Source organism: Vigna unguiculata, chromosome 5 (assembly GCF_037176805.1).
Source record: "Vigna unguiculata cultivar grain cowpea cultivar isolate G323 ecotype 2 chromosome 5, ASM3717680v1, whole genome shotgun sequence".
Taxonomy (NCBI): domain Eukaryota; kingdom Viridiplantae; phylum Streptophyta; class Magnoliopsida; order Fabales; family Fabaceae; genus Vigna; species Vigna unguiculata.
The window spans coordinates 16812976-16885064 of record NC_140796.1 but is presented as its reverse complement, the minus strand read 5'-3'; the positions used below and the strand labels follow the sequence as shown (position 1 = coordinate 16885064).

The 72089-nt window shown below is 27.9% G+C and overlaps 3 protein-coding genes and 2 long non-coding RNA genes across 10 annotated transcripts in view; 2 read left to right on the top strand and 3 right to left on the bottom strand.

Annotated features, from left to right (window-relative positions):
• LOC114185161 (adenylylsulfatase HINT3-like) overlaps positions 1-1174 on the top strand; it is a 1943-nt gene extending 769 nt beyond the window's left edge. The window contains exons 2-5 of the mRNA XM_028072721.2: positions 1-41; positions 409-464; positions 575-628; positions 730-1174. The exon at positions 1-41 is cut by the window's left edge and continues 26 nt beyond it. Of these exons, the coding sequence (XP_027928522.1) occupies positions 1-41; positions 409-464; positions 575-628; positions 730-864 (286 nt within the window). The 3' untranslated portion in view covers positions 865-1174. The remainder of the gene's footprint in view (positions 42-408; positions 465-574; positions 629-729) is intronic.
• Positions 1175-21513: 20339 nt separating this feature from the next.
• Positions 21514-22663, bottom strand: LOC146886154 (uncharacterized). The gene is made up of 2 exons (XR_014994833.1): positions 21916-22663; positions 21514-21846 (listed from the first exon to the last, which is right to left on the bottom strand). It is a non-coding gene; the product is annotated as an uncharacterized LOC146886154 (long non-coding RNA).
• Positions 22664-27060: 4397 nt separating this feature from the next.
• LOC114185708 (E3 ubiquitin-protein ligase CHIP-like) lies at positions 27061-30701 on the top strand. Its single transcript, XM_028073581.2, has 8 exons — positions 27061-27417; positions 27533-27600; positions 28164-28227; positions 29140-29211; positions 29646-29779; positions 29925-30075; positions 30185-30295; positions 30385-30701. The coding sequence occupies exons 1-8, from the start codon at positions 27298-27300 to the stop codon at positions 30523-30525; spliced, it is 861 nt and encodes a 286-aa protein (XP_027929382.1). The 5' UTR covers positions 27061-27297; the 3' UTR covers positions 30526-30701.
• A 7451-nt stretch (positions 30702-38152) lies between these two features.
• On the bottom strand, positions 38153-41408 carry PUB9 (plant U-box 9). The gene is made up of 2 exons (XM_028073255.2): positions 40776-41408; positions 38153-39414 (listed from the first exon to the last, which is right to left on the bottom strand). The coding sequence occupies exons 1-2, from the start codon at positions 41070-41072 to the stop codon at positions 38329-38331; spliced, it is 1383 nt and encodes a 460-aa protein (XP_027929056.1). The 5' UTR covers positions 41073-41408; the 3' UTR covers positions 38153-38328.
• Positions 41409-66044: 24636 nt separating this feature from the next.
• Positions 66045-69872, bottom strand: LOC114184278 (uncharacterized). Of its 6 annotated transcripts, none has more exons than XR_003604566.2 (6): positions 69657-69871; positions 69312-69340; positions 69106-69218; positions 67469-67922; positions 67226-67295; positions 66045-67093 (listed from the first exon to the last, which is right to left on the bottom strand). It is a non-coding gene; the product is annotated as an uncharacterized LOC114184278 (long non-coding RNA). The 6 variants fall into 6 exon arrangements; XR_003604568.2 differs by having other exon boundaries at positions 66045-67295; positions 67469-67560; positions 67794-67922; positions 69657-69870; XR_003604567.2 differs by having other exon boundaries at positions 66045-67295; positions 67469-67555; positions 67794-67922; positions 69657-69868.
• Between the last annotated feature and the right edge of the window lie 2217 nt (positions 69873-72089).

The following is a 72089-nucleotide window of genomic DNA, read 5'->3' as shown; positions in this document are numbered from 1 at the left end:
TCCCTTCATTAGCAATGCAATCATGAAGGCTACTGGCTGCAGTATGTACTTCAATACTTGTACATTTATCTGAATTCTACTATGTGTTAGTTCTCTTATATGGCATAGATTTAAAAGAATTCAATTGAAACTCTGCTGGTAGATATTGAATGAGTTTGTCTAAGCTTAAAAATAAATTGCTTTCAAAAAAAAGTGACGAAAAGTAAGTGATTCTTACAAAAACAGAAATTGCTTATGTCTGGATATAATTATAAAAAATCTTTTTCTATCATTAAACATGTCTCTCGGTGTTTTTGAAAATAGATTCTGCACTAGCTTATTCTTGACTTCTGCTTTTAAAACTAAGTTTAAACAAACATCTAAAATCTCATGCCATGTAGTTTCATAGGATGTTTTGAATTCCTGCAGGTTCATTCAACCTGTTGGTCAACAATGGAGCAGCTGCTGGCCAAGTAATATATCATGTAAGATTTTAGATCTTCTATAATGTCACTTGCACTTTAATGGAATCAGGGTCTCCAAACTATGCAAGTTTTGGAATGTGTCTAATTTTGCTGTAAAACGTGCTTTTCAGACACATATTCACATAATTCCCCGTAAAGCATACGATTGTTTATGGGCTTCTGAGGTAAAGTTCCATTTCCTTTCCGAAGTTTGATACATCTGGATATATGGTATTATAAGGATGTTAATTTAGATGATGAGTACTAATCTAACATTTAACTTTAGAGTTTGCTAAGGCGACGCGTTAATTTAGATGATGAGAAAGTTTCTCAGCTTGTAGCGCGTATTCAGAAGCAGTTATTGCCATCTGATATGAGCCAGGAAAGCAAGAATGAAAATTTTTGTTCAAGTAAAAGTTAGTTCGATTATTCATCTGTTGTAACTTAGAAGTTTATATTTTCATTCAGAAGAATGATGCATGCGCATAACAATTGTCTAATGTAACACTCAACTTCAAAATTTGGGTAGTTGGGATTTTTGAACCATTGTTTTAAACCCAACCCAAAAATTCTCAACTACTCATCTATCGATTACGAGGGTTATGTCAGATGTTTTTTTGTACATGTATTATTTTCCTTTTATTTATGTTCCTATATGTACAGTCAAATTTTTAATTTATCTGCTGTATATTTTTAAGAAGGATTTACTAGAAGAGGACATTTATATATAATTTTGATGCTAGTATTCTTAAGCTTTTGATATCAAAGACTCCATGCTTTTCTCTGCATAAACCCAGGTATCAATAGGGATGGCAATTAGGGCCTGACCCGCAGGCCCGCATAAAAAACGCGGGGCGGGCCAGGATAGTGAGCCCGCAGGCCCGTGCGGGCTCGGCCCGCATAGGCCCGCGGCCCGTGCGGGCCGGCCCGCAAGCCCACATAAAATTAAAAAAAAGAAAAAAAACTTGCACTTGTGTATATTAATTACTTGTTTTATGGACTTTTGCATTAACATTTCAAATTCTTGTATAACTGGAAAAGACAAGTATTATGTAATTCTTAATGTGCTAAAATTTAAAGAATACATTGTGTATGTCATAGTATGAATATGATGAAAATGTTGAATTATCAATTTATCATCTAATTCCCCAAAGTCTTTACTTAATTTTGTGAAATTCTTAAAGTTTCCCAATTTTTAAACATTGAAAGTTTTATCATAAAAAAAATAAATAAATAAAAAAATTAAAAAAAAAAAAAGCGGGCCGGCCCGCGGGCCAACCTTTATGCGGGGCGGGCCAGAGTATGCGGCCCGCATAAAATGTGCGGGGTGGGGCGGGCCGGCCCGCGGTGTGCGGGCCTTATGCGGGGCGGGCCTAAACGGGGCGGGCCGGCCCGCATTGCCACCCCTAGGTATCAAGTATCTTCACTCCCTTAAAGCATCTCTAATGAAGTTGATCTGCTGATATGAGTATTTTATTAATAAAAGTAATATTTTAATTTTATGAATATTTTAACATGGTTTCTGGATTTATATATTTGAAGAACTTTTCAATACTTGAGGAATTATGTAGCATTATTCTAATGATTTTTGTTTTAATTATATGTTTAAGAACTATTTAAAGAAATTGACACATCAAGTATCAATTTCATGGTTTTTTTCCCTACTTTTTGGGAAAGCCATGTTGACTTATCTCATGTTGCAGCTACAGATGCAAAGAAAAAAAAAATCATGAAAACCGTTGAAGGAGTATTAAAATGTCTTAATTATCTTTTTTATTTCATTCAATTTGGTCTTTTGTTGATAAATTTTTTAATAAAATCTCTCAAATTTTAAAAACTACTACAATGTGATAATTTTGGTTCTATAGACTTTTTTAACCTCAACTCATATAGATGAGAACTAAATTATGAGAAGTGGGTCAATTTGACATGTTTAGTTAAAGTAGTGTAAGTAAAGATTTTTTTTAAATGTGAGAATGGTTGGTGTGCATATGTCTGCAGATGTATGAGTTTCTCTGGCTTATCTACTTTATTATTATTATTGTTAGCTGGAATACTTTATACATAAATTAATCTTATATTATAGTACCAGTAACGGTAAAAACACAATATTTGATCAAACTCCAACATGGATTGTACAACAAATAAATATCTTTTCTTTTTTTATTAAATATAATATTATTGTTACTATTAATATATTTTATCGTCACAATCAAATACTTTAATTATTTTAATGATTATATTAAATTGTTATTTATTATTCAACTAAAGGTCTCAGATCATAATTTTTAATTTCTGTGTCAAATATTTTTAATTAAATTCTTATTTGAACCTCTTCAATCAAGACATGACCAACCCCAAGTTATATACAACTATAATTATGTAGTTATAAAAAATAATAGTATTTAAATCACTTACTTCTGTAAATAAAGTGATTTAGTATGTAAATAAATTTTTTGAAATATTAATATTCAAAATTAATTGAAATGTATACTGCAATTAAAAGACATAATAAAATTTATAAATAAAATATATTACATATATAAAAAGTACATTAAAGAAAGTTATTTACATTTTAGAGAAACATCGAGTCGTATAACGAATTTTCAATACAATTGTTTTCATGCAATAAAATTTGAAAAACAGACCTCCTACAACATTCTTTTCTACTGTCAAAGCCATTATGAGAGAATAATTTGTGTCACCAGCCAAATCCAACATTAGAACATCGTTACTCAGTACAACACTTGAGGTGAGTGTTTTTGCTTTACCTGCATAGTTTTCAAAAGGAACATCAATACCAGTTTCATGTTTAAGTAATTGATTAAACTAATCACGTGTCTGTTCATCCAATTAGGAAAATTGGATGTTCACGATCCTAAATGCTTCTGCTTTGCCACTGATTCTTACTACGCTGTACTTTTGGCATCCCACATAAATTTGGCAAGCTACTTTCCCTTTGATCATTTGCAATGAATACGCAGAGAATAATATCGGCTTAAAGGGATGAAAAGAAATGTGAGTGACCAAAGCTCGATGGATGGCCTCGTAGCACTGCCACGGGATCAGGAGGAGCTCTTTTACTCATTCTCTGTTCTCCTTTATGGTCCAGCTGAAATGAACTGACATTAGGCTTTCCAGCTCACCTATATTGACTTGTCAAGTCAAAAATTTGAATTTCCTTGGATGTCACCAAACAGATTTTACAATGTTCTAAATAATTTCATCACAAATATATATATTTTAAACCAGACAAACATACTCAATAAAATACATATAAAATGAAAGTCACTACTTTGAACTTTTTCCACAAACTCTAATTTCTAGAAAATTCGAATCTGCAGCACAAGACAATCAGGAAAGTGAGCAGTACACTTAATGCAAGCCATCGATCCATTGCATTAATAAAAAGCTAATAAAAAAAAGAATACATAAATTATGCTCCCCATTCAACATTAGAAACTCATTTCAATTTCCAACTAATTAGTAGCCTCACCATTAATTAAATCAAACATACATTCAATAAATTTCCAGATCTCATTCCAAACATCTCAACCTTCAAACCTTCAATTACATAAACCTATGAGCCTCAATCAATTCAAATTTAGCACCCAAAATACCCAAAAATTAAACAAAATCATCAATTTTCACTAAATGTATTATAAAACTTAAAACACTTACCATTAAACTTCAGATGAACACCAATGTAACCATAAAAATCAGCTGCATAAAACATTAACACATACAGAAAAATGAAACAAAATCACAAACCCTAAAAAATCACCTTTTTGGGAAAAGTTACACCTAATATTGGACCTTTCTCAACAAAGCCATGTAACAATAATAGAAAGAGAAAAATCACAAGAAAAATGTAGAACTAGAATCCACAAAGCTCTACACGAATGTAAATTCACACACATATGAACAAAAATAAATAATAAAAATTACAACCATAATCAAACAGAGCTCTCGAAAAAAAAAAAGGTACCTTTTACTAAGAGGAAACATTGTCTCTGTTTCTGATCAAGAAAACCGTAGAGCAAAAATACAAACACTAATTAATAATACAAAATAAAAAGGATTTTAATTCGAATGCTATGGTATAGATTCAAGTCTTGCTAGCTTGTGCCAATGACTCAATGCAATGCAGGGTTAATGTATTAGTGAAATGGGCAATAAAGTATTTGATCAACACTTTCTTCTGATTGTTAAAGACATAAAACGCTAAATGGGAAGCTATGCTAATCATAAAGGTATAATCAAGAAATAATCAAGGCTACCAAAATAATCAAGAAAACATAATGTTGTAATTAGAACACATTAATCCAAAGAGCCAATTTATAACATTGCACTAAATCAATGTGTTAAAAAACCACCACAAGTAAAAAAATAGTAGCTTCAATGTTTAAATGAAACATTGTAACGTCCCATTTAATTATTAAACGAAATTAAAGGAAACGTCACGCAAATGATAGTGCAGTAGCGTAGTCTTGGGGTCCTTAACCCAACCCCTACAACCTGGGCACACCACGATGCCAACGGAAACCAGATACAAGTCTAACAAAGAGTGTAGAGTAAAAATGCATAAAGCGATACATGGGCCATAGCCCTAAAGAAAACATGAAGAAAATAACTCCAGCCCAGATGGCTAAGCAGCGGAATCACCATTCCCTTATTGGCCACGAGAACCTCGCCCATCTGCTCTCATCAATCAAATTGATGATCATCGCAAGAAAGAACAGCCACATACAATACAACCATACAACAAAACGGGTAAGCTATAGCCAATAACATATTCATCATACAGTCAATTATATTTTCACCATCCCCTATCCATACAACAACCAAGCATGTCATGACTCTTCATTCAATACACTACGACTCGACTCGACTCATCCGGATACGTATAACCTGGTCGGATTCAGCGGATGCTTGCACTTGTGGTGGATACCTCTGCTCACCCCTGAGCTATGTGTTACAAGTGTTATAATGAATCAAGTTTTCCTCACCACAAGGTTAGCCCTTAATGAATTTCGGGCCTCCTGCTACTCTCACCACAGGAGTCAGTCCGTTCTAGGTGAGACTAACTGACTCCTCAGAGTGTTAGGATGCAACCTTACCTTGAATCTTTACCTAGCTATACAGATGGGGCACCACCATGAACACCCACTAACAGGGGCCATGGGATTACGTCCCGACCACTGAAGCGCGACCCTGAAAGTCTCACCTAGAGACCCCAAGGATTTATGCACTGACACAGACCAAATACCCTCAAACAATATTCACCATGCAAAGATACCCTCATTATATCAACCTTTAAAGTCGTTACCTTTAACATTTCCAGATCCAACCCATTCCAACTCATCAAAATCCATCCATGTACATAGAATCCAACTCATCTCATTATCATGCCACTTTAACAACACCAAACTCATTTAGTTCACATGTCAATACTCATACCAAACCCATCATTTATAATTCATGAATCATGCTACGTATGCATCACACTCTATTATATACATGTCCATCATCATAACATTCATGCCCAACCAAAATAGATCATTCAGAACTAAGCAAACGTCCAAACACAGCGTTGTCTCGCCCAGCACCTCGCTCAGGCTGAGGGGTCTCGCTCAAGCGAGTTTCCCCTCCGCCTAGGCGAGGGCACAAAACAGGAACAGGAACAATGCGGGATCTCGCTTAGGCGAGACCCCTCTCGCCTGGGCGAGTTGTCTGCTCGCTCAAAATTACACTCTGGTCGCCTGGGCGACCATTCGCGCAGGAAGCCCTGGGCGAGCCCCTGCACATCTTGCCTGGGTGAGGCAAGCTCGCCTGGGCGAGACTATCAGTGTCCGCCACTGTTCGCACCTGCACAACCCATACACACACCCAACAGAGATTTCCAGCCAGCCCAAACACCCTTAGCAGTACACAATCTCAAGGAATCCACAAACCACAACGATACAAGTCAAAATACACCACACGAAGAGGGTCTAGCTTCCCTTACCTGGAAGTAGCTAGAAGGTGCCTCGACTCTAACCAACGGAGCACGGCAGCTCAAGGAGGGGACTTGCGAGTTGAACAAGACAGTGAAACAGAGTTAGGAACTAAGCTCACGGTGAAACCCTACTGTATAACGAACAGATGCTCATGGAAAGAAGTGTGAGCTGAAAGATAACTTACGTGGAGTGAGAACAGCTTGATCGAACTTGGAACCGTGAGGAGGTAAACCCTAGCAGAAGTGCGACTGCGGCTCTTTAGGATTAGGGACAGTTTCTGAGAATGAGAGAAATGTTAGGTTTAGGGCAGACTTGGGGACCTTATCTGTTGGGTTGGCCTTAGTCCCACTTACAAGGGCAGCCCACAAATTTTAGGGCAGAAAAGAATTAAAAGATTTTTAATGGGCCTTACAAACACAATAATTTATATCTACAAGCAACTACCAATCATAAAAGTAATCAATGAATAAATGAATCTAGAACTCAAACATGAATCATATAGACTAACACATATAAACTGTTTTTTTCCTTCCAAGAGTTTCAAGCCACATACCTTGAACAGAGCTCCTTGGTTAGCTTTATATGGAGGCGTAGTCTAATTTTTTTTTGCGTGCCTCCATCTCTTCATTGATACCAAAACATAAATTCTCCTTTTTTGGGTGTCAACGTTGATTATATCTTCATTTTTAATCAAGCCAATTGGACCACCTTCCTATAAAATCAATAAACTTGGTAAAATTATAAGGCATCATTTCTTAAGAACAAATTTTGTGACTAACATCTTTGGGAACAGGTGAAGCTTCAAATTGATTTGTAAATTGCAATAATATCGATAACGGTGAGGAAGGAAAAGAGAGATAGACCTGGTCCTCGTGGATGTTGAGGCGACGAAGTTAGGGGTGCTGCCATTTTCCAACGACGGAAAGGGAGCGAGAGTTGAGTTTGTTGAGCAAACCCTTCATCATTGTTGTTGCATATATAAAGATATGAGAGTGAAACGATCAATTTAAAACAACTTTCTTCATAAAAAAACAAAACAATACAACTCTTTACAGAACCCAAAAAAAAAACTAAATGTTAAAATGTTACCTTTTGTTTTCATTGAAGACACTTTTTCTTCGATCTCACCTCTTCTTCCTTGATTAGACGATTTTTTGCTTCGATATCTAACAAACAACAAACACATTATTCTAATATTTTACAAAAAGTAACAAACAAAATAAACAAAAAAAAATATGTACTTTCATTGAACAAAGAAAAAAAACAAAAATTTTGACTTCAAATAAAGAATACAAACAAAATGAAGAATGACAATCAAATTGATTCAAAATTCGTTCATAAAATCAAACAAGCTTTTAAAATAGCATGGAGATAGCTTAACGGTGACACAAATGTGAAAGTTAAACTGAAAAAACCTGAGAAGCGAGGGGTTTATCGAATTGAAACTGGAAGGGAAGCACGCGAGAGGATTCATCGGTTTCCATGTCTAACAGAAACATAGAGCTTCCGATTAAGTTCAAAATATAGACTGATTCAGTAAAATTAACGGAAGTAAAGTGCGAATGACATAAGTGAAGCAAAACCCTAAACAGTGAAGTGAGGGTGGTTAAGACCAAACGAACAGAAACCTCGTCAATGCACCACCGAAATCGACGAACAAAACATCGCCAATGCACCACCGAAATCGAAAATCCACACCACCGCCCTTTCTTCCAAGTGCACAAACCACACCAGACGCAATTTCAGTGCACTTTGTTACCTTCAAATTTTACGAGAAACAATAACACAACATCAAAAGAATGAACAATACAAACAAATTGATTCAAAACTTTTAAAGAGAAAACATAAGAAGAAAATCAAATTTAATTAAAAGTATAAGAACAAAATGAAGAACAAATTTACTTGAAATAAAGCAAAATAGACTCAACACAGAGAGCACCGGAAACTGAAACCACAATGACAATTTGAAATGGAGAAATGCAGCAGATAAATCCATAATCTTCCATTTTGAAAAAAGTAGATATACATTATTCAATCATAGAAGAGAATTGTGTAGCAAAGATGAGTGGGAAACAAAATTTTACAATAAACCCATCAATTAGAATGAAAAGCTTCAAGAGTATGAGGGTAAAACCGGAAAGAAATCAACTTCAGCACGGGTAAAAAGACAATAAAACCGAAAAATGGGACACGTGTAAACAATTTAGATTGGGATGTTTGGGTAATATCCCTAGTATCTACTATATATCTAAGAAATTCTTAGTATAGGTAATTTACTGAGATAGACATCGTAATTAATTGACACCTGTCTCAAATTGAGGGTAATTTAGCCTTTTGGGTTTTCTTTTTTTCCTACTGAAAGCATTAAATGGTGATTGATGTTTGCTGATAGGCGGAGCCTTCTTCTTCAAGCCATTGCAGTTGATCGAGGTATTTGATTTTTTTCTTCTTCTGTTATCTTTCTTCATCTCCTTCTTTTGCTTTCTTTCTTCTTCTTCTTCAAGTCCATTGCTTCTTCTTTCTTCTTCTTCATACCAACGTAAGTGTTTTAAATATTCTTTTGGCTATTTATTTTTGTTGGCTGATGGTTGTTATTGAATGTTCACAGAAGTTTTGGGTGTTGGATATTTTTTTAATGCTTCTTCTTTTTTGGCTGATTGTTGTTGTTGCATGTTGACAGAAGTTTTGGTTGGTGTAGGTAATTTTTTCTTCTATTTCTTTTTTTTTGTCGTGGATATTTTTTTAATGCTTCTTCTTTCTTCGTCGTACCAGCCTAAGTTTCTTATTTTTTTGTTGGTCTTTTTTTTTGTGATTGTTGTTGTTGTTGAAGGTTTACAGAAGTTGTGGATATTTTTTCTTTTGTTTTTCTTCTTCTTCTTCTTCTTCCGTCTTCTTTCTTCGTCGATCCTTTTTCTTTCTTCTTCTTCATATGAAGTTATATTTTTTTTTAACTTCTTGTTTATTGTTTTTCATGCATAACAGAACCTTTGGTTCATCAAGGTTAGTTTTTGTTGTTCTTCTTCCTTTTTTCTTTTTTTTTTCTTCTTCTTTGTGGATCCTTCTTCTTTCTTTTTCTTCATACTCTGTTATTTTTTCTTTACTTTGTGTTCTGTTTTTTTTTTTTTACTTTGTGTTGATTGTTCTTTATGAAAGTTTTGATTTTTTTTTGCAGATTGAAGTACTTTGACGTCGAAGAAAATAAGGCTCATGGACAAGGATTTAAGGCCCTTTGCAAATCAATTGTCGAGGAAGCTTCTAGCCACGACTGAAATTCTATATTTTGTGGTGCTTTTGTGGAATGAACTTGCGAACAATCCCTCCTTTCTCTCCTGCTCATATTTTTGAAACCCCAAATTTATATATTTTTCCTTTGGCTTTTTTCTGTTAAGGTTTTGTTCTCCTTAATCAATTGATTGTTTTTTTTTTCTATGATTATTTTTTTTCCATCTCCTATTACCGTATTTTCGTGGATCTATCAAATGGGTTTGTGGTTTGTTTTTATTTTTGTATATTTGTTTATTATATTGATGGTTGGTTTGTTTGTTGCTTTTGTTATTAAGGTTTTGTTTTCTTTCATGAGATGATTGTTGTTAAGGTTTGCTTTAGCTTTTGCAGTTAAAGTTTGCTTTGGCTTTTGTTGTTAAGGTTTTGTTTTCTATCTTGATGTTTCTATTTGTTTTGTATCTTGAATATGTTTTTATAATCCAAAAAATCCTTTCCATGTAAATGTGTATCTAATGTTTTTCCTTTCTTTGTCCTTATGAAACCTTAGGGAGCATAATCCTTGATATGTGTGTTTGGAGTTACTGAAGATTTACTGTAAGTTTGCCTTCTCCATATTTTTCTTTCATGGTTTTAAATTGAAATCACTTTAAATTCATATATATTCTTAATATGTATGAATGCAATGATAGATATACTCTAAAAAGATCCCAAAAATTCTTTATTACTAATGTTAACACTCTTACTTTTGATCAATTTTACTTTGGAAGTTTCATAATGTTCGAAAAGTATAAACACTCATGCATGTTTTTCTTTGAAAGATATTGAGTACTTCATACAATTCCATCAAATTATATGTTTGATTGAAAGAACTTTATTCACAGGCAAGCGGGCAAGAAGAGGAGATCCCTCCATGAAAAAAATGTTTTTTTCCCGCACGAAGGTACAAAATATAAATGTGTCACTTATGCTTATCTACATCTTCAGGTTTTAAGGAAATTAACTAAATTTAATGGCAGCAGGAACTACAGCTATTGAATAGAAATGCAAACTAGAGAGACAATTCTCTAAACTAAGAATGGTTAGTAAATATGTTTGTAAATTATAGTTGTATTTTACCATCTTACTTATATGATATCAATCTTAAACTTTGAATGTTACATTTTTATTAGGCAATTGATGAGGAGTAAAATGAAGTTATCTCTCTATGCGTCTAATGATTTGGCTTCAAGAAAATGTTATCTTGAAGAAAATTTAAAACTTGCTAATGATTTGAAAGTAAGTATAGTTTCATGATCATATCAGTATTTTATTATTCTCTTTTCATTTTTTTATTGTTTTGTTGCTACTTTTATAGTTATTTTTTATTGGTAGACATGGTTATTAACATCAATTAATGACTTTCTTTTTTTATTTGAATTCATTTTAGAATGGACCCAAACTTAATTTTTGTCTCATATACTTGTTGTTATAACTTCATATGATGATTGCAGGTATAAATGACTATTAATATTAATGACTGAGATGATACACATTCATCATTGTGGTTGTAATTGTTTTGTTGCTGCTCTTGATAATATTGTAACCTTACTTTCCAAATAAAACCAAGTGTTACGGTTGGAAGTTGTTGCATACCACTTTGTTCAAATTCTCGTACTCTCAAACTTTATTCTCTTGGTTTAGAAATCCGTTGTGCTATAATGGTCATGATATCTTTAATCTATATCTGGAATTGTGATTATGATGGATTATGAAATTTATTTGTAGGACGGGGTTGGTGGAGAACAATCAATACAATATCTGATAAAATTGGAAGTGATTTCTTTGTCAGGATTTCTTAATTAGTTTCTAACATTTTCATAAGGTGTTATTTTATTTGACTTGACCGATATTGCAGCAGTCATGTAAATGGGTTATCAACATGTATTATGAATATTGGTACTCATGTGACGTCATTTGTATTTATTGAGATAAATGAAACTTATTTTATATTGTATTGTATTAGTTATTCATTGAGATGAATGACATTTATTTCATTGATTAATAGTTAGAGGCTTTTTATTTTGTATTCTATTAGATATTTCCTATAAACGTTTACTTCCCTCCTCTTCCACAATTAATGAATTTAGTAACTATAAAAAAAAATTGTAGTTTGGATAACAACTAGGCTGAATTGAAACTGTGTATGTATATTATACATTTTTTATGTGAAATTGTTCCTTTATTCGACTATCTGGTATGTTAGAATAGGAAATTCCCTTAAGTGCCCCCTGTTATCAAATGCCAAACACAACTCCTTTTTTCATCTCTTTTCATGTTAGTATCTATTTGAGTATATACTACTATACTATATGTATTCATCACTCAAATACTTTGTATTAACTATTAACTTTTTTCTTTCATCTTTTTATGTACTCACAGGTTCACATGTATTAACGGGGTTATATTTAAATACATAAGATTTTATGGTCTTATGTTCTATCTATTATGAGGTGATGATGATGGATGAGCAAATTTACATTTACTGGTAGAACATCCAATCATGCATTGAGTGTGATGTACTGTAAGAGATATTTGGCACTGCTAGGTGGCCACAAAAGCAAAGGCTTTTTATCTTCATTTTCTATGGTTGTTTCATGTTTCATAATTTTTCTACCATACATTATGTACATATATGCTTTATGGATGTTGTGGAAATGAAATGACCCTTGCTCTCAAAGGTTTTGTTAGACTATAAATTTACACTGATAGAGCAGTTTGTGTTGATGATTCTAGCCAATTTTACTTCCTTGGATTTACCCATCCAAGAGAAATTAGATTGTGGTGGTTTTTTTACATAGAAGAATTGAATATGTTTCCAATCATTAACGCATACTTCACTCATGTTGGTTTGTATTTTTGTCTAGAAAAACTTGAAATAAAAATTTAAAAAAAACAGATCAAGTTGTTTTTCATATTTTCATATTAAAAATACGTAATGCTTTATATTTTTATTTCCAATGTCTATAACCAAAATATAAACACAATATGGAAAAACCAAAAAATTGTATCCAAGTATATCAAAATACAAAATGCATTAATATGACATTTGAATATGTAATTTGATTAGGTTTCATGGGCTACCACTGCACGTCCTGAACTTTTGAATGTCTTTTGTTTTGAACTTTGATACAAGTCTTTCATATTTTCTTCTTATACTGTGATACTGGTATTAAACATTGTTTAGTAATATAGAGGGCAATATTTTTATATGACCGTTGCACTTTTTTTTAATAGAACTCTATTACAATGTACTGTTTTTTATGAGACTTTAGTACTATGGTAACTGTTGAAAACGGTGAAAATAGAAACATTAAAGAGCAAAATGTATAAATTCCTAAATATCACGCTTCAGTTTGTTAAAGAAATGTAACCCTTAGTAATTTGTATTTTTTCATAAACTATGCGTACCAATGTACCAGTTGTCTAACATGTTTACTAAGTTCAGATAATTTTTCCAATTAAATAACCATTTTAAATCGACTATTAAGAATTGCTTGGCACCATACAAGATAATAGATCTTTTTCAATATAACCATTTAAAAAATATATACCTAAAATTGGAAAAGACATTTATTATGAATTTTAATCATGATATAATTATATATTAAAAATATTTATTTACAAAAATATGAATTACATAAATATTAATATTTATTTCCTATATTATTAATATTCAATACTACCTAATACACGTCAAAAATTGTAATTTAGTCTACTATAAATACAATAAGGTAATAGTAGATTCTTTTTAAATATTATTTTAAGTCATTTGTATCTATTTATGTTCATATTATCACATTTTAAGCTCAATTTCAACTTTGATGTTGTATTTATGTTATAGGAGATCCATAATACATAATATTAATATTGGTGATATTAATAATAATAGTAACATTACCCTTAGTATTGATATTAGCATTGGTGTTATTTTATTATTATTATTATTATTATTATTATTCAAAATAAAGTATCTTTAACTGTCATATTTTTATAGAATTAAAAAATTTATTTTGGGATCAATAATTATATCATTTGTTTCTAAATTTATTTTATTAATTGATTAATTCATGTCATTAATTATTTTTAATTTTCTAATTATGAAACGTTTGTTTTTTATTCTATAGATTTTGAAATCTTTGAAATTTAAATATTTACAATTAATAATTATATAATTAATTTTTAAATATTTTTTATTAATTAGTTAATTTCATTAATTATTTTAAATTCCTTTAATTATACCCGGAGTTTTCTATTAGTAGTTGGTAATACTATTATAATAACTATTATTTTTATTATTATTATTTGAATCAATAAAATATTTGATTTGAAATTATTCATTCATTTATGAATTAAACAATTTGAAGTAATATTTATTAAAAATATTTATTACATTTTATTACTTTCAATCACAAAGTCAATTTCAATTCGCTTACATTTTAGTTTAACATAGACATCTGAATAGACACTTTATTTTAATATAATCTATAATAATATTGTATTGTTACACATCACTATTCAATCACTATGTTAAATTCATAATTTAAGATAAAAAAAATTGTATATATGCAATAATAATTAGTTATTATAGTGTTAATGTCTACGTTAATAATAATATCTCTATTTATTTTTATTTAAAAAAATTTATTTTAACCTCAAATTCATTTTTAATATGGATTACATTTCATAATATGTTGCATTTTATTCACATATACATGTTACTTTTATTTAAATATTTGAAGTTTAATTTCATGTTTTTCTTTGATTTCATATGGTCAATACATATTTGATATTTTTTGTCTATGTTTTAAGCTGTTTATGAATTTGGATTCTCTGCTAGATTTTTTTAGTGCTATTTTTCTACTGTGTTTCCATAATACACTAATTACCACTAATTTTGACGTTTTAAAATTTATTAAAAAGATATTATATATATAGACCTTACTTTTATTTAAAATATTTTACGTTTCTATTTAAAAACTTTAACATCAACATGTTAGATTTATTTTGAAAGAGATCCTTTAGCAAAATATGCCTTCCTTCTTATTAACAATTACCGATATATAGAAATTTCATTTTAATATAATATATAACTTAAAAATTTTATTGTAAACTTTAATTATATAACAATATTGTTTTTTACGCCTCACTAACCAATTGTTGTGTCAATTTTATAATTTAAAACAAAACAAAAAATCATATCCAAATGTTATTTTTTTAATCTTATTTGTATTATTATTGGTATTATTAATTGTATTTTTAATAATATGTTATTTTAACATAATAAAATCAATATTAAACAAAATTATTTAATTTTATTTAATTTATTATATAAAAATACTCATTATTTATTATTATTATTAGTGAAAATACACGCGCGACTTATGTTAGCATTTTATAACTTTTATAGAAATTTGAGTTAAAGATCAATAAAGAATATATAAATAATTTTTAAAATAGTTGTTAAATATGAAATTAGAAAAAAAAAATTATGTACACAAAAGAAATTTTTAAAATAACGGTTAAAGACGTAAGAGAATTTTACAATAACCGTTAAAGGTAAATTATTTATAAAATAATAATTGAGGATAAAACTAGAAAAATAAAATGTGCACACAAAAAAGATATTGTCTTTATATATTGTTATAGATTATTATTGTTGTTATTTTATCATTATAATAATAATTATTATTATTAGTATTATTATTATTATTATTATAGTTAATATTGTTATTAGTGTTGTTGTTAATATTGGTATTAATATTAATAATATTACTATTATTTTTTGACACTGAACTAAGCATGAGTACCTGAACTTGAAAAATTAGACCAGTGAATACATAAAACTTTAACAATTAATTAAGTAGAATAACAATTTCAGGCCATTTATATTAACAAAGTTGTACGTGAATATTGTGGTGCTGATAATTAACTTTTTCAATATTTGCAGGATATAACTTATGCTAAAACCTTAGAATGATAATTAATGGTAAGATTTGTTGAGATTACATGAGATCTTATTTTATTGTAATAATGATTATAATATTAGTGGCAGAACACATCATTAGTTTATATCAATTATTATTCATAAACCATTCTTCCATTTCAATCTTTTTAGAACCAAAATTAGTATTTATTTCATATATTTGTTAATTTTTCTAACCCCAATTATGTCACGAACATTTGATTATTTTTTAACAACTTAACACGTAATTATAAAATAAACAATCTATCTTCTTAGCACCTATTGCAAAATACCTAAATAACTTATAATATAATATATATTTATAATCTAAAAGATACACTATCATAAGTTGATATTATAATCATCATTTTAAATTGATACATTTAGTTACTAAATTTAAATTTACGTTTATATTATTAAATTATATTTATGTTATTGTAATTTTACGATTTATATTTCAAAAAATAATATAGATAAATATATAAAATAATGTTTCTTTAAATATTATTCTTATGAAGAGACTTAAAAAGAAATTATCTTTATTAAATATTATTGTTATGAAAATCAATGTCAGCTACGAATAATTTTTTTTCTCCTGTGCTAATATTTAAATGGACGTGTGTTAATGTTGTTGTTGGAGGGTGATGGTAAGTCATATATTTTGTGGTATTTGATTTACTTTATTTCAATTATTTTATATTCAAATTGTTTGTAGTCATATTTAGTTATTTAATCTAAACAACTTACGGTTGAAAATTTTGATTTAGCTTGATAGCTATTAATCTCGTACACTAAATAATTAAACCGTATAAATATGATTATTCCAAAAAAAATTGCCAATTTAAATATAATAACAATATTATTTATTTTTGAAATATAAAAAAAAAAACAGCAACCACCCGCGCGTATTATTAATATTATTTGTATTATATTGCTATTAGTATAATTGGTATTACTTTTGCTAATATTATCATTATAATATTTAACTATTTATATTATTGTTATTATACATCTTATCAAAAGATAAGTTACGTTACCAGAGAAGGGAAGATAGTATTGAAGAAAGACATCAATGAAAAAATGGTGTATTGTTATTAACTTAAATAGTAGCATGTACTCCATTTTATTTTCTGTGGTGGAGCCTGAGCATTCTATATCCCTTTTTATTTTTTTGGTTGTGTGGAGAGAGCAATGGTAAACATAGTTGAGTGAGTGGTGTATAATCGATTGAGTTACAATTACAAGACTTTATTGGAGCATTAAATTACACATATTGATATTGACGTCATGAAGAAGGTTGGGGTGTTTGTTTAGCGATGTTGCATGCATGCTTGCTTGGCACCATATATGATCAAGAAGGTTGTGGTGTTTGTTTTATCCAGTAGTGTTACTTTTTCAATTTATACATATTTTCAACCATTAATATAATTTCAACCAATTTATACATCTTTTAAAATTGTACATTAATACTAAATATTGTTCCAACTATAATAAACAAAGTCATAAAATAAAATATAATACATATATTTTATATAATATATTTGAGAAAAAAATATAATTAACGTTAATTTTTAACTTAAAAGTAAAATAATATGATGTGAACATAAAGGCTTACCATAGTCTGTTTTTCACCCAAAAAAAATATGAGTAATAACATTATATTTTTTTCACCAAAAAAACATAATAACATTATATTGTATATGGTTACGAACCTATAGTAAAACATTGTAAATGTTAGTAAAACATTGTAAAACATTATATCAAAATGTTAACCATCTTTGCCTTTGAAACATTATAATTGTGTTATTCTTCGAACAATTAAAATATCAATGTTTTCATAACAATATTTCAAAAAAAAAATTAAAAGAAAGAATTAATTCTTTTATGTATTTTTTTTCTCAACAATAGTTTCTCTTGAGGAGATTATGTGATGATTTTGTATTATAAGCATTTTACTGTATGAATAGGTTATTTATTTGAGACTTGACAAAAAATTGTAGTTTAAACAAGTACTATATGATAACAAGTTAAATAATTATAAAGAAAATGCAATTTACTCCGTTATTTCAAATTCGGTTGATCGAATAAATATTGGTCCTTTCTACTTTTACTTTCATGATTTCTTGTCCTTTGTATTGCGAAAATAATAAAGGTGTATTTAATTATTTTTAATTAAAAAATTTAATATTTTCAAAGTAATAATTATTTTATTTTGAAACCGGATTCTAATATTTAAAAGATTAAAAGATTTATTTTTGCAATCAATTATATGATCTATTTTTAAATATTTTCATTAATTAACCAATTAGTTCTATTAATTATTTTAATTTTATAATTTATTTCATACGTTTTGAAATCTTTTAAATTTATATACTTGTAATTAATAATTACATATGTAAAGATTTGTTATCAATTAGTTGATTCCATTAATTATTTTAAATTTCTTTAACATTGAATTGGAGATTTTGAGTTTATACATTTGTTGATTTCTTTAAATATTTTAAATTTCTTTAATTATTTCCTACAATGATCCATGAATACACATCTTATTTTAATATAATATATTTGTGTTTATATTTATATGTGTTTTTATTTTAAAATTTTAATATCAATTTTATATTATATAATATTTTGTGGACTATTTACATTTTACTATAAAATATATATATATATATATATATATATATAATTAAACTAATAATAAATATTCAAATTATTAATTTATATATAATAATAAAATTTTTGTTTTAAAAATTACAAAATATAAAAAAAAAAAAGCGTATGCATGGGTCTCGTGCTGGTTTGTTTTATTATTATATATAAATTAATTGATGATAATTTAGATTATTTTATTTCTTCCTTTAATTGATTTAGAATATAAAAAATATTTATAGGAATATGAAAAAGTTTACCAAATCTAAGTTTAAATATACCTAAAAGTAATTTTCCACTCATAACATTTTAGTGAATTGAATCTCTTACAAGTAAATTGAGTATAGATAAATTGTCAACATCCAATTTCGTCCGGACAGAAAATAAAATTGATTTGCAAAAATTTCAAAAAAATAGACAATAAATAATAAGATGGTAAAATGTTTTTTTTTCAAAATTGTTTTAGTCATACCTCTTTTAATTTTCCTTCTACTCTTTATTTTTATTTTCATTTTCTTAAATACTTATATTTTCGCCTTTTTATCTTCTTTGTTTTCTTTTATTGTTTCTATTTTACTTTATATTCTTTTTATTTTATTTTTAATTCTAATTTTTCATTTTTCATTTTTCATTTCATTTCATCTTATTTTAGTTTAGTTTTTTTTTTTTTTTATCATTTTCGTTTTTTTGTTTTTTTTTTGTTAATATTATGTATTTTAATAAAAAGAAAAAATTAAATTGAAGTCAACCTTGTTCTCTGCTGACCCTTCCACTCTCATGCAAAGAAAAAACGTTCATTTTCATATTTTAGACCATCTCTGCGTCTTAGCACACAAACAGAAATGTTGGGTATATGTGTACTACTGTGGCACCCACGGCAGTCATGGCAGCGGACAGCAGACGTAGCCACACTGATAGGGTGGCTGGGAGGCATCCTGGCTTGTACTTTTGGTCATCTCAGAATGTTTGTACAGAGTATGATGAAAGGGGAAACTCACATGGTAATAACAACAGAGGAGAACCATTTGAAAAAGAAAAAAGATTGCTAGCTCTCAGCACTCAGGGGAGAACACTCTGGAAAAGAGTACACAGTTTCACACTATCACAGAGAGCAAAAGCAACAAAAAGGGAGAAAAGGGGATTGCAAAGGGGAACAAGAGAAATCGGTGACAGCAAAAGTAACATCATTGAGAAGAACTGCCGGAGGTATTGAAGAGGATCTACAAGAGGTACACTTCGGAACACTTGAGCATGAACATAACTGATGTTGGCGTGAACTGATGTTGTGTTTGCATTGTTTATCTGTTCGATTGATCATTAAGAAGATGTGTTTTATGAATTAAATGTATTACTTGAATGTTGTCTCCATCCTTCCTTCCTGCAACAAAAAAAAAAAAAACGGAAAACCCATTCATACATCATATTCTGTTCATACCCGCTTACCATCATCTTGATCTCGCACCTACACAAAAAACCATAAAAAACAGGGATTCACACGCTCATCATGCTTACATTCATGTTCTCCCACTTTCTCCCAACTACACCACCATAATTCATCATCTTTTCATTTTCACTCCACTCTATTCCAAGACAACACCATTCACTCACTACCACCTCAACATCCCAGCACCAATTCAACCTGCAAGCAGAACACACCACCAAAAGACAGAATCACACACATTCTTCGTCATCAATAGAAATCACCCGTTGCTTCTGTTACAACCCCATCCCAGCAATCTCCCTTCATACTGAACCGGACCCCATTCCAGCACCAAACCCTCAAGTCTCATACTCCCCAATCAGCCGCATCCAAATATAACAGAAAGATGAACCAAGGAGTGGAAACCATCGCCGGCGGCGAGTCGGAGCTTTAAACGAAAGACGCATACTAACGGTAGTGGCCCTAGGTGCTCGCGCGAGGAGGGAGAGTGAAAGTCGCATATCCTAGGCTCTCACCGTCGAGGTCCGTGGTGGACGTCGCCGTCGCCGGCAGCGTCTTTGGCTGGTTGCGGCGGGGTGGCGATCTCTCGGGGTTAGGTTTCGATGCGTGCGCGAGAACGGAGTTGTTGAGTCTCGCGAAGGAGGTCGACGTCTCCGGCATCGATTGGCGTCGCCGGCAAGCCAGCTGCGTGGTGGTGTGTTGAAGCAAAGATGGGGGGCGATGACGAGAAGAAAGGATCTCGCGCACGTTGGAGAAGAAGGAAGAAAGGGATCCGTGGTCGCCCGTGATGTCCTTTTTTTTTTGGTGGTGGTCGGCGTCGTCGCCGGCGTCCCTGGCCTGCCGGAGTAAGTGAGGCGTTGATGATGATTGGTGATGGTTTTGGTTCCAGGCGCGAGAGGGAGAGAAGGAGGGGACTTGCCTCCTGATTTTCGAGCAGCTAGGGTTTAGGTTATGATTCACCACGCACATTTCACATTGGGCTGATCAGGTCTCAGCCCACCTTACTTCATGCACCCCCGAATGTTTAATCTCGCACCCTTGCTCACCCCACGTTAGTTAGTTCTTGTTTGATTTGAGTTCGCTTTGTTTTCCTTACTTGATGGACCCCTCTTTTAGCGCCTATACCTCATGTGTTTGTTTTGAATTTGTTTGTGTTACTGTTTGCAGTCCACGTTTCACTATACCCACCTCCAGTGTGCACTTCTTGCACCTCCAATTTTATTGACTCCACCACTCATTTGTATTTATCTCTTATATTGGGGCTCTTTTTATTTTACTTCATGCACTTCACACATTACTCATGTACTCCTATATTTTATTTTTCACTTTTATCCTTCTTAAATAATTTCATCCTTTTATAAATTTATTTATTTTTATTTAAAAAAAAAACACAAATATATTTGAAAATTATAAAAATTACAAATATAGAAAAATCAAAAAATAAAAATGTTTTCTTTCACTTCATTGTGTCTTTCTCTTTTAGTGTCTGTCTGACCGCTTGCGTCGTGTCGTGTGACACATATTTTCAAGTAATTCAAAAATACCAAAAACATATAAAATTCCAAAATATAAAAAACATCAAAATTACATATAAATTTCATCCTTTTATAAATTTATTTATTTTTATTTAAAAAAAAAACACAAATATATTTGAAAATTATAAAAATTACAAATATAGAAAAATCAAAAAATAAAAATGTTTTCTTTCACTTCATTGTGTCTTTCTCTTTTAGTGTCTGTCTGACCGCTTGCGTCGTGTGACACATATTTTCAAGTAATTCAAAAATACCAAAAACATATAAAATTCCAAAATATAAAAAACATCAACATTTCCAAACAAACAAGCTTTTTAAGAACTACGTGATCCTTGATAGGGCTGAACAAAAAAGCTCTACCTGACCGTATCCATGTTACCCAAATGAAAAAGTTAATATACGGGTCGGGTTATTTGAATTCGGATTATATGGATCCAAATATTCGGGTTAAAACGGGCTTAGATGGTCGGGTACGAAATTTAAAATTAAAACCCGATACATTTCAAAAACCCTAATTTTTTTTTATATTCAACTGCTCCACCCTTTTCATCTCCAAAGAATCTCCAGAGAATGCTGCCACACATAACCATCACCTACTGTTTGCAATCAATGAAGACACCATTGTCTTCCTCATTTTCTCATAAGCTTCACAATCACGAGTTGTCTACTCAAACCTTTCCTATTTTTCCGTCCCCTTTCACCTGCAACAACCTTCAACAACTCATTACCCCTTCGTGCAAATCTCCACTCCTTCCGTCGCTGGTATGGTTGCGTCGGTGCTGGTTTGCTGTATACTCCGTTATGTCGCAATACTGCATCTGGTTTAGATCTTTCGATATAGGGAAGAAGGAAATTTGGTTTGGGTCTTTTGAGCAGGTGAAGAAGAGGGAGATCTGGTTTGGGTTTTCGATCTAAGGAAGAAGAGGGAGATCTGGTTTGGGTTTTCAATTTGGGAAAGAAGTAGGAGATCTGGTTTGGGTGCTACAGAAAAAGGATATCTGGGTTTGGTTTTTTCGATCTGAAGAAGGAGATCTGGGTTTGGTCGGAGAAGAATGAGATCTGAGTATGGTTTTTACGATCTGGAGAAGAAGGAGATATGGGTTTGATTTTTTGAAGGAGATTTAGAATTTTACAATTTTAAATTCAGGTAACTCATATCCAGTCATATTTAACCGTATCCATGTTAACCCGAACCCGACTAACCCAGTCTATTAAATGGTCGGATATGGATTTTAAAACAAAAAATATTCGGTTTGTGTGGATTAAGGGTATTGGGCCCGAATCCGGTCCAACCCGACCGATGCTCAGGCCTAATCCTTGATTCTCTCCAATGTGAGATACGTAGGAGCAAGGCTAGTCCTTGTCAGGTTCACCTCCAAAAAATCAAATCATTTTCCAAATAGTTTTCCAAATATATTATAAAGAACTAAGTAACCCTAATTTCTCATTTTTAATGAAAATACGTAGGACCAAGGTCAGTCCTTCTCGGGCCCAAAAAATTAAAAAAAATATTTTTGTTTCTTTTTAGCTTTTTTTTTCTTATTATTTTTGGGAAAAATTAACATTTTGAAAACCACATCAACTTTGCATTTTTAATTAAAGGTACTGCCTTCGGGCTGGCGCTGTAGGGTGCTAATACCTTCCCTACGCCTAACTGACTCCCGGATCCAAAAATCTGGTTTTTCGCAGACTTGTCTTATTTTTATGGATTTCCATAATTTTCCAGAATAACTATGGTGGCGACTCCAAATTTTTTTTTCAAACCCGTTTTTTTTTTGTTCATCGTCTCGATTTCGATTACGACAATAGTAAAGAAGAGTCTCGATACTTAAAAGTTTATTAAAATTCTTTTTGAAGGCAAACTGTAGAGATTAGATACCATCACCTCTTCCTAAAATTCTCAATTCATTTAAAAATAAATATCTTACTTCAATAGATCTCTTTCAATTACATAACTTATTTTATAACCTATTTCTCCTTCTTTTCTTTCTTCCTCTCTTGTATATAATTTATTATAAAAACCATGCTTGTTTGCTATACTACTTTTACGTTGATTTCAATATATTTTCAACCTTTTTAATCAAATACAATTTACTGCTTTTTGGTAAAATGAAATGACAAAAAAAAATACTATAGAAAAATTTATATGACGTGATAAATATTTTGATGATGTGTCATAATAAGTCAGTGACACATTTTTCACAGTTTTACATTTTTAATATCAATTTAATATAGCATACTAAATTTTTAAGGTTTTAAAAAAGTGAAAAGTAATTAAAAATAATAGCAAAATTAAAATATTTATTTAAAAATATTATAGTAAAGAGACTCTTAACACATACTGCATACATATGGAACGCACGGGATGTTTTTAATAAATTTGAATTTAATTTTTTTAATATTGAAATCTGAGTTTATAATTCTTTTTAATATTATATTATTTTTCAAAATTTTATTCTTTAACAAATAATATTTTTTAAAATTAAAATAATTATCATACTAATTTTATTGTTTTTGAACTTATTTATTTTTTAAATTAAAAAAATATTAATAACAAAAAAAATTATTCAGAAGATAAATAAAAAAATATTTTTATTTTAAGAATAATTTAATTTAATTTAATTTATTAAAATTATATTATTATTATTATTATTATTATTATTATTAGACACGGTAAACATACTTATTTTGTAATGTATATATTTTCATATTTTGATATACTATAAATCAAGAAATCAACTTGAAAATATTATATTACCATATATTATATATTTTCATAATGCATTATATATAAATGATATATTCTCTTAATATATATTTATATTACTTATTCAATTTTACTCTTTAACAAATAATATTTTTAAAACTAAAATAATTATCTTTCTAATTTTAATGTTAATTTCTTAAATGAACTAATTATATTTCCAATTAATTTTTTAAATAAAAAATTTTTAATAAATAATTACCTTATTAATTTTACTGTTAATTTTAAATTATATTTACTTTTAATAATACACATATTTCTATTTACTATATATAAAATATATAATAAATCAAAGCGATATTAAAATACAATGATTATTGAAGTGTGAATTAAAATGATTTAAGTAAAAATAATATAAATAATGTATTATTTATAAAAATTAATTTATATATATAAGATCCACGAAAAATAATTATTTCATAGGTGGTAATTAGAGGTGAGATATGATATAAATAAATAAATAAATAAATGAACTTACAAAGTTGAAGAATAACATAGTTCTTTTAAGACTTTTCATGAGTTGGTGGTCAAGAGTTCAATTTCTCTGTTTTTGGATCCCAAAAGTAATAATTTTGTTTTTCAAGTAAGGGGAGCTATCCTTTCTTTCTTCTTCTTGTTTGTATAAGTGTGTCGTGAAGGAAGGTTTGTTACTCGTTGGTAAATGATTTTGGGGTTAGAGCAATGATTATAAATGGTTTTATTTTTGATGGGATGATTATTATTGTTTTGATGTATCAATGGTGTTTTTTTAAAGTTCACGTGTTAAGGTAAGTGTGTTGAAAAAAGTTCATATGGGATATATTAATTATTTTACCCTTAGTGTTGTGAAAATTATGTTGGTAATTGAATTTTTTTATGCTCTAGATTTAATGGAATGTTTATGTTCATAATGAAGTTAGGGGTTATGATCCAATAGCACAAAAATTGGGGTTTATGGGTGGAGGAATGACTTAGTTTGAATGGTTCAATTAGGCAATTAAGTTTTATTTATTGTTGGATTCATTTCTGTGTACAATTGTGAGTGATTTTATGGTTATATTGCAATGGCCAATGTGACAATATTTTATTTTTTGGCCTGAAAGTGTTATCAGGTTGTTGATCTCTTTGGGATACCAATGTCTAGTTGTTTTGGATTCAAGAGTAAGTGCAAATTTTTAGTGTTGAAATGTTGTTGCATGGTTTTGAGCAATGCGTGAATTCTACTACGTGGCAAATATTGAGTGGGTGTAGACTTCATTGGGATCAAGTGCATAAGTTTTTTTATATTTGAATTGGTAAGTTGGGTGAATGAATGAGTTGTGTATACCTTAGAAGGTCGAAAGGTAAGAAATAGAGTTATTATGGAGGATTAAGTGAAACGTTGATACGATAAAATATTACTTGGTGTTTTTTTCCAAGTTTGGGTGCTTTATAGTGAACCAAATAGGTATTTTTCACTGTTTTTTTTTTTTGTATTTTTGGGTGTGTTTGCTCAATGTCAAGTGCTGAGCACCGGTTCTAGGCACTAAGTGGTGAGTTTTATGAGGCGCTGGGCGTTGAGCGCTGGTTTTGGTATTGAGCTTTGGTTTTTTGGCGTTGGGCGATGGGTTTTATGAGGCTAATGGCGTTGAGTGCTAGCATTGAGTGGTAGGTTTTCTATTTTTTTTTTCTATTTTGCTTGGTTTGAATGATATTATATGTGCTAAGGTAATAATACATGTATATTATGGATGGGGTGATACTTTGTGGTGAATGTATAACATGTTATGATGATGAGGTGTGATTACTTATATAATTATGAAAATTATTTGCATTTATGAGTAGCATGATATTTACATTTACCCACTAATTTCTTATTATTTTTGAAAAAAATCCACATCATATTTGTGTATCTAGTTAAAATACTACCTTCAAGCGTGCGTTATAGCGGATGACGACTCCCAAAATTTTATTTTATCTTAAAATACTATTTTTATTTTTTTTCAAGTTAGTCATTCCGTCGAAATTTAGGTTGTCATAAGTTTCTATTAAAACTTTTATTTAATTAAGTTGGATATAAATTTAGATATTTTTAATTGAGTTGTTATTAAATAATTTTGTTATTATCTAATTAAATTTTTTATAATTTTCAATTAAGTTTTTGTAATTTTATTTTTCTATATTAATCATATGACATGATTATTATCTTATTGGTCAACCCATTTGTTTTGTTATTAGTATAAGATACTATTACCCTTAATATAAAATGATAAATAATTATTTTTTATTTTTTGTTGTAAACATCATTAAAATTCTTTAACTATAATAACCAAAGAATGATTTCATCACCATAATTAATGTTTATGATGACGGTATAATATAACATCTTAAATTAAACACAATAAAAAATAATTATTATATAATATTAATTATAAAATCGTTATATATTAATCACACAAAAAAAATCATAGTTTTTAACACATAGAAACAAATAAAAAAATCGATTAAAGAAAATATCAGTCACATCGTCTAATTAATTAGAGATAAATAGGAATCCAATTATAAAAATAGAATAAATTGTGTATCAATTAAGTTTTTAAAATTTTTAACATTTAAAAATACATGTTTAAAATATAAAAGATAAAACATATGTATTATATTATATGAAAAACTTGGTATTTCATTTTATTAATTAATATACATTACATATAAAATATAACATAAAATGAAATGTGACAAAATATTAAATATTTTAATTATAATTTCCTAAATCTAAATAATAAATAAATAAATATATTATTATACTTATGTTAATTTTTTTAAACAAAAATATTTTTTAAAAACTAATTTAAATATAAAATATATTAATGAAATATTTTTTACCATCACTCCATAAACAAATAAAAACTTAAATAAAATTATCAATCATTTCAAACTTAATTAAACCCCTCTCTCTCTCCCTCTGTGTATATATATATATATATATTTTGTTTGATATATAGATGCAATTTTTCATATTTCCCAAAAGTAGTGTTAAGAAGAGGATGTCAACCCATTGATTCCTTTCCAAAGTAGTGTGACCCTTACAACATTTAAGGAGCTGAGTTGAGTGGCCAAACAAATTAAGCAAACAATGTCTCGTACTTACGCACTCCTCAACTTCACCCAACAATCTTTCACGCGTTTACTTCTTCTTCCAATGCCCATTCATCTCACGCAACGCACTTAAACACTGTGCTGTGTTGCAGAGAGGGAAAACAAACCATCAAACAAACAACAATGCCTCCAAAACTAGAGGATTTCTCGTCTGTGGCAAAACAAGCGGACCTACTTCGAAAACACGGCAATAATTACTTCAAGAAACACCATTTTGGAGCTGCCATTGACGCTTACACTCAGGTCTGTTTTTTTTTTCTTTTTTTTTCAGGGCTTTTGATTGGTGCATGTTGTCATTTTGTAGCTTTTGCTGCTTTTCTTGCTCATAGAGTTATCTCTTTTCTTGTTCGACTTCAAGGCGATTGCACTGTGCCCCGATGTTCCGGTGTATTGGACCAATCGCGCTCTCTGTCATCTCAAGCGCAGGTTTGAATTTTGAACCCTACCCTATTTTGTTTTCCCTCTTTTTTTTTTTTTTCTTTTTCATTATTGTTGTTGAAAAATGCCCCTCTTAAACAAAACATAGTGTTTTGAAATTTCAGTTTATAGGTGAAAAAAGTAAACTTTATAGGATTTCGTTAGGTCGAAACCTATCTTCTTCTAAAATGGCACTGGTAGCACCAGAGTTCGAGTTTGAAAATAGTACATAAGTGGTACTGACATTCACCTCGTTAACTGTTTTTATGGGATGAGGTTAAACCAAGATTTTTTTTTTCTTTTTGTTGATATGTTGCTTGACCAGAGTGATTGTTTGTTCGACTAAATTCTTTGAATTATTTCATTGGAACTCTTCTCGAGTTAGTCCTACTTCAAAAACCAAAGAAGTGAAATTAGTTTGTATATTTAAGGGTTGAATTTTGACGTGGTATTTAAATTGAGAATGGGTTTCATTTAGAGGAAGTATAATATTTGTTTACTTTACTTTATCTTGTTTGGGATTTTTCTTTTAGTTTGCTTGAGAGTATCATGTTTAATTTTGGTGCTTGCAGTAATTGGACCAGAGTAGAGGAAGACTCTCGCGAAGCAATCAAGCTTGACAGCAATTTGGTTAAGGTAATTGTCATCTACTTGTTATTTTCATTTTATTGTGGAACACGTAAGATGCATTGGCTTGAAGATCTCACATTAGAAATGAACAAATGATAACATACAATGGATGCAAAAATCGTCTTATGATCTAGTTTTGTAGTATTGCTTTACATTTCATCTCACCTGCTCTCAAAGTTTATTTTGACAAAGATTTGTTGGATTTATTGTATTACTTAATATTACACCGATATGGGACTATTCCTAAATATCATGTCTCACTACGCTTGAGATGTCCAGTGTTTTTCATGAGGGGGGCTATGTTTGATATTTCGTATCAACTACAGATACAATCAAATTATAATAAGTGGATACAAATCTCACGTAATAATCTGGTTCTAATTCCACTTTCTAAGAACTTGCTATGTTGGAAACCATATGAAGAAGAGAGAACCAACTTTATAGAAATGCGATAGCCATACTACATTTTTTTTCTTTTTTGTATTTTCATATTGACTAATACTTGCCTTTTTTCCTTCTACATTGTTGTCATGTTTCTAATTGCTCCCCAGGTTTTTTCTTCCCCCGTTTTTCCATTTTAAGGTAGATGAAAAAAATAAGAATAATAGTATTGAGATAGTTAGGAATATATATAAGTTAAGTTTAATATGGCCCAAATGCTATACACACTTGCCTCCCATTGTGGTTTCCTTTGGATTCATATTCTTTTATGAACGCATTTCATTGAATATTTTGTATTAGTTTGCGGGAGAGTTGTCTAGAGTTTATTACCAGCACGGGTGATATACTTTGATTTTAAAGATTTTTTTTTAAATCATACTTGTTGCATGCATTATACCTTATTAATATCTTATTATTGTTTTCAATGATATACTTTTACAGAATTAACTGCTGCTTATATTTCTTTTGCTAATTCAGGCCCACTATATGTTAGGTCTTGCATTGGTAAAGAGACAAGAGTTTGCTAAAGGAATCTTAGAATTGAAGAAGGTTTGTATTCATTCTCCATTGATGCCATTTGTTTCCTATATTCCTAAGAAATTTTTACATGCTTTAAGATATATAACTATTATTTTTGTATATAACTGGGAGGGAAGGGAAAACAGGGCAAGGCAAACATTTTATTTTTAAATTTAAATAGTTATATAATGCTTATAAAGATGAACATAAAGTTAATTAGCATAGTAAATTTGTGCGATTATTTTGTTGTTTTTATGTGAATTTAAAAATATCAAATTAGAGAATATTTATCAGGAATGAAAAAATTATGTTGGTAGCTTCTTTTCATTTTCAAGTTAGTTCAATCTAGATTTAATTAGCAAAATGAAAAAAAGAAGCCACAAATATTAATTTTTCGTTCACATGGATTTTCTCCCTCTTTTTTAATGCATGCGTAGTTTCTCATTGGTTATGGTCGTTAACAGGCTTTGGATCTTGATAGAGGTTCCCATCCTAGTGGCGAAATGGTAGAAGAAATATGGCAAGAGCTTGCAAAAGCAAAATACCTAGAGTGGGAACATTCATACGTTAAGCGATCATGGGAACTGCAGAACTTGAAGTATGTTAATTTTCTGGTGATAATTGGACCTACATAACTATGACTGTTTCCTTAATACTTGTTTTTCTTTGTACTGTAGTTTATTTGTTGGTTAGAGAATGATAATTATCATGTTGAGTTACTGTCATAAATGTGTTTATCTCAGAGAAGCTTGTGAGGATGCTCTAAAGCAAAAGCATTTTCTCGAAGTCCCCCACACAGAAGGATCTGTAGAAGATGATACTACCCATTTAGAACAGTTAGAGGCTTTAGGAAAAGTGTTTGTTAAAGTTGCAGAACATGACATGCCTACTGAGGTACATACATACAACTCTCATCTTTTGTTTTATCTTCCTTGTAACTTAAAAGGTCCTTTGCAAATGTTTATATGATTTATCCTGGGAATACATTTGTGAATTATGTTAGGTGCCAGATTATCTGTGCTGTAGAATCTCACTTGATATTTTCTGTGATCCTGTGATTACCCCAAGTGGACTTACATACGAGAAAACAGTGATCATTGATCATCTTGAGAAGGTAAATTGATTTGTATGTGAGATCCTTGAGACTGAATTTTTTGTTATTCATGGTGTTACATTACATCCTCTTAATTTGTCCAAAATTAGGTGGGTAAGTTTGATCCAGTGACTCGAGAACCTCTCGATCCATCACAGCTAATACCAAACCTAGCCATAAAGCAAGCAGTTGAGGCATTCTTGGAGAAACATGGGTGGGCATACAAAGATATATTAACAAAAACCTTTTAGTACTTTGTTTTGTTGTGTTTGTTGTTCTTCTCCTCCACTTCTTTTGTAGCCAATGTAAGTGGGTCTTTATCTGCTGTGGGACACTAATGCTATCTTTGGATGTTGATAAAGAAATTGCCTTGGTGGAAATGGAATATAATGAAAAGAATCATAGTAGAGAGTGTGGTATGTTTGGATGAGTTGAAAGCAAAGAAAAATGAGTTTATTTGTTATCAATAATTTTTAATTTTATTCATTATTTTTATTAATAAAAATGAAAAAAGAAAACACCAAAATCGATTATGGTTGCTCATAATTTGTTGAGGTTTATCCCGTAATATGTGTAGAAATAATACTTTACATATTTATATTTTTAATAGCATGAGACGTGCAAAAGAAATAATGTACATTACTTGTATTTGTAGAAGTTAAACAAGTTTAATTGTATGAGATGTCACTTGTTATTAGATCTTAGATATGATAGATAAAACTTTTATGGTTTTAAGTTGTCTTTTTTAATATTTTTATCTTTAGACAATATGTGATTACATGTATTTTTTCTATATTTATTTGAATTTACTTATATCGATATTGTCATTAAATATTAAATTTAAGTATAATGAAGGACTAAAATCACATGTAATGGTAAAGAACTGTCGTTAAATATTAAATTTAAGTATAATGAAGCAATAAAACAAACTTTTTGAGAATAAAGAGGGATGAAGAGAAAGAGAGAAGGGAGAACAGAGAGATGCCACATAGAAAAGGGACGAAAATGTATTGAATTTATTCACTTTATTAAGTTAACTATGTGACGGTAAAAAAATCATTAATAAATGTTAAATTTAGCTATTACGAAGAACTAAAATTACACATTCTACAAAGTTGAAGCACTAAAATCCTTCGATGTGAAAATACAAAAGTTAAGATAGAAGAATTTCAAGTTTTACAATATGTTTAATTGGTCGAATGATACTCACTTGGGTAAAAGTGTGTTATTCTGGTATCTGTTTTTAAATAAGTGTCAATTGTATCCTAATTTTTGAAAAAATACTTTAATTAGGTCTTTTTTTAGACAAAAATTATTAACACAGTTAACAGTGTGTCACGTGTCAGTTTGTGGTTATTTTTATTTGAAAAAAAAAATGCCACGTATCAAGTTCCTAGTGTGACATGTGGCATTGTTAGTGCCATGTGACAATGCAATGTCATGTATTAGTGTCACTATTAGAAGTTATACTAATATTTTTTTTATTAAAAATGACTTAATAAAATAACTTTTACCACTAAATTTTAATATAAATATCAAATACTATTTTTGTAAAAATTTTATACTTAATTAGTTTTAATTTCATAAAAAAAATTGATATTAATTATTAAAAAAATTGGGTCAAAATTGAATTAGAGATACATAAGTATGCACTAAATTGAATCATTAAGACATATATGGGGACTAAATTAAAATTAACACAATGATATCGAATAGTCACACTAACACGTGTCATTGCATTGCCACATGACACTGATAATGCCACATGTCACACCAGAAACTTGACATATGACATTTTTTTTAAAAGATAATAAAAAAAAACTACAGACTGACATGTGGCACGCGGTTAATGGTGTTAGTCATCTCCGTTTTTTTTAAAAGGGACCTAATTAAAACATTTTTTCAAAAATTAGAATGCAATTGACACTTATTTAAAAGTATGACACACCTATATCAAAGTAAGTACCATACAAATAATAAAACCTTTATAAGAAAATTTTCATTGGTTTTTCCGGCATAACGATTGATCAGTGAACTTACAGGCTATTTTTTTTTTTGCATAATAAGAAAATCTACATACAAATGCTAAATCTAGCATTTTCATAAAGTTTAAATAAATATAAAATTGACATCTTTATTAAATAATGAGAAAATTATTTTTTATAAAAAAAACTAAAAATAAATTATTGTCTAAGGTTTTAAGATAACATCCATATTAATAAATTATATTATTTATTTTTAAAAGAGTTAGAAAACCTTATTTTTTTTATTCCTGTAATTATGTAAAAAATATTTCGTATTAGATATGATTTGAATATTGAAAAACAAATCAATTAGTTTTTAAAAAACAATATGATTAAGTAAAATGAAACTAATAATAAGAAGAAAAATATATTAATTATCAAATATATATATATATATATATATATATTAAAAACTAATTTTTTGAAATATAAGATGAATAAAAAATATATAATTAATTTTTAAAACAAAAGAAGTTTTCAAAATAACGGTTAAAGACAAAAGAGATTTTTAAAATAACGGTTAAGAGTAAATTATTTATAAAATAATTAATTTTAAAAATAATAATAAAAGGTAAAATTAAAATATTAAAATGTGGATACAAAAGAGAGGTATCTCTTTATATATTGTTATAGATAGAAAAAAATAATTAAAAAGAAAAGAGAAAAGAAAATAAAGGAGATATGATGAAGAGATAAGAATTATCTATTTGTTAATGAAGGTATTAATGATTTGGAATGAAAAAAATTAAAAATAAATTAAACTTGGCCTATAGATTGATAAAGTAGAAGAGAAGTTAAGAGAAAATGTAGACTAAGTGGATAATGATAATGAGTCAGATCGGGTTGGGACAATGTATATCCGTTACTCGTCTTGTCTATATAAAAATTTGCAATGTCACTTACTGTGTTACATGTCAAATGTTCGTAAAAAGATGTGCGAAGATTTTTTTATATCCACCGCTATTTTATATTTTATTTTTAAAACTTTAAATAAATCATTTAAAAACAAATCTTTAAAATAAAAAAATTAATTTTTAAGTACAATTTAAATCAAATTAATACAAATAAATTTAATATTCCTAAAAAGTAAATTTAAATGAGTTACTTCAAGATATAAATTTTATAAAATAACTTCAATTTCATAGGTGTAAATATACAAAGTAGAAATATATAAAAAATTTCAAACAATTATTCCATGATTAATATTTCTTTCATTAATAATTTTATTTTGATAACTTAACTTTTATTTGACTTGTTTATTTTGTAGGAGAAATGGACTCTAGAGGAGGAGTGGGTGCCACCTATGTCACCTTGTGCTTTCACTCCAAGGATGACCTACCTTCTAAAATCCTATCTTTTTGTATTTGCTAAGAGGTCTTTCTGATTACCTATATAAGAAGACATTTTTCTCTTGTAAAAAGGGTTAAATATTTAAGTGTTTAATACATATATTTGACCATCTTTGTGAGTAGAGCTCTCTCTTGAGTTCTCCTTCTCTAAGTCTTATCTTAACTTTTTAGACTCAAGTGGTAGTATTCTCATTTATCTTGGAAGGCTTAGTACCCCAAGTGGCATGATACCTCTTCTTCCCCTACCCCGTCTTTTCTTCCTTCTTTTAGTCCATTTCATTTTATGTTCTTGCTTATTTTGTGCTTTATGTTTTACGACCCACATATCTACTTATTCACTTGCGTTTTATATTTTGCTTAATTTAATTTTCTTTTCTCTTGTGAATCCTTGGAAGTGTACCTTACATCTAGATAATCATTTGGTTATCTTAATGTTTAGTGGAAATCTTCCTTGAGTTTTCTTAACTCTAAACACCATACTACTAATAATCAAAATGGGTCTTCATCATAAACCTTTTGAGAAGTTTTACAAAAGAGATTTAGATTTAACCTAAGAATTGAAGGTAAGCCAATATAAATCATTGCGTTGCTATAATTTATTAAATAATTTATTTGTGCTTGAAAACAAGTTTCAGAATCTATTTAACTCCCTATTCTAGAGTCAACTTGTATCTTTATAATGTCCACATGAGTAAAAGTAATCACTAAAATATATTACACTAGCACTTAATTAACTTTTATCAATTTATTCTATTTTTCGTTTAGTGTGTGAACGTGCTAGATATTACACTCTTAAAAGATAAACTTTGTAGTTTAGTTTTATACACTAACGATTTTCGTTACTTATATATGGCGTACACTTTGCACCATATATTCGAAGAACTTGTCCATACAAGTCTCAATTGAGACTCATTGTAGTTTATCTTATCTAATTTAATCACGATAAAGTGTTTATATATACAATATATTTGGATGGCAAATGATTTGAAATTTGAAGACATAAACTTCTTGAACTTAATATTAGGTCTCGTAGACATACTTCAATCCAAAATCTATCGAGTTCTTGGGCACGTAATAATAGGTTTTATAGATTTTTTTTACCACAAAATTTCTTATATTATTTCCTTTAATAGTTTTTATTTGTTTATAAATTGTGATTTACCTCCTATACTTTTTCAATCGTTAATGTCACTCTTAAAAAGATTTGAAATCAATCTAGTTGTTGAATCGTCCAACGTGAGATATTGGCATGATGCCAAATTTGAATGGTGGTGAATCCCCTTTCGAAAAAGAAAAATAAAATAAAAATTAAGGTGATGACTACTAAAAGTTTATATACCATAATTTACATCCTCACAAATCTAACTTGGACTTGTGCGAATTATTCTCGTACCCATTAATTGGACTAACTCTATTTATGTCTTCTAATAACACAAAGGAACAACAAAAGGAAACAAGACACAAAATTTGATTCCTTGTGAATGGTGAAGTGATGTTTTCCCCAATCACTTTGTTTCTTTCTCTTCTTTTGTAAGTGAATTTGGTTCCTAGTGAATTGTGAGGTGATATTTGTTTCCTTTCATTTTCACATTTTTATCTTTTTTCTATGTTGCTTGTTACGTGTGACTCTTTCTTCTTCTTCTTTTTTTACAACCATTACCAATGAAAAATGAAAAAAAAAAAAACTCTTCTAATTTAAAGTTGAATCCATGATCACATGCTTAAGGAATCAAATTTAATTAATGCATGTTAATCTAGCTGATATAATCTTTTAAGTAAAGCATTAAATTTAAATAAAAGAATAGCCATCAAAATTATTCTCTTAAATTAATCCACTCTAAGTTAAAGATGTCAAGATGAGTTTCAACTCATGAGCCAACATGGCTCACCACGGGTTCAAGCAGGGTTGGATTGAGAAAAATTCATTTTTTTAAGTGAGTTGAACTCAACTCGACTCACTTAACCCACACATTAAATGGATTCGAACCGGGTTGAAGGTGGATTGACTCACTTAAGATACCAACATTTTTTTAAAATTAATTTTTAAATTTTTTTAATAATTATTTACTACTCTTAATTATATAGGTTCAAAATTTCATACTTATAAATACTAGAATGTTGCTCAACAATATTTGAATAGTTTGAATGTTTAATTAATTTAATTGTCAAGTTATATACGTTGATACTTTAATCTTTAACTATACTCTTTATAGTAAATTACTCAAGCAACCGACTTATAAAAAAATTTGTCTAAATTAGCATGACAAAATTATGTAGTTTTTTTATTTATATTTTGTTTAATAACACAACAGAAAATGTGTAATATTAGCCATGTTTTCTTGGACTATATGGACACTTTCTTGGAAATAATTCATTATATATTGGTTGTGAGTATGATAAAGACATTGGTTCTTGATTTTACTGTGATTGTCATCTCATGGGTTGCTTACAAAATTATTTAAATATTTGAATACTTAAAAATAAAAAAATAAATATTTTTTATGTGAGTTGGTGAGCCAATCTATTTAACCCACCAACCCATGGTGAGTTGAACTGGATTGTAAAATTTCTGGCTCACCATAAAATGAGCCAGGTTAAGTTCACTCATGTTTAACTTAGCTCGCGGTGAGCCAACTTGTATGAGTTGGAATGACTCAGTTTAACATATATACTCTAAGTTAACTTGAATCACTTGATATTCAAAAGAACACAAAGATATCAAAATATATAAGTAAATGTATGAACCCGTCGCTTTGATTTCTACACTTAAAATTAATTCTAATATGCTTTAGAAATTTATACAATAATTTTATACCTAAACACATAGAAAGTGCCCTTAAAAACAATTTTCTGTTAAGTTCTTATAGTTTTAGTGTGTGTATATATATATATATATATATATATATATATATATATATATATATATATATATATATATATATATATATATATATAATATTTTTGTATCTCTCTTTAGAGCATCTTAAATGCTCGTCATTTAAACAAGTTACTAAACTTTAAGCAATGCAATTATTCTTTTCACTCTAATGGTAGTTTATATTAACAATTTGCTTTAACTCACAAATATAATCTCTTTCTCTCTTCAAAATTAATATAGATATTACCCCATTCATAAGGAATAATTACTTACATAAACAAATCTCTTAAATTTTAAAGAAATAAACATCACACGTGACACAAGAAAAAAATTAATACGCAACCCATACAATATACCTAAATAACGTCTCTTATGATGAATGTAATTAGATGTTTATAGACACGTGTATTGATGAAACATTTTCTAAAAATAGCAAAGTAAAAACGTTTGAGGTAATTTTCAATACAAGCATAATGTAAATTTGATCAATGCCAACTTCAATTAAGATCTTTGTATTCTTCAAAAAATTATTGAAATAATATAACAATATTAATAAATTCATAATAGAATTTCACTTTGGAGAAACTTTAGGATTGTTGTTTACATAAATTTTTTAACTTTTAGAATCGTTACTTGACATTTTTTTTTTCATTGCAACATGTGACATGATGTTGATTATATAAAATCCATATATATATATATATATATATATATATATATATATATATATATATATATATATATATATATATATATATATATATATATATATAAAAGTAAGCAACTGTGTTTAACCAATTTGAAACAATGAAACTTTTTCTGTGCTCATAATCATTTAAGAGCATTGTAACACGGTTTGTTTATATAAGTTGTTTAAAATTGAAGAATGCTGCTCAACCAATTTTTCCAACATAACATATGATTTAGCAGTGCATTGATTAACTTGTTCATACCGATTAAAAACCAACTTTTTCAATCACAAAATTCACGTAAATAAAGTTCATCACTCATTCTTGAAATCTTATAAGGACAATAAAATTTTAACAACTTTATCTTATAATCTGATATGACATCTCCTAAGTGATTTTAAAATATAAAAAAAAATTACTTAAAAAATACTACTAAAATAATAAAAAAAAATTATTAAAATTTAGTCGTAAAAAGAAAAATCATTTTTCTAAAATTAAATGTGTAAAATTCTTAAATTTTATAAGATACCATAGGAACATAAAACACCTTATCTAAAACTAACTAATTATTCTCCCGACGGCTAAATGATACGAGAGTCTAAATTAAATTTTAAACAAATTTAAGAATTAAACATTTTTATTTACTAATAAAATAATTTATATTAAAATATATCATAATCTTATTTAAAATTTATTTTTTAACTTTTTTTAGAAACCTAAATCAATTAGTACAGAAAAATAAAATTTTTGAATGTTTTTTTCTGAAAACCAAAATCAAAGATTTTACCTATTTGAACCTTGAGCGTCGTGAACTATCCTAATGTTCTTTCCATAACATAACACCATATGATGTAACATAGAGATGATATATTATAAACATAAGTAAAAGTTTTAAGCCAAAACATCCTGAGTAGAGTTGTGTAGAAGATTTTGAAGAATTTGGAGGCAGAGAGCAGATGAATTTATTCAGTGACTAACTGATGAAGATGAGTTGAGAAAAGGGAATGTACAAAAATTGGTGAAGAGACAGAATTTCTGAGTGATTTTAAGTTTAAACAGCTTAAAGTTGTGAAGAAAGATGCAGAATATACGATGAGAGAGGGCTGAAGAGAGATTATGCAGTGTGTGTGATATTAACAACCCTGTTAAGTCTCTCAAGAATTCCACTAGCTTTTCTCTTAGCCCTTGATGTTCCACTCTGTGCAAGCTCAGAGATTGTTTTGTGACTGTTTTCCTCTTCCCTTATTTCCTTCAACTTTGATCTATCATGCAGACAAATTGTTTGAAGAATTGCCACACAATTCTCCTTGTTGCGTTCACAGGAGCTCTCTCTGATAATTCTCAGCAAGCTAGCCACTGCTCCGAGATCTCCCATCTCGTGAATAGCCCTCTGGTGACTTGAAAGCAGTGCAAGGATGGCTAGTAATTCATCAACATGAACCTCATTCTTTATCTTTGTCAAAATCACTCTCACTGCACCCTCCTTCACTGCTCTTGCCTTGTTCTCATGCATCACACATATGTTAAAAATTGCTGAAGCAACATCCTTCATGGCTAAGGGATGCCCTTCTTCTAAGAGATCGATCAATGGCTTTAGGGCACCTGATTTCCCTATGATTTCCTTGTTTGAGTCCAGAGCTGACAAGGTGAAAAGGGTAGCTGCAGCATTGCTTCTTGTTTCAATTGTTCCAGATCTCAATGCTCTCATAAGGAGAGGAATCACCATAGGAGTTTCAGCCACTAGCTTTTTGTTGTTGTCATGAATAGAGATATTCAGGAGTGTTGTGATCACGTCTTCCTGGAGATCAGGGTGAACACTGCTCAAAGAATCACTCCCACAAATTGGCTTCAGTAATTGGGGAATGGCATCTACAGAATCACAGAAAAGTACCCGGAAACAAGGATGCTTCTTTGTCAACATGCGCAGTTCTTTTGCAGCTGTCTTCTGATCAGAAAGTGTTGATGACATTTTCTTAAGCAAACAGAGAAAATGATCTCGGTCTGCTTGGTTTAAACCTTCCTCATCGATGTATTGAACAGTGTTCGACAATTCAACCCCTTGGTTTTTTGACCATTGTTCTATCATTTCCCTTATTAGATGATTTGGTGTAAGAACAGTGTGTGAAAGAACTTGATGCGTTCGAGGGCAAGTCCTGTTTCCAGCATTTATCCATTTTTGAATGAAAGGTCTATCATATGTCTGCATAATTGAAACCAAAAGAGGGAAACAAAATGAATCATTGTTTATAATTGGACAGGGAAAATATCTGCATAATCTCCATTTGTGTTTTAAACTCAAAACCAATCAGAAGTATCATTGCACAGAAAAAGGCTTAGGACAGAAAGAAAGAAAAGGTAGTTGGGGGCGGTGGAAGACATCACTGTAGTAATTAAGAAAAAGAAAAAGGCCAAGAACACTAGATTTTAATTATTCCCTTTTGTGAAAACCAGTCAAAAGTTGTACACAAAATATACAATCACCACCGCCACTCACTCAAGAATCACACATATGGACACGGAATAATATTATTCTTTTTCCACCTCCCACTCCTTCTCTTTCCATCTACAATGACTATCATAGGTACATCATCAAATTGCCCTTTTTCTTTTTCTTTTTCCTCTTTTTTTGTTTCTTCAAATGTACACTTCAAACATAAATGCAGTAAAGCTAACTACATAACTAAATGGAAGATCACAGAAGTTTGGCACATCAAACAAAAGGTACTTGGTATTGCACTTCCATGAGAGCCAGTGTAAAACTATTCCAAAGTAAAATGCAGCAAGTCCTACTCACACATTGAACAAGAAAATGTGAAACAGTTTAAAATTGTTTGGATTGAAAGAAAAGAAGAAGAAAAAAACAGACGAAAACACAACTGCAAAGGTTGAAACGATTTACCATCACATTTATTAAAACAGATAATATGAACAATATTATTAACTTCATCAAACAAAAGAAAAAAGTAATATCTCTAAGGCTCTGCACTGGACTTGGAAAGAACTGAATATATTCCCTTTCTATCTTTCCCACACCTTTTTAGTCACTTAATATAGAATAAAGTACTGAAATCCCAGCAAAAGAGAGATGTACAAAAGGCCAAAACCAGAATCTATATCTTCAGTTTAGTTAAATTAATTCCTCCAAAAATGAAATACAAAAAAAAAGAAGCATTTCTCTTAAGAACTTCTACCCTTCTTGCCTCAACTGGATAATTCATCAACTCATTTTTTCTAGGTGCCCAAATGTTTTTAAAATTAATAACAATGATAACAGCACAGCACCCCAATTTTGTTTTGTTTTAGCTTCTGTTCCAGCATTTCCTCAGACACCACAAACACAGCAAATTGTTGCTGTTGTTGTTACTCCATACTCACACAAAATGACCAATAATTGTAATATTTTATAAAAAAAGGTATTTATTTCTACAAATAAATACCTTCAATATCTTAAAAATCAAAGCATGTCAATACTGGTTTATAGGCAAAATAAGAGGATTAACAGGGAAAGAAATGTTGGAAGATGAAGAATTGTGATTCTCCACTTGAAATTCTGACACTAACCTGACCAGAAGCCACAATGACAGGATCTCTCATCAATTCCTTGGAAAGAGGACACTTGAATTCATCAGGGCAAGATGAGACACTCCTGTTTTGCAGTTTGAAAGACAGTGAAGACCTCTTTCTGAGTTTCAACTCCTTGAGAACACAAAGAGTCTCTTTTGCCTGATCAATGGTCTCAGTGCTCCAATCCTCATCATCCATAATGGTCTTCACCAACCTCTGAAGCTCCCTCTTCAACTCTATGGCCTTCTTCACCATCACCCCTGGATCAGATTCCAACACCCCTGGCTTCGCCATTTGATGATGATGATGATCCCAATGGATCAGACCCCAAAGCCTTCAACTTTACAACAACCCCAGAAGCTTATTTGTGTTAAAAATTGAAAATTTGGTTCAGAGAATGGAGAAGCAGAGAATATCAGCTGTTCAACACCCTGTGTTTCATCTTCTCTTCTCTCTTTCTCTCTCCATTTACGTATATCTCTTCTTTTCAAAACAAAGGAAATTTGTGTGAGTGAGTGAATCTCTCTCTCTCTCTCTCTGCTTTTATTATTCTGCTGCCTTCTATTCTCAGTAACATTTAACCATGGAGAGGAAAACAAGGACTTTACCATAAAGACACAAACTCATAACTCCACTCCACCTTAGTTTCTCTCTCTCACCACACTCTATTCTTCTCATATAATACTAATATCTCACTCTCTTTGCTTTGGGCATTGGTAAAATTCATCTGCAAGCTATTCACTCAAAAATCTGAGTCAAAAATCTGACACCGAGAGAGAGAGAGAGAAAACAAAAAAGGTGTTAATATTCTCTTAGTCTTTTCCCCCAAGTTTCACATTATTTTACCAATTTACTACTTCAATTTGATCATGTGTTATATATTAAAATATATAAAATGTGTAATTTGGTCCCTTGGAAACTTTACTTGTACTATTTTGCCATCAATATTGACCCTCCAAACTATTATTTTACCATGGAATTCTCCTTTGGTAGTTATGAACTTACTCCTCTTTGGAAATTTGGTTTATATAAATTAGAAGTTTTTAGAACTAAAACAACACAAGTAATATAAAAAAAAAGAATACAATGTTGCAAATCAATGATAGGTTGGAGTCTTAGTTTAATTAAATACTAAAAGGAAGTATACTTTTTTTTTTAGTTTCCCCATTCATATAAATCACACACATAATGTTAACATTGTACTTTTTCTTTTAAAAAAATAAACACTTCTTTTGTTAATTGTACAGCTTTACAATTTTAAATATTTTTAAATTATTATTAAACAGGAAAGTTTATATAATAAAAACATACTTGTTAGTCCATTTTGCTTAAATTCTTTGAAAACAAGAAGATAATTTTATGCATGTCATCTTGAGTTTGACTTCATATAAAAGTTAATGTGATATTTAATTTTAACTGCTGATCTGTGAATATAATAAATGAAGTGTAATTAATAGAGGAAGACTTTTTTTATATAAATATTTGAGCTGTATACATTGTTATGGTGCGTTACATTGAATACAAAAATATACTATGGATGGATTACTTTAGGTTAGTTTTATTTTTATATAATTTTATTAACTGTTAATTATTATATAATAAGTATTTTAAATTTTATTAGAAAAATTCTACATCGTAAAATTATTTATTGACTACTTTAATGTTCACTGATACGATTATTATATGTTAAAACAATGGTGGTTTCAGAATGGAACGTATTATTCAATAATATACTGTGGCAGAAGTCTGAATTTCAAATCAAACTGAAAACTCGAAAATTTAATGCATAAACATGTTTAATCAAGTAATTATTAATTGATAAGGATCGAATAACAAAAACGATTATTCTTGCAGTGATCAAAAGCTATGGTGTCGGTAACATAAACAGTGTCTTGTGAAACATATTTAAAATAAGAACATGTTATTTGAACTAATATATTGGCCTTAATGAAAGTCCATAACCATGCATGTGAAGATCTACACAAAGCTTCACCAACAAAAGTTGAATTCAACATTAAATATAAATATATAAAATTAAGTGTTTATTCTTGTTTAAATATATATATATATATATATATATATATATATATATATATATATATATATATATATATATATATAATGTCAATTTTCTATTGTGAATGATTTGAGTTAAACCTGTTGAGTGAAAGTAAATTAATTATTATAAATGTTTACAGTTTTTTAATTATAATAAGTAATTGAACTGAAACAAAATAATTTCTTGAAATTATTTTGTCAATCTTATAATAACCTTTGTTTAAGTTTTCTCCACATATATTTAAGAATAATATTAATAGATATCGGCACTCTCTTCATAAAATGATTATTCTTACGTTTTATAATGAATGCAGTTTAATATTATTTCGTGAATATTAATAATAATAATAAATGTACCATGTTTGTATAATTTTACTTAAATAATATAAGATTTTTTAATAGTTAGAACAGGTATACCTAATAGTATTATATATATATATATATATATATATATATATATATATATATATATATATAGTTTAGAAATTGAGATTAAGGGTAATTTAATTTTTTTTTTTCATTTTTAGGAATATTATTTTAGATAAAACTGTAACAAAATTTTAAATTTTAAAGTGAACAATATTTTAAATATAATGATTGACATTATCTAATTATACCAGAAAACAAAATATTAGTATCGTATGTGAAAAGAAAATGATTTTTATTAGTCTCTATCGGAATTATTATTGTGATCTTCAAAAGACATTATATTTTGATTGATAATAATAATTAAATTAATACTTATCAAGTAATTATATAACTAATATTGATTTTATGTAATCCATTGTGATTAATGAAAAAGAAAAGAAAAAAGAAAAAAAAAAGAATAGAAGGTATTATTGAGTGGGATTGGTGAGAAGAGGGGAGTGGGCATTGGGGAGCATGACAGGTAAGTGATAGTTCATTCATCCACACAATTTTTCATTTTTTAAAAAATACTAATAATTTTATAACATTACATAAATTAGCATATGATTAATCAGATGGGAAGTGTGTAGTGTAGTGAGAGTGAGGGCATACGTGGGTCCCGCATGCTCCACCCTGCACGCAATCACGGACTCCACGGCCCTCACAGCTGGCACGCCGCGTGGGTAAAACTTCCTTTGTACTCGTCTCCGCCACGGGGCACCATCCCCTGCACCCGTCACTACACTAAAACCATGCTCCCCTATTTCCTGATCAATCCAACGGCCATTTTTCTTTGCACTTCTGTACACTTGCACCCGCGGTTTTATTCCGCTACATTCGATTACCTTAGTTCAATGCTGTACCCGCGTGTACACGTGGCGAAGTTATTGGGTTTGTACACATAAGCTGCTGGATGAGGACACGTGTCGTATTCGTGTCATTCTCCGACAAGAATTCTGATAAACGGGAACATGTGGGTTCCATCAATAATTTTAAAGTTTTGTTAGCAGTAATCACTGAACCGGGTCGACCGGCACGTGCGATAAATGCACAAACCGGATTTGGTCTTATTTCCGATCGTAATTTTAAGATCTAAATGCAAGAAATCTTTTTTGAAAAGGAAAAGTATATCCCACCGCACTATTTATATATTTACCTAATATTTCAGAATTCGGATTTTAGAAACGAGTTTTAAAACTATATTTTAATCCATCAAATTCTGATCTAGTTTTCCAATTATTTTAAATTAAAAATAATACTTAAAATTAGTTAACGAAAACAAATTATTATAATCATTAAATTAAAAATAAAAATAAATTGTTACATTATATGATTCTCTTTTTTTCTATCGTAATTGCACCTATGTTATTCCTATTTCTTTTATCAAGATAAAAAGAGAAATTAATTAACTTATTTTAATTTTTCACTTGTTTATTAACTATAATTCTCTACTTCTTTGTACCATTAAACACACTTTTGTATATAATAAAGATTAGATGAGAATGGATAGAATCTTTGATTCGCACATGTCCTGAATTATTGGATCTTCGCCTTGCACTCCCTCAACCCTCTTGCTTCACTCAGAAGGTGATAATCAAATTAATATTTATTTCACATTAAAATTTTACACATATATGTTCATAATAAATTTAATAACTATATGTATATACTTAATAATCTGCTGCATCACGCGCATAAAAAAAAATAGTAAGTCAAAAGAAATCATATGATGAGCAACTGGTAAAAAGGGAAAGTCTCCTCTTCAACCTCTTCGGAAATTTTCAGATTGAGTTTTGGTTATTATGGGAAGTATAGGGTGGAGTTCAACTTCAATAAGACTTTCTCACGCAGGAAAGTAAGAGCCTTAAAATAAGCGTGCAAAAAGAATTTTCCTTGTTTGATTAATTCTAAAATCAAATTTGTTCATATAACAAAAATGTCTTAGTTAAAAACAATTGTATACTTAAATTGTTCTTAACATCAATTTATAAGTTATATAATAGTATTATACATACCTAATTAATTTTTATTTAAGTAAGTTATTAATTTGAACAAGTTGACTTTTTTTTTTATATGTATGAACGAGTTTTATGTGATGGAGAACTCCAAGTCCAATATCTAAATTTAAATATTATCAATTTCTTATACTCTCTTAAATAGCGAGAGTTATTATCTTTGACAGACCACAATTCCTAGACTTAAGCTCCGAAGAATTTAGAATCATAAATTATGAACGAGTATAAGTTTTGACTTATCGATTACCTGAAATGAAGATATACTTCACAAAGAAAATGTTAAGATAATTATTAGCACGAATATCAATATCATATCGAAAGACATTAATCTTAACACATAGCTTTATTTGTGTACTTAGACAAACATTAACACTAACATATAACACGAATTATTTGAATATGTGAGTTTATTTTTGTACTTAAGTAAATATTAACATTGACGTATACCATAAACTATTTTAAAAGGAAAATCTTCATCTAAATAATAATAAAAGTTTACTTGGTATGTTTTATGTAGAACATATTATAACTCAATTTAAAGATAAAACTTAGTTTCCATTACACTCAAATTCAAAAATTATTAAAAGACGTTGGAATCTATTGTGATGATTGTTGTTAGATTTAACAACAATTCATTATATCATTACCAAATTATTTATAAATGTAATGCGGTTCACATTTGAGATTTTCCAACTTCATAATATGTGTTTAATTAAATTAAATTTTTTAACATATTACACTTTATAAAATTGTGTACCAATATAATGGTCCAGTTTCCAAAATTTACCCACAAAGTTGATAAAAGTAAAAATACCAAGCGAGATAATTTTAAAATCCGGGCAATGTATAAGAAAATGTGGACTGTGTTATAATTTGATGATATATTTGTTAGCCATGTTGATATATGTTTAATTTATAGCCTATAATTTAAAACCAAATAAATTAAATAAATATATTTAAAAAATTGTTCAATTAACCAATCTTATCACGATAAGAAATTCTGGCTTTATATAGTATGTGTCGAAACTGTCGAAAAAAAAAATACTACATGTGCTCATTATGATGGCAAAATAATAATAATAATAAAAAAACAAAAGCTCATGATTAAAACTATGGATTTATATCGCCTATATGATAATTGAATCCAAATTTTTTTTTTATGTGCCAATAAGAAAACGTCTGGACTCCAATTATGAAATGCACTTGAATCATTTGAGAAAGGACAAGGTTTAAAAATTTGTTTCATTGGAGGCATAAACAACATTATAATAATGAGATTTATTTATAGTAAGATGTGGTGTTGAGTTTGAAAGTTGAAGAAAATGTGATGTATATATATGGAGATGGAACAAGGTTGAAGTAGATTTAATTTAAGGGCATAGTTTCCTTGAATGGAAGGACCACACTCCATTTGAGCATTTGATATACCCTAAGAAGAAGATGAAGAAAAAGAAAAAAGAAGAAGAAAAGGTGCTTATAAGGACCCTTCAATGGTGGGGCACAAACGTTGAAAGCTATGTGTCTCTTCTCCAATGCCCTCAAAGTTGGATAAGTTTGACAAAAGGAATTGAATAGGGTCATGAAAAAAATTGAGTTTTTATTTGTTATTTATTTTTTTTGGGAACCCTAAAATATCCAGAAATAAAGTCAATCACAGTGTTGAAATGATGTCAGAATTCCACCAACCAAAATTACTTTACCTTGGTTTTTTTCTTATTCTATTACGAAATTTTGCCTTTATGTTTGGTTTTCTATCAAATCAAATCTATGAAAGACGTTGTAACAAATTGTGCCCTTTTATTTTGTCGGCAAGGTGTAGTGGTGGTGATAAACAATCTATTATGTGTAAGTGTCCAAAACATCATAATTTCTTCTGCAAAATTTTTATGCTTTGGCTATAACATGGAAAAAGAAAACCCATTAGCTATCCTTGTACCCAAAAGAATCTTGATTTCAAATCAACTTTTTCTTTTTACCTTATAATAAGTTAGGAGTATAAGTATCAATCCAAAGTTTGATGTTTAATAAAAATAAAGAAAATTAAGTGATATGTAAGAAAATAAAATTTATAAATATTAATTTTTAAAGTTTTTTGGTGTCATAATTTTAGATACATAAATTATCTTTTAAAAATGTAAACTTTTTTAATGTGGTATTAAAACTATTAAGATTTATTAAGAGTGATATTAAATCAGTTCATCACTTAACAAATAAATAATAATAAAAAATGAATTCTTTTAGAGATTTATTGAAAGAATTAAAATTAAAATTTAATTTCTATTATTTAACTATCTTATTGTTTGCCTTAAAAAGCTTAATTCATTCATAAAAATTTAGCAAAAATAATATATATATATATATATATATATATATATATATATATATATATTATGTTTATTTTATTTAGTTTGTTATTTCGTTTTCATATTAATTTAGCATTACCTTTTAAGGAAATAAACTCACCACCTTAGAAATAATTAACCCAAAAATTAATCCGAGTAACCATTTTCTCATAAATTTGTTAACTATTTTTAAAAATAAAATGAAATAAAGAAAAGTTATATCTTTTTTAAAATGGGGAAATTGTTCAATCCACTCCGACATTCAAAATTAACTAAGAAAGAAAAATCTCTCAATAACTCTTTTCCACATCTTCTTTAAAAGGCCTCAAGAGATAACAAGTTATATTGATTGGAAATTTCATTGTTTTGCATATCTATGTAGCCTATTTGTTTTCAATTGTTTGAAAATGTTCTATTTGAATGTATTAGAGTTTCGTAGAGCTTCAATTTGTGCTATTATTACTACTCATAGTCTAGAGAAAGAAATTACTAAAATTGAAATTGAATTGACAGAAATTAATAATACCCATTCTTTTTTTACTCATTAATTGCTGATACATGGAGGGATTAGGGTTCACTCTTGCCAATAAAGTAAAGAAGAAAATAAATATTCATACACACCAAACAAATATAAAGCACATGGTAGGAAAGGACATATATGTAAAATAATTTTTTAACAAGAATTATAAATGATTAAGGCAAAGGTTTCTTCTTCACCCTAAAATTTGATTAAACCCTTTAACAATGTAATTGTCCACTTTCAGTCCCTACATGAATACTTTTATATATCTTTGCTTTTAATTTCAGTTTCTATTACTCTTGTGATACTTAAATGGTTATAATAAGTGATGACATTATTTGAAATTTTGACTCGTCCTTGAAAAATAAAAGGAACAAGAATAATTAGGTTATTATACTTTTCATCAATTGAAAAATTAGGTGGCTAGGGTTAGGTTTTGGCGACTTGAAATTGCTAAAATTTAACATACCTTGGAGTTTAGTTAAAAAATAAATAAAAATAAAATTTTAATTTTGAATAGCGTTTGTTTCTTGAACATTGATTTTATTTTTATTTTTAATTTATATAATTATGATTATTGGGAAGGCAAAATGTTGACTGAATGAACATTAATTTTAGCCCGATATTGAAACAAAATATCCTAATTTTTTTTATCTCTCTTCTATCCACACTTTGACATCTTTGACTGTCTATTTCAGTTGCCAACACTCACTTATATTGATAATGTTGAATTTGGTAGGCTACATTACCCACTAAACCACTAAAAAATCACCACCCCAACCTAAATGCTCTCCCACTATTGTACATAACTTTCTCCAAATTTCCATCGTAAATTAATAAATTAATATTTGATGGGTACTTCAAGGAAGGATTCACATCAAAAAAATAAAAATACAATGGAATATAAATTAAATTCATATTATATGTATTCAATGTAAGACTTAATCTGATAATTGAATTCTCATCAAGTATTAGCCAATATCACCTTTAATTAACACTTAAAAAATTATAACAATATACTTACATGACCCAAAATATATTATTATTGTTTAAGACCAAAGAAATCCAATAAACATTAAGATTCGAGTATAAGATTCACATAAAATAATAATCTCCTTGAAACAAAAGGGTAATATATTTGAATATATGAAAATATATAAGCATAATCTTGTTATGATTTTATAATGTTTGCTATTATCTTCTGGGTACTAGAAGACCTCAAACAATGGAGGACCTACATGTACATCAGAGTTTGTAGGTGCATTCCTGATTTGTTGAAATTATTATCAAGTATTTGAAAAAAAAAAATATTTTGTGCCTCCTAATCTTATATATTTGAACCCCTTTGGACAATGTTCTATGATAGAGTTGTGTGTAGTTTAGGGTGTATAAATGTATCACTTGACTTGTCTTCAATAACTTAGAATCTTAGATTCGTCACTAGCCACGAAAGTGTATATATAAATATTCCTATCATCTTATAGTGATTTTTACTCATATTAATTTCTTATCAACTCGAGTGCCAAAGTCTTTGCAGGAGGAGTTGCTCATCTTTTTTGGCGATCGTAGCTCAAATACAGGTTGGTGGCGATCGTAGCCTGCAGAAAATGTATTCATTTTCATTAAATGTATATAATTAAAAGATATTTTAATAAAAATTTTGTGTATAAATGCTTTTGATAAGTTTAATACACTGTGAACTGGACCAATTAATCATATACCTAACTTTCAGCCATGAATTGGATTCTTGTGGAATGTCCTTTCTATTCATCAACTTGCATCTATAAAAAATGTTTGGGCAGACTTATGCCAATAATGACTAAATGTTAAAATTAAAAAAGCATTAATAACGACCTTATGTCACTAGATTGGAATACATTTTTTTATCCTAATTTACTTTAATTAAATTTTATCAATTTTATAAAATGGTTTCAAGGAAAAAAAAAATTGAAATAGATACCTATTATCTATTTTTAGAGGATTTTATGTGATGCCAATACAAATTGGGTTGATTTACTTAAGGTGTTTCTTTCTGCACCTCCATAATTTCTTCCTTCACCTCCGTTAACTTTTAAATTCTAGTTTTACCCCCTCTTCATTTTAATTTCCGGAATATATAATGCAAAAATATTTTAAAATACATAATCAGAATGTAAAGATTTATATTTTAAATCGTATTATTCAAAATATAAATTTTATATTACAGATTCTATAAGAATCCAAAACCAAAAAAAATTATTATGGATTCTTTTAGTTCATCACAAGCTACAGAAAAGAAGACACATGAAGTAGGGAAAGAGGAAAAAAAAAAGACTGTTCCTAAAAAGTTTCCCACAAATTAGTTCTGCTTTAAGACTTTTTAAGAAGTAAATTATTGGACATGCACACCCATCATTGAAACAAAAATTAAAAAAAAATATTGATTTTCATTTGCTATCCCCATTTTTGTATTATTTGATTTATTGTTTTTACTTTTTATGAAGAATTTAATCCTGCGCCATTCAAATTGTGCAATTTTAATTATTTTATTAATTGGATTTATGGTGTTTAATGAAAAAGAAGATCTGTCCAAAGAAAAACACGCGTTTTTAGCAATGGTTATTAATTATGATAATGGATGAGTCTTATATGAAACTTTTGTTAATTATTGAATGATTTTACCATAAAAGTTGAAATTATGTAATTAAAATAATGAAATCAAATAGTAAATTAGATTGTGTTTGACTTACATGAAAAAAAAAATTATTCTTTAACCTAATATGGTTCAAACTAGGGATGATCATGGATTAGATTTTCAGTGATCCCATCTACATCTATTTTAGATTTAAATAATTGGATTAGATTTTCGATTCAAATTCATTTTCTCAATAGAATTAGATTAAAATTTTTAGAAATCTATATCCATTATTTGGATCTAGTTCAAACTCCAAAATCCATTTTTTATAAAAGAAATTTAAATTGAAATTTCTAAAACGTGTGTCCTTAGGGTCGACACCATCAAGTTTGACAAATTTTTTGTTAGGGCTAACTCGGCCGAATTTCAGCATGGGATGGACTCGGCTGACTTCTGGTTGTGGTCGACTCGACCGAACTTTGGTCGGGATCAGCCGAATTTTGGTCGATGCCAACTTGGTTGAATTCAGCCGAATTTTAGCTGGGGTCTAGTTGGCCAAATTTGAACGAATTTCGATCGGGGTCGACTCGACCGAATATGTACAAATTTCGGTCAAGATTGACTCGGTAAATTTTGGCCGCATACGACTGAATTTCGGTCAGGGATGACGTGGTCGAATACGACCCAAATTTGAGTGAACATTCACCACACTGTTGTGCTTGCAATTGGACTTACACGTTATTTTGTGGCTTTTTCTGCTTAGTTACAGGGAAGCATTTGGGAAATGTGGCTTTCCAACCATTTGTTAATAAAACTTTTTTTAATTATCTTTATTGATTCCTTTCAATGTTTTCAACATTCTCTAAAAAATGATAAGGTATTGACATTCAGCTACACAAACATCCTATGGGAGATAGCTTTGAATTTACATTTGTAGCATTTGTCTTGCATATTTTTCAATATTATAGAAATGCTTCAGAATCTAGTACTGGAAAGAAAAACATTACCTGTGCTTGGTTGGAAAGTTGACTAATAGATTTGGTGAACATTTTTTTGTCTTTTACTTATATGAGAAATTCTTATCTGAAATAAGGTTGCTTCCCAACACTAACTCTTGGTAATGTCTTTATTTTGTATGAGTTGTATTTGCTTGTTCATAACTTCTATCTATAATAATTTTCTTTGTTGGATTGAAGAAAAACTGTAACATGTTATTTACTAGTTATTAATAAAGGTGGACTTGAATTTCAAGGCATTACTTTATGAGTTCTGATGGCATTGATATGTATTTTTAGAGATTGTGTTGACATTCAAATTTCACAATAAAAATATAGATGATATCAACAATTTTAAATACATGCATTGAACTTGAATAGTATTGTTTGGCAATTGCGGTCTTTCCTTTGCAGAGCTTTATCCTTATCTTTCCAATTGTTGTTTCCATCCAGAGAATTCCTAGGTTTGTGCAATGGCTCCCTTATGCTTGGACTGGTTTCTTCGCTAGATGCTTGCACACACTATCATGTCCTAACCACCTAACTGCCTTGGCTCTGATTTTAATTGATTGAACCCGAATGGATAGTGTTGTTGTTGGAGCTCTTTGGGGTTGTGCTCATAATGCTGGTTAGGTTCTTTTTGGGTTAATATTTTTAATCCTCAAGGATAAACTCCATATTGAAATTATTTGAACTTGGGGCACTAGAGTGGTGGGTCTAACTTTACTAATAATTGGTGTTGTGGGAATTTGAGAAGCTTCAGAAGTACATCCCCATATGTTGCTTTAGATAATGGTGAATGTCTTTTGAAATAGAGCTTCCTATTATAATATCTGGTTTATCTTTTGAAGCAAAGCTTCTTGTTGTAATATGTAGATTATCTTTTGAAGCAAAAGTTTCTCTTGTAATATTTAGTTTATTTGTATTGTAATAATGTACAATTTAATTGATCTAATAAAAAGTCGTTGATGAAACTATATCTTTTTCATTCTTTTTTATACAATACATGTTGCAAAGTTGATCACATAAACATATCAAATTTTATAACAAAAAAACATTGAATTAGTCATATCATACAAACAACTAATCATTAGCTACCTCAATCTCTAATAAAGATTCAATGAAACTTTGGAATGACTTAACATCTAAAGTAGCCTAACTAAATTCTACTTATTGATTTGATGCAATATTGTAGCCATCTTGAACATCTTGAAACAAGCCATCTTGAACATCCCGAAACAATAAAATAAGATGTATGTTAATCACTTCAATAAAATATTTGTTGTAAGTTATTGTTACATTATAAAATAAATGTACATACCATAAGCATGCTAGTGAAGCTCATTTGATATGGTTGATACAAAGAAGGAACTGAATATGATTCCAATAGGACTAAAGTTGATGACCCTAATAAATGTTGACTTGATTGAAGTTGTGAATGTTTTACTTTTCTTCTTTTTTTGTTCTAATTCAACAACCAAACTCTTCAAACATCTATACATCTTTTGTTTTAGAATGTCTTTCTTCTTAAAGCTAATATCTTTGGATGTTGAAGGTTCAACAATATGTTGTGTTGCCTCAATAGTCGTACCATGAGTACCATGTGATTGATGGTTCAATCGAATAACAACCACTTTATTCTCAAGTTCTAACACCTTTTTCATAAACCACAATGCATGCTTCTAGATAATCTTATACATCTTAGCTAATTTTAAAAGTCTTGAGCATAGTTGCTTATATTGTTTTTAGCTTTCCAATCTAGGATCAAAATTAATTGTCTTTCCTCCATGATCAATCATTATATCACTTTGTGCATGTCTATTCCACCTCTTTAATGTATATTTTTCTGGGAGAAACTTGATATCCTTTCAAAATAATTACATAATTGATAATAGTTTATCTTAAATGAATGAAGATGTTGTAGCCAATATTTTTCAAACAAAGATATTACTAAATAAGAGGTGACAAAAAAATAAACGATATTATTTATTGTAATGTGGTAAATGTAATAATATATATATATATATATATATGTGTGTGTGTGTGTGTGTGTGTGCGCGTGTGTGCACGTGTGTGTGTTCCCACCGGATAACAAGTATATTTTCGTACCCATACTCGTATCCATTTTCTTATGGTTAAATATTAATTAATTTTTATAAAATAATAAAAAATTATGGTAAAGGAAACATAATATTATCAAATATTCAATATTAAGAAGAAGATTGTTTCTTAGATATCAAATATTTAAAAAGAAATTATAATTGTATACATTCCAAATCAGAATACCAATTAAAATCTTATGACAACCATAACATTTATTAAATTTGCAAAAAAATTGATAAAATTTATAAATATTTTTAAAAAATTATAAAAGGAAAAAAAATATTCAAATTAAAATATAATTTAAATGGTTGTTTACTTCAATTTTTTAATTTTGATGAATCTCTTTTTTTATACACTAATAAAAGTTATAATACATCACTTGATTAAAATCATGGAAAGAACAAATATTAAACTAATAATAATAAAATTTTAACATAGGTCTTCTATCTTTTGAATTTCAATATATGTTGAGTGGTGATAACAAAAATAATAGTGTCAACACCCAATTTTGTCCGGATTATAATATATATATATATATATATATATATATATATATTTTATTTATCTATTCATTTATTTATTACTTTTTGTTAGTATTATTTTTACTTTTTATTTTATTATTATTATTCTCTTTCCTATCTTATTTTACTTTGATTTTATTATATCCTTTTATCTTATTTTATTTTTACTTATCTATTTATTTTATTTTATTTTGGTTTTCTTTTTTTCTTTTTTTTCTCTTTTTCTTTGTTTTCAATTTTCTTCATATTTATTCTATTTCATTCTATTACTATTATTATTATTATCATTATTATTATTTTAAAAAGAAAAAAAATGGATTAAAAAAAATGATAAAAAAAACAAAAACAAAAAAACGGATTAAAAAAGGGTGAAAAGAAAAAAAGAAAGAAAAAAGATCTGAAAAAAAAAAGGAAAAGAAGAAGAAAAGAGCAATGAAAAAGAGTAGAACAGAGTTTGAAAAAAAGAAAAGAGAGAAAAGGGTACTGGGCATTTAATCTTCTGCATACGTTAGACTAGAGGTTTCCTCATTTGGTAGACGTGTGCAGTTGAACTATTTGTTATGTTTTACTGGTTTGAGATGTTGTCGTCGTCGTTACTATTTGCTTATCACTATTCATCCAACCTGGACGAAATAACTGAAAAGATAGAACCACCGCACCACTCATCAGCACATAGCCAGCCATAGCCAAATACCAAGCTCCTCAACCATCATCAACGCACCAAAAGCTCATTCAAATCCTGCAACATTCCCATTCGAAGTCTACCACCTCAACATCACAGCATACACAGCCAGCAAAACAACACTGCATGATCGTGCGTTCACCTCCGTTGTCATGCAATCTTCATAGCCATCTTCTTCATCTTTCTTCCTTAGCAAACCTGCATAAAAGAGAAAAAAAACAGGAAATGTGAGAATCTTAAAACCGTCGTCCTTCAGGAATCGTTTCATCACCATTAGTCTTCCATCTTTAACCCTTCCCAGAGCACTGCATTCAGCCATTAGACCTTCCATCTCAACCCATCACCTAATCCCATTTGCATCCTTCCTTGCAAGGAAGAAAACAAACAGACCCATTCATGTTTTCATTATAGGTGAGACCTTCATTTCTTCATCATCGTTTCTCACGCTCAAATCCACATGAACCACCCTCATCTTAATCCTTCACCTGCACAAAAACCAGAGAGACCGCAAACCAACCCAACCCACACACTCAACCGCAGATTCACAACCTCTCAATCACCCCCTTCACGCCGCAACCCGACCTCACCACAAACCAACCCATCTCACACAGTGACCAACAAACACCATCACCTTCGACTTGTAATCAGAAAATCAAGCTGATACTTCACCACCACTCTTCGTGTTCTCTTACATCCCGAACAGCACCGGACTCTCCTATTTTTCCAATCAGCCGCATCCAATCTTAGCACCTAGATGAACAAAGGAATAGAAACCATCGCCGGCGGCCTTGCCGCCGGCTAGTCGGAGCTTTAAAACGGAGAACGCGCACCACTGGCAGTGACCCTGGATTCGCGCGGAAGCAATTCAGTTCGCGCCTGAAAAGAGGGAGAGCGAAGGTCGCATATCCTTTGGCCCTCGTCATCGAGGTTCATGGTGGGCGCCGCTGTCGCCGGCGACGTCTTTGGCTGGTTGCAGCGGGGTGACTGTCTTGGTCGTAGCAGCCACCTGATTTGGTATTAGAGTGAGCCAGGACCGGTAGGAGTTCGAGCAGAGGTTCACGTCAGGGGCGAACACGAGAACGAAGGAGTGCTCGCGAAAAAGGGAAAAAGGAGGTCGAGACGATGACTCGAGCGTCGACAGCTCCGTCGACGGTGGCCGCTGTCGCCGTCGGCGTTTAAGGACGACTGGACGCGCGTCCCAGGGCCGGAGTCGTGTTGTTAAGTTGAAGAAAAATATCTAAATACATGTTTTATTTTGTTTTATAATCCATAATTGTAGCAATGAAAAAAAATCCTCCCCAAAATACAAAATACAAAATGATAATAAAGTGATTACAAATATCTATGACCCATATTCACTATAACCGCACCCTCCGTTATCACATCCACTCCTGTTCTTTATCTCATACACCCCATGTTTATCCTTTCCATTTTCTTCGTACACCTCCATTTCTGATAATCCCGCACCCCTGTCTCATTTTTTTTCTTGCTGGGCTTTTGCTGCACTTCTACTTCCTCGCGCACCTCCACAATTACTAATCCCGCACTCCTGCACACACTTTCTACTCTTATTTTGAATTTGTTTTATATTTTACTAGCCGCACCATCATCTTTAATAAACACACCTCATTTACCTCATGTACCTCCCATTAATCACTCATACACCCTCATATTTTGTTTCCCACTTTCACCCTTCCTAAATAAATTATTTCCTTTTATTTATTTATTTGTTTATTTGTTTACTTACTTTTATTATTACTATTTATTTATTTTCGTTATTTATTTATCATTATTTTTTTTATTCCTAGAAAACCAAATATTTGAAAATTATTAAAAATTACAAAAAAAATAAAAAATCCAAAAAATGAAAAAATATTCTCTTTCATTTTATTGTGTCTGTCCGGTCGCTCGCATCGCGTGACACTCATTTTCAAAAATACCAAAACTAATTTTCTTTTCTTTTGGTGTCTGTCCGACCGTTCGCGTCATGTGACACCATTTTTTCAAATAATTCAAAATGTCAAAAATATAAAAAAGACCAACTTTTTTAAAACTAAGTATCTTTAAAGAACTACGTAACCCTGATTTCTCATTTTGAATGAGAATACGTAGGACCAAGTTCAATCCTTGTCGGGCCTAAAAAATTAAAAAAATATTTTTGTTTCTTTTTAATATTATTGCTTCATTATTTTTGGGGGAAATTAACATTTTGAAAACCACATCAACTTTGCATTTTTAATTAAAGGTACCGCCCTCGGACGGGCGCTGTAGGGTGATAATAGCTTCCTTACGCGTAACCGACTCCCGAATCCAAAAATCTAGTTTTTCGCAGACTTGTCTTATCTTTATGGTTTTCCATAGTTTTCTAGAATAACTATGGTGGCGACTCCAAATCTCTTTTTAAAAACCCGTTTTCTTTTTTGGTTCGTCGTTCCGTCGCGATTATGGTTGCGACAAATGGCAAATTGCATTAAATTTTATATTATAGTAAATAAAATTTATTTATACAATTATAATGACAAAATTACAGTATGATTGATAAAAATTATATAAAATATATCAAAATAATATTCTACATAATAAAAATAAACAACAAATAAAAATATTAAAAAACTATCAAATGCATGTCTTAGAAATAATTTGAAAAACTATTGAATAAAATTGCACAAAAACAAATGTATATTAAGGGTATGATAAGATGAAAAATACCTTAGAGATCTAAGAAATGTTTTCAAATATCAACATAGTTAATGGTTGAGAATTAACGAAAATTGTTTTAATGAAACAAAAGTTCTTCAAATGAAACCAAATTAATAATAATAGAGTAAAGAAAGATAAATTTTTTATATTACATAGTAAATGAAATATTTATGTAATTAAACACTTAAATTGAGAGTATTAAACATTATCAAAATATACAATAAATAAAAATATTATAAAATAATGGAAATATTTAAATATGAGACATCATAAATATTTATTTGACATACATCATTTGAACATAATTGATAAAGGTCATGATAAGATGAAAAATATAGTGGAAATGCGGATGAGTTTCATAACAAACCAAACAATTGGAAGAAATAAAAAATAGAAAGTGGGTAGTAATATATATAGCTTGAAGGATTATTCTATTCTTGTTTTAACTGCATGATAATTATTGATTGCATATTTGTGGGTCTTTAACTATACACACTATAAAAACCTAGACTAGAGTAGACAACTAATTGATTATGCATTTAGACATAGAGTACATAATTGATTTATCATAACATCATAATTTTGATCATTAATGTGAAGAACAATGAAAGGACAATGATATTTTGACAATTTTCTCCTATAACTAGTGGCATCTTCTAAGTGGTTTTGGAATATAGAGAAAGGAGAAAATGAAAAAATGGGAAGCCACTTAGAAGGATGTCACCTCAGATTGTAAGAGAAAAATTGTCAAAATTTAGTTGTTAAAAAATCATTTTCCATAATAAAGATTGCTAAGATATTAGGGTTTTTTTTATTCAAGTTTAGACTTGTTGATGAGATATTATGGCTTGTTACATAAAATGTGAATATTAGAGTAGAAATTAGAAAAATATTATTTGGTGTTTTTACTTTGAATTGGATCATGAAACCCAATCCTAGTGAAGTTTTTATATCATATACTAGCGAGAACACAGGTGCTGTTGCGTTTGTGTGTTCGTGTTTTTTAATTTTCATAGAAATTTCTGAGTTAAGATCAATAAAGAATACATAATTAATTTTTAAAATAGTTGTTAAAATGTAAAATTAGAAAAATGAAATATGTACACAAAAGAAGATTTTAAAATAGCTGTTAAAGATAGAAGAGATTTTTAGAATAATGGTTAAAGGTAAACTATTTATAAAATAATTAATTTTTAAAATAATAATTAAGGTTAAAACTGGAAAAAGAAATGTGGACACATAGAAAGTATCTCTTTATATATTGTTATATATTATTGCACACCATATGTTTGATAAAAAAGAAAAGATTTTTATTTTTGTTTTTGTGAATTTTTTTATCTAATTGAATTATGAATTGCAAGGGTTGTCAAATGTTTCACAAGTCTCTTAGAAAATGATACTTGAAATTTTCATTTTATTACTTATACAAATTTTTATTTTTGTTTTTTGTGAAATCTTGTCTAATTGAGTTGAATTGGAAGGGTTGTCAAATGTTTCACAATTCTTTTGGAAAACGATATTTGGACTTCTCATTTTATTACTTATACCATAAATTATAGCTATTTTTAAACTAAAATAAAAATAATTGTAAGATAATAAAAATATAAAATGATCAAAATACTTCTAAGCACCTAGTTGAATTAATAATGTATTTCTTATTTTTATAAATAAAGTTAATACATATGATTTTTTATTTTTTAATATTCCTTAAGCAATACCTTTATATTACTCTACTAAATAATTATTCATTTTTTTTAATATTATTTTAAAAATAACTATCCATAATTATGTGTACATAGTAATTTGTATGTATTTATCGTTTTTTTTACAACAAAAAAGGTTTGGTGAATATATATCAACAAAATTAATTTTTATATTAGTACTGAATTACGAAAGAATAAAATAATAATAATAATAATAATAACAATTTTTATATTACGTATAATTTTTAATATATTATAACTAGCTTTTGACCCGTGCATACGCACGGGTTTGATTTTTTTTTTACTTAGACTTAATATTTATATATAATTATTTAATGAATTAATATTTGATTATTAGGTCATTTTGTTATTTAATTATTATTTTAGTATTGATTTATTATTTAGAAATAAAATATAAAATATCCCTGTATCAGTTGATGCAGAATGTTTTCTTGGATGTCAGAATAACATTTGTGAATTGTGTAAAATTTTATTTGTGAAGTTATATATAGTGTGTAAAAGTATTTTCTAAGACCTATCGTGAAATTTTAAATATAATACTTAAGTTAAGATTTATATGATACGATAAAGTTAGAATTTTTGAATTTTGTGTATATTTTTATAATAATAATCATTTAACTATAAATAAGTAATACTTTTTATTATTGATTTCTTAAAATTAATGTAGTAGATCATATTGATCTTAATAGTCATTTAAAGTACTTTGTTCATTTATTTTATATTAATAAGAATAATATTAATTGATAGGAAGGTAAAAGTTGAAGTGTTTAAATATTTTAGTATTTAGAATATTTTTAATTAGTTATTATTGTAGGGTTAAAATTGAGTTATTATTGTTTAGTAGACCAACATTAAATAAAAGCTGTGTTTGCTAGGGAATCATTGTTCGGATCGATTATTTTTTCTGTTTCCTTTTAAACTTAGATTATGAAATTTATTCTAATTATTATTAATTTTAAATAAATAATTTTTTTATATTATTATATTTAAGTGTTATAATTGTTTATAATTAGATTTATATAAATATAAATATAAATATATATATATATATAATATTTAAAAAATGATAATAATTTTTTATTATTCTAATAATAAGTCTACTATTAATACTAATGATACCAATATTAAAACAATATTGTTCTATGATTAAAATTTATAATTAAAATTTTAAATTATATATTATATTAAAATGAAATCCATATACACATATCACTCTTAAAATAAAATGTAGATATATTATACATGGATCCCGTACAAAATAAAAATACAAAAGCATTAAAATTTGTTAACAGAAACATAGACATAAAAACTTAAACAACTATTTAAAATGAATTGGCCATATAGAACGATTAATCAATAAATATATATATATATATATATATATATATATATATATATATATATATATATATATATATATATATATATATATATATATATATATATATTTAAAAGATTTAGAACAACTTGAAATCTGTGTACACGGACTATAGTTAAAATAAAATATAGACATATTATTAGTTATGGATCTTGTATAAAACAATAATAATAATAATAATAATAATAATAATAATAATAATAATAATAATAATAATAATAATAAGAATAATAATAATGCAAACTATTAACAATAATATTAATAATAAAAATAAAAATAATACTAAATATTCAATAATATTATTAATAATAATAGTAATATTAATTCAAATAATAATAATAACAAAAATGGTAGTAGAATAGTGTAACAATATTGTAAATCATGAATCTCATACATGATGATAATAATAATAATATAAAATATTTATTAATATTAATAAAAATAACAGTAATATTAATTTAAATAATAATAATAATAGAATAGTGTAGGTATATTGTTGATCATGAATAAAATGTGTATAAGAGGATTATAGCTAAAAAAATGTCGACACATCATGTATTATGGATTTCCGTACAAAATAATAATAATAATAAAAATAATAATAATAAATATTTATTAATATTAATCATATTAATAATAACAATAATAAAAATTTATAATTTAACTTTTGAGTTATATATAAATTAAAAAAAATTTGTACGTTTCGATCCCGTACAAAACAAAAATATAAAATCATATTTATCAAGGTTAGGTCAAGATTTGGTAAGAGAGGTAGAGATATAAATACTTTAGCCAATATTTAAAATAAATTGGCTATATAAAATCACAAGAATATGAAGTAAAATATAAATCATAAAATCTTTAACAAATATTTAAATAAGATGTTTGTATATCGTGCATTATAGATTATATATAAAATAAAAATACAAAACGAAGTTGATTATGTTAAGAATTTAACAAAAGCATAGATGTAAAAACTTAAACTAATATTTAAAATTAATTGGCCACATAAAACTAATATTAATCAATATATATATATATATATATATATATATATATATATAAGTTTAGAATAACATAAATTGTGTATACACAAATTATAGCTAAAATAAAATATAGGCACATCATATGGATCCCGTACAAAACAATAATAATAATAATAATAATAATAATAATAATAATTCTAAATATTCATTAATAATAATAATAGTACTATTACTAACAATAATAATAAATATTTATTAATACTAATCATATTAATAATAACAATAATCAAAATTTATAATTAAACTTTTAAGTTAAATATAAAATTAAAATAAAATGCATATACATAATTATTGTCTAAATAAAATGTAAAAATATTGTCTATTATGAATTTCATATAAAATAAAAATACCAAACCAAGTTTATGTCATAATTTGTTAAGAGAAGTATTGATATAAAATTTTTAACCAATACTTAAAATAACTTGGAGATACGAAATCATTAAAAATATCAAATTAAATATAAATTATTATAACCAAGAGTCATAAATATATATATATATATATATATATATATATATATATATATATATATATATATAATTCTAATTAAAAAAGAATAAAATAACATGAAATGTCTGGCTTTGATCGATTTTGTTATGTTTTCTTTTAACCTTAGATTAAAATAATTATTATAATTATTACTTTTTTAGCTAAACAATTTATTTATACTATTATATTTAATTTTTATACTTTTGTATATATATATATATATATATATATATATATATAATATTTATAAAATGATAATAATATTAGATTATATTAATAATAGTTCTACTCTTTATATTTATAATAACAATATTAAAACAATATTGTTGTAGGATTAAAATTTATAGTTAAACTTGAGGATTATATATTATATAAAAATAAAATACGTATACATGGATCATTGTCAAAATAAGATTTTGGTGTATTGTGTATTACAGATTATATACAAAATCAAAATACAAAACGGAGTTGAGGATGTCAAGATTTGTGAATAGAACCATATATATAAATAATTAAACCAATATTTAAAATTAATTGACCATATGAAATCGACATTAATCCATATATATATATATATATATATATATATATATATATATATATATTTAAAAGGTTTAGAATAACATAAAATGCATATTCATGGATTGTCGTTAAAATACAATGTAGACACATTATGTGTTATGGATCCCGTATAAAACAATAATAATAATAGTAATAATAATAATACTAAATATTCTTTATTAATAATCATAATTGAAATAATAATAATATAATAACACTAATAATAGTACTACTAATAAGAGTAATGATAATAAATATTTATTAATACTAATCATATTAATAATAAAAATAGTCAAAAATTGTAATTAAACATTTGAGTTATATATAAAATTAAAAGAATTGCATATACAGAATCATTATCTAAATAAAATGTAGAAATATTGTGCATTATGAATCCATACAAAACCAAGATTATGTTACAATTTGTTGACAAAAATATAGATATGAAAACTTTAACCAATATTTAAAATAAATTGGCCATATGGAATGATAATAATATAAAATTAAGGCTTAAATACTCTTTTGGTCCTAATTTTGGTCGACTTTTTTCACTTTGGTCCTACTTTTTAAATTGTTTTCAATTTGGTCCTACTTTTCGTTATATTTTTTCAATTAACTCCTTTCCGTTAACTCCGTCCAAATCATTAACGGATGTGAACAGTAACTGCCACGTGTCATTTTGTGATTTTTTTAATTTTTTTTTAACTTTTTTTTAATTTTTTTTAATTTTTTTTTAATTTTTTTTTATTTTTTTTTAATTTTTTTATTTAAAAAAAATGTACACGTGTCAAACTCATATTATGCCACGTGTCAGATATGATTTTTATATTCAATTTGGTCCTATTATTCATTATCTGTTTTCAATTTGGTCCTAGTTTTTTTTTTAATTTAGTATTTTTGTTCCTCTCCAAAGACAAAATACAATTTGTATATAAATGTTATATGAATATTCTTATTAAAATACATATTTTTATTAAATATTTTTAATTTAAAATTAGAGTTGGTTTAAAATTAAATATTTTTAACCTCTTAAAATTTTAAATTAATGGTGTTATTGCTTTTTTTCGTTTTAATTTTAAACTAAATTTAATTCTAAATTAAAATATTTAACAAAAATATGCATTTTAATATATACAAATTAAATTTTGTCTCAATTTGGAGAGGAAAAAAAATGTTAAATTTTAAAAAAAAAACTAGGACCAAATTGAAAACAGATAACGAATAATAGGACCAAATTGAATACAAAAATCTAATTCTGACACGTGGCATAATATGAGCTTGACACGTGTACATTTTTGTTAAATAAAAAAAATTAAAAAAATTAAAAAAAAATTAAAAAAAAATTAAAAAAAAATTAAAAAAAATCAAAAAAATCACAAAATGACACGTGGCAGTTACTGTTCACATCCGTTAATGATTTGGACGGAATTAACGGAAAGGAGTTGATTGAAAAAATATAACGAAAAGTATGACCAAATTGAAAACAATTTAAAAAGTAGGACCAAAGTGAAAAAAGTCGACCAAAACTAGGACCAAAAGAGTATTTAAGCCTAAAATTAAATATAATTTTTTCTAAGCAATAGTCACACACACACATATATATATATATATATATATATATATATATATATGTATGGTTTAGAATAACATAAAATATATACGAAATATTACTAAAATAAGATGTAGACACATTATGTCTTATGGATCTCGTACAAAACAACAATAGTACTACTAATAATAATAATAGAATAATAGTAATGTTTCCATTATACTAAATATTCATTAATACTAATCATATTAATACTAATAGTAAAATAGTAATAATATAATATCAGTAAAGTGAAAAAGAATATTTTTATATAATTAAAATTTATACCATTTATGTGAAATATCAATAATTGTTAATATAAAATATAGGTACATTGTGCATTATGAAACTCGTACAAAATAAATAGAACATGAAATTAAGATTAACTTCAAATTTGTTAATAAAAACAGATACAAACAACTTAAAACAATATTTAAAAAAAAAAATAGTCGTATAAAATTTAACAAAGAGTTCATCTATATTATTTAAAGTAACATTATTTTTTATATTAATCTATATCATTTTAAAAATAACCATATTATTTATTGTGAGATATATAAATCGTAAAATTATGATATAAATTTATGATGATATATCTTTTAAATTGAAAATATATATTATATTATATTATTAGGAGTTAATCACTTAGTTATAATAATAATAATAATAGTTATTATTATTATTATTATTATTATTATGACAAAGTAATAATAATAATATTAATATCAATAATATAATAATATAATTGTTATTAAAACAATTTCTCTCCATTGTAATTAAAAATATATATAAATATTATTAATAACCTCTTAAATAAGAATAATAAAATTTAAAAAATATTTTTAACTTTCAATAAATACAAAGTCATCCTCCATCGAGTAGTAAAATAGTATTATTAATAAATTAGTAAATAAAACAAAATAAAATAAAGCAGTTGATTATAATTATAATAACAATTAATAATAGTAAAAATAACGTTAATAATAGAACAAAAATACTCAAAAGGAAATATAATTATGAAACAAAATTATAATATCAATAGTAATGATAAATATAGAATTAAGGAAGAGAAATGTAAATTGATTCTTTGATTTTTTTTTTCAAAATCAAATATAATTACTATAATTAAGATAATTTCTCTCCACCATAATTATAAAAATAAATAAATATTGAAACTGACCTTATAAATGAAAAAAATAAAATTGTAATAAATTTAAAAGATTTCAAAAAGTATGAATAAAAAACAACTCATTCGTAATTAGAAAATTAAAAACAATTAATTGATCAATTAATAAAATTAATTAGTCAATTAATAAAAAAAGATTTAGAAATAAATTATTTAAGTATTAATTCTAAAATTATTTAATCCTTTAAAATTATTTCCAATCATATTTTAAAATAAAATAATTATTATTTTGAAAAGGTTAAATTTATACAAATTTAAAATAGAATAACCTATTCCAGTTTTATCAGTTTGACAATATGAATGACAAGAGCTCCTTAAAGTAGAAGGAACAATATCTTTGCAATCAATCCAATTTGAACTAAAAAAGCAAATTGCTTTTATTAAACTAAAACATCAATCTCCATTTTTATTTTTCTCATGCAGAATGTTTATAGTGTCAAATACTATATAATCTCAATTACAACTTCAACTTAATCTGACATGAAACTATTACTTGGGACCAATGTCCTCAAGTACACATGCTCCTCTACCACAACAGATATAAGAGACACAATCAAATCTTTGTCTTCAACAAATCCATCACTGATCTACGTCATACACGTTAAAATTAGTATAAGAATAAACAAATTATGAAAATTTAACAAATGATCAAGATCATGCCAAAGAAACAAAAAATGTTTCTTTCAGGGAGATACATAGAGAAATCAAATGCATTTGTTAAGAAAACCCATCTCAAACCTTTAACCATAAATCGTGAAAAAAAAAACCTTTAACCACAAACCATCAAACCCATTACAAAACTTTAATCAGAAACTATCAAACATGAACAAACCTTCACAAACTTAGCATATCTTTGTTGTATAAAAGGTAAACATCCAGCCAGGATTGCATACAATAAAACACAACATAACCATGCATCTAATGTTGTATGCAACAAGGTAAGCATCATAGACCTTATTATGACTTCCACAAGTTGTATGCAACAATCCATCTGCCTAGAAATTTTCACATGGTGAAGCCAATAAGAAAAATCATATGCTTTATCTAAAGTGGTTGAAAGCATATAACATCTTACCTTAAGATGTTGGGGTAAAACACTAAGACCAAAATAAATTATTTTCAAGTTTTTTTTTTTTCATGATCCACCAGTACATTCTCAAGCTGCAAGGACATAACAACATTTGTGTGAAAGACGCAAGACCAAAGATAACCATGTGGTGCAATTTGAACTTGAAAAGGGAGAAAAAGAACCTTGAGATCCCTGTGGAACACACCTTTAGTGTGACAGTAGCTCACCTGATCAATCAACTGTTGGAACAAATTTCTACATTCACCTTCTTGACATTTACCTTTTGCTGCCTCTGAATGTAGAATTCATCAAATGCCTAAAATGCATCAATGACAAAAATATAGTCTTCATTAATTTATATTGTTTTACATGAAAATTTAAATATCAGTAATTCATAAGATAATAAAATTATTATTCATGAGAATATTAAATAGGAAAATTAGTACACCTTCCCTGAATAACACCTGAAGATTGCTATAAATGGCATTGGTCTCGTGAAATAGACAATTGTAGAAGTGCTATACAATAAACATATCATAATTTAGTATAGTGTGATAAGAATAAACCAATCTTACGAAAATGATAAACAACCTAATACATATAATAGCAGAAAAAACCAAGTTCATGTAAATACCATTTACAATCATTTGAAGCCTAATTAGTAAACCATGTGATGGTTAAAAAATCGTACCTTAGAAAGAAGAGCCTTAATTTTTAGACATTAAATCCAACTCCAACATCCTCACTAATCAGCCATGGATTCCACATGATGAGGGGTCTACACTATCATTGTATGTATGATTTGAAAGAAAATTGTAAATAATACAAACACACACGATAAATCTACTATTAATAGCAAAATAACTAAGATGTAATGGTTGGATCTACAACAACATATCTAACAACTACTTTAATAGGTAAGTAATGCAATTCAAAAGTCACAATCATATACATTAAGGTATACCCCACGACTATTTTTTTCACCAGGATAAAACATGAAGCCTTAGAAGTGTTACCTTACAAATGTAAAAATAACATTTTTTTCATCGATATTTCAGAAGGATTGCACCAACATCTGGAAATATGGCTTTAACTCTCTAACAATCAAATTAATTATTGTAGGCTCCCTTGCTACTTAGAGACCCCTAGAAAAGAAAGTTAAATGATAAATAAACATAAATAATCAAGAAACATAACCAAATACCCAAATATTATGAATATAATAACAGAAGAACAAACTACATAAAAAAAATTGAAAAATACACTCAAAGATAGTTAGAACAAACAATTTAAACAAAAAAAAAACAACCTAAAAAAATATTACAATATCAACTCATAATAATGATAGTTTCCAAAATACAAAATCATAGTTTCCAAATTACAAAATGTTATCAATCTCTAAAATTTGGTATGGAACACAAACTTTTATTATTTAATATTTAATAGATTATCATTATTATATAACGAAAATATCCCTAAATCATTGGAATTTAATTATATTCTTGGATAATATGAATATGATTATATCCTAAATAATAACAATCTTATTATATATCTTAATAATAGCAATCTTATTATATCCCTTAATAATAGGGATATCTATTATGTCTTTGATTGACAACATTTTATTAATATAGATGTTACCATAAAAGTCATAATAAAGGTAACAGTAACAACAACGTAACTATTTGATTGACAGTTACTTAAAATAAAATAAACTTATTTTAAAAAAGTTATAATCAACTAGAAATGCAAAGCAGTGCAAGAATAAAAAGTTAGAATAAAATACATATAATTGATAATAATAAAAAAATAAAGACATATTTTTTTAATGAATAACCAATTGATTCGTACCGTAAGAAAACAATTTCTCAATCAAAAATAGTTAAAGACATATGGTTTTTGCCACAACTTAAAATAGAATTCCAAAAAATCTCAAAAAATCACAAACAAAATCCCAACAAATAATGACACAATAGCAAACATTATCAAAAAACGATTTAACTTGTTTTAGGTAATCAATATTCAACTCCTATCATAAGAACCAAAATACAAAAAAAAGTTTTATCAAACATACAACTACAAAGCACAAATGATCGAAAGGTTAAAAAAATGATGTTAAGGTACCTTAACAAATCCTAAATTATGAAATACATATCAAAAGACCACAAACCAAAAAATAGAAAACACCAACTCAAATGTAACAACCAAAATACCAAAAACTAATATTTATTCAGCATTTCAACCATAAATCACAACTAATCCAGATATCATAATAAAAAAACCATGATAATGGTTCAAGTAAATTGGGTTAAAAGAACATCTAACCTTATAATCTCAGCTTGTCAACTGCGAATGCTTTAGTAACGAATGTCTAAACTTATTTTCGCAGCTTGTGATTTGTAAACCCTTCCAAAATGTGAGTATATACCACGTACCAACTAAAATTGACAATAAAAATTAAAAGCATAAGAAAAATTAAGAAAATAAAACCTCAAATGCTAAAAAAAATACCTTTTTCGATAACACTATACCATTGTATTATTCTTGGATGAATAAAGTCCTGCACCGAAAACGTAACAAAAAAAAAAACTTACAGAATGTCACGGACACAAAACAAAATATGTAAACTAAGAGCAGAAGAAGAATGCAGAATAATAGATCAAAACCCTAAACAATATACCAACAAAACCCAAACAAAACCACAAACCCTGAGACGGTAAACACCAAATAAAACCATAATCGAAAATGTAAACACCAAGTAAAACTATAATCGAAAATGTAAACACCAAGTAAAACCACAATCGAAAAACCATAATAAAAAAGCAAATAATCGAAAAACCTAGTGTTGGAAGAAATGGGGTTAAGAAACATCTAACCGTTTCGTGACCTCTAAATCTTTCAATGGAAACCTCGTAACTTTTAGGAAGTATAGATGGTTGTTCATCAAGTTTTTCATCTAGATTCTGGTAGAGAAGAAAGAAAAAGGGAAATACAGAGCCACGAAACAGAGAAAAGAAATAATGGGGAAAGGAGCGAGAATGAACCATTTGCATTTGAAACCCTTTTCTCATACATTTGAATTAAGAGCCCAATTACGTCTATCAACTGCGGTTCGTGCTTCTGCCGTTTACGTCATATCACAAAACTATGGAAAAGACAAAATTGCCATTAAAGATGCACATCTTCAAAACTAAAGCAGGGGGTACATTAGTAAAGCAGCAATGCCACCAATACAATGACGAAAAGACCATGACTGAGGACAACTGTTCAGATAAGAGAATGGGTATAAATGGAACAATAAAAATGGAAATGACTTAAAACCCATATATTTGGACAGCTGTCAAGAAATTAAATATGAGTATTTGGATAATATTCCTACCAGTTTGGATTCTTATATTTATAGTAGATTTCTAATGTTAAAAATACAAGTATTTAATCATTTTATTATTTTTATTCAAGAGTAAATGTCTGTCACATATTAAAATATATGTTATTACAGTCATTTAAAATTATAATCATGATATAATAGCAAATTGTAACCATGAAAAGAAATTGGCTCAAATAAAATTTTCAATTTGGCCGTCCTAACAAAACTTTCACATTTTATTCCTCTAGAAATTTTTATTTTCCTCTTTGATATATGTTATTTACTAGTATCTATTAAGTAATAAGTTTTTGGTTATGTCAAATACTTACATAGGATTAAAATATGTTTTTTTACTTAAATAATCTTAGTCTGCAATAAATTCTTAAATTTTGTTTTTGGTCCTTAATTAAAATAAGTTCATTGACGTGTTAGTCCTGTTTAATCATTGATGTAATAGCTTAACAAATCACTTATCACGTAATAGATGGTAGAGCCTAAGAATAAATATTGTAGAAAATCAAAAGTATATTCTTTTATTGAAAATAAAAAGCAAATTCCAAAAAGTGTTTTCGTGACAAAAAATTTAAACAGATAAATTATATTTCTTTTGTAAAAAGTATTTCTAAAACAAAGTAATAATACTAAAAACAATAAAATTATATTTAGTAATAGTAATATATTACAAGTTATAGATAAATTATGTATACTTACATGAAAGTAATATAATTGTCTTAATAAATAAACGTAATTTATAACGATTTAACAATTAGATTATAATTTTGTCCGAACATAATTTATTTTAATTGATCTTCGGTCTTCACTACATTTAAAAAAGATGCATCAAGCTGTAATTTTAATTCAATTAATCCTTAAACTTTATTGCTTTTATAAATAAACAAAAATATTAATTTTCAAACTTATTTGAAAAATTGTAAATATTAATAAAAAATAGTATTATTTATAATTATTTATCTCCGGTATGTTTAACACTTTTATTAATTCAGGATATACAGATTTTTAATCTTATTTTCAAAACTATAAACTAAAATTTTAAAAGATACTGTTGTAATACAATTAAACCCTTAGTTAAAAGTAAAATAATTCCGCATAAATAATTTAGGTGTCTTTCTCAAATAAAAATATTAATAAAATCAAATAAATATTTTAATTATTATTATTTTTATTTCTAATTCTTCCTTTTATTCTTTTTTTTATTACATAAAACACGGGAAGAAGAAAAATGAAAAAAACATCGACATATCTTATATGTAAGAGATGTAATTCAAACTTATTAAAAAACTATTATAAATATTAAATAAACAATTGTCTTATTAATAATTACTTATGCAAATTATTACCTTTATTCTTTAAAATTATAAACTAAAATTTTAAAAGATACGCAATCAACAAATTTAGTTAAAGTAAAATCATTCTATAAACAATTTAATTTTTTTTTTTCAAATAAAAATTTGTAAAAACCAAATGAAATATTTATATGCTATTTTCTTTATTTCTAAAATTTTTATTGTATTTTATTGCATAAAAATGAGTCACAAAGGAGAAGAAAAGTGCGAAGAACAAACATTGACACTCTGGTAAGAAATTTAATTCAAACTTATTTAAAAAACTATTATATTATTGAAATTATTTATTTGAGTGTATCTAATACTTCTATTAGTTTAGGACATACATACTCATAATATTATTCTTCAAAATTATAAATTAAAATTTTAAAAGATATCATTATAATAAATCAACAAATTTGTTTAGTTAAAGTAAAATAATTCTGCATAAATAATTTAAGTGTCTTTTTTCAAATAAAAATATTTTAAAAAATTAAATAAACATTTTAATTGCATTGTTATTTTCTTTATTTTTAAATTATTATTTTTGTTGTATTTTATTACATAACAAATGAAGAAAAAGAAAATAGAAGAAAACA

Coding starts and splice junctions, on each gene's coding strand:
- LOC114185708 (XM_028073581.2), top strand. CDS start 27,298: ATGCCTCCAAAACTAGAGGATTTCTCGTCTGTGGCAAAACAAGCGGAC. Junction 28,228..29,139: donor TTGACAGCAATTTGGTTAAG/GTAATTGTCATC, acceptor TTGCTAATTCAG/GCCCACTATATGTTAGGTCT. Junction 30,076..30,184: donor AACATGACATGCCTACTGAG/GTACATACATAC, acceptor GAATTATGTTAG/GTGCCAGATTATCTGTGCTG.
- PUB9 (XM_028073255.2), bottom strand. CDS start 41,072: ATGGCGAAGCCAGGGGTGTTGGAATCTGATCCAGGGGTGATGGTGAAG. Junction 39,415..40,775: donor TCATTGTGGCTTCTGGTCAG/GTTAGTGTCAGA, acceptor TCAATTATGCAG/ACATATGATAGACCTTTCAT.